Below are 72,089 nucleotides of genomic sequence, written 5' to 3'. Positions count from 1 at the left end.
TTCTCTTTGTCTTAGCGATGGAAGGTCTAACCACCTTGGTTAGGAAAGCGCTTGAGTTGGGCGAATTCAAACCGTTCAAGTATGGGATGGAGGATCATGTGGACATCTTACAATTTGCGGACGATACTCTAATACTCGGCGAGGCATCTACTCACAATCTTTGGACTTTAAAGGTTTTGTTGAGGGGTTTTGAACTTGTGTCGGGTTTGAAAATTAATTTTGCAAAGAGCAATGTCTACGGAGTGAATGTTGGCCATGGTTTCTTAAACACGGCTACATCCTTTCTCGGTTGCAACAAAGGAGATATCCCGTTTTTGTTCCTAGGAATAATAGTTGGGGCGAATCCTAGAAGTAGGAAAATATGGTCAAGAGTTATCAACAACATCAAAAGTAGGCTCTCCTCTTGGAAAGGTAAATGCATCTCAATCGGTGGAAGAGTGACTCTCATCAATACGGTGCTTAATGCAATCCCTTCTTTCACTCTTTCCTTTTTTAAAGCGCCGGGATTGGTCCTTAAAGAGATAAAAAGTCTTTTGAGCAATTTCTTGTGGAACGGGAACACTTCTTCTCGAGGGATTCATTGAGTGAAGTGGAGCACCGTTTGTAAGCCAAATAAAAAGGGTGGCTTAGGAATTAGAGACGTTGGCGAGATTAACCAAGCGCTTCTCCTCAAGTGGAAGTGGAGGATACTAACGGAAAAAAACACGATTTGGAGAGGTTTTTTGGATATGAGATACAAGAACTCAATCATTAAGGTTCAAGGCCCGTGTGGTGAGGTTTGCAAGCCCAATGACTCCACTTGGTGGAGGGATATGATTTCCAATGATGTGAAGGTGGTTTTTGGTGATGATGGTTTTTCGTCTTGTATTCACGGCAACCTAAAGGAAGGTAAAAACATTTTATTCTGGTTTAGCCTTTGGTTGGGAGATCAAATTCTTAAGAACAAGTTCCCGGATTTGTTTGAAATCTCAACATCTAAACTAGCCACTGTGTCTGATGCCTTCTTTTGGATTAATGATGTTGCTGTCTGGAATATTAATTCTCTGTTCGGCTATGCTTCGGATGTTGTCCAGCCGCTTTTCAGCAGCGCTGCCCAAGTGCAGTGGCAGCACCTCTCTTCTCTGCTGGCAGCGGCTTCCCCTGTACAGCATGCTGAAGACGAGTTCTATTGGAACCCGAATAGCAACGGCTCCTTCTCCGTTGCTTCCGTGTCTGCTCTAATTGCAGAGAATAAGGAGATAGCTTGGCCCGCGGAAACGATGGACATGATTAAAGTTTTGTGGCAAATGACGGTTCCTCTCAAATTCAAGATTTTCGCATGGAGACTATTGATTTCAAGATTACCGTCTAAAGATTTGCTGTTAAGAAGAGGTGTTGTCATCGATGCTAATAATGTTTGCTGTGAGTTTTGTCGGCTGCACCCGGAAAATTTGAATCACCTATTCTTTGATTGTAACGTCGCTAATTTGATGTGGTGTAGAATTTTCTTATGGTTGGGAGTTGATCTCTCATTCTCTTTAGATGATTTTATGGCGTTTGGCAAGTTTCAAGAGAAGGTGAAAAATGCAAATTCAAGATTAAAAATCAACACTATTTGGCTAGCTACAACATGAAGCATTTGGTTCATGAGAAACGCGATGATTTTTGATAAGGTGCCGTATAGTTTCGATGTGGTGTATTCTAACATTTTGTATTTATCTTGGAGTTGGCTAGCTAGTAGCAATCCCTTGTATTTCTCTAGCTTTTATGACTGGTTTAAATCCCCTTTGGATTGTTTCAATACTTTGTACCCCTAGTGCGATTACTTATATCAATTGCCTATTGAAAAAAAAATATCAATATATTTCAATTTCGTACAATATATAAACTTTTAAAGGTTGACAACTTCTGGTGATGATGCAGCGCATATGTTTAGTGAACAGATGGTATCTCAAACCTTTTTTAAATTTTTTTTAAATTTTTTTAAATTTTTTATATAGACATTGCAATTTTTTAGAACATAATATATTGAGGAAAATTATATTCGGTAGAGAAACAATCATTTGAAGATATGTCCCTTTTAGACACAATTATATCAAGACGAAGAAAACACAACAAATATACAGTTAGCACCATTTCATTAATTTCTTTTAAACTCCAATCATTTTTAGATAGAATAACTAGTCTAATATATTGGTTAAAAAAGAATTCTATATGGAAAATTATACCTCATACCCCTACCCTTATCCATCTACCCCTACATTTTTTAAAATATTCCAATTTTATCCTTTTAATTAATAAAATAATTTTATTATTTAATATTTATCATTTCTCACCCCTACCAAAATTCATCGGATAACTTGCAATCAAGTTATCCGGTTTGTAATTTTTCTTCACCGGATAACTTGCAGTCAAGTTATCCGGTTTGTAATTTTTCTTCACCGGATAACTTGCAGTCTAGTTATCCGGTTTGTAATTTTTCTTCACCGGATAACTTGTAGTCAAGTTATCCGGTTTGTAATATTGTAGATAACAATTTTATTTACTTTTGGCCACGGTTTTTCCTTGTTGCGTAAACTTTTTTATTTTTTATTTTATTTACTTTTGGCCATGGTTGTTACTTGTTGCCTAAAATTTTTATTTTAACTTCATCAAGATTAAAATAATTACGCCGCAAACTACTTTCAGGATTACCGACTAACCTCACAAACCAACACAAGTCTTTTCATCATACGTTTTCCTCACTCACACGTTGTGTGGTCAGTCTATAATCTTGAAAGTAGTTTAGGGCGTTAGAGACACTACATTTAATCTTGATGAAGTCAAAATATGATGGAAACATGAAAGGGTTGTTAGGAAAAAATCAAAAACCATTTAAAAATGATGATGGTGCATAATTTTTAACTATTCCGAAAATTAAAAATAAAAGTTTAGGCAACAAGGAACAACCGTGGCCAAAAGTAAATAAAATAAAAAATAAAAAATTTTAGGCAACAAGGAAAAACCGTGGCCAAAAGTAAATAAAATCGTATCTACAATATTACAAACCGGATAACTTGACTGCAAGTTATCCAGTGAAAAAAAATACAAACCGGATAACTTGACTGCAAGTTATCCGGTGAAGAAAAATTACAAACCGGATAACTTGACTGCAAGTTATCCGGTAAAGAAAAATTACAAACCGGATAACTTGACTACAAGTTATCCGGTGAAGAAAAATTACAAACCGGAAAACTTGACTGCAAGTTATCCGGTGAAGAAAAATTACAAACCGGAAAACTTGATTGCAAGTTATCCGATGCACCTTGGTAGGGGTGTGAAATGATAAATATTAAATAATAAAATTATTTTATAAATTAAAAGGATAGAATTTGAATATTTTAAAAAATGTAGGGGTAGAGGGATAATGGTAGGAGTACGAGGTATAATTTTCTTCTATATGACATAGCAAAGTTGAAACTAAAGCCACTGTGAGAATATCAAAAGAATAAACAAATTGATAAATAATACTATTAAACTCATAAATAATCCTTTTACTAACGAGTATTAAATGTTTCAAAATACTCTTTAAAGTAGTTAATACCATATAATAAATATTATGAGCAGTAGTTAAAATTTTTCAAGATCAAACATATTCAATGCTATATTCATGATAGAACCCAATATATGACATCACTCTAAAACCTTCATTTTCTATTCAATAATGTTTCAATATTAAAAGAAAAATAATAAAAACGTACTCGAATTCGTGAGGTATATTCTTCCTGCATTCAGAATGTGTCCACGATACAATAATTTATCTTTTGCTATTTGAAGCGGAAATCTCGATTGCCATAATTTAAAATACTATAAGATTGTTAGAAAATTCAATTTAGACCGAATGGAGTCGAGGCTAGAATCGTGTACGGAACACTTTCCTTATAGTATTTCAAGCACTCCTAATTTGTCTTGGAGTTTTGTAATACGGTGAACTGACTTTTATAATCGAGATGTGCGGTAAAGCATGAGTCGCCACCGACTTTTATTTTATCCAAATTTATCAGAAAGGCTAAAAGAACAGAAAAAACCTTTAAAAGAAATTTTGAGTTCGGGGGGTAATTATGCAAAGGGAAGGTGTAAGGCACCCTTTGCATCCATGGTTTTCCATGGGCTCTTAATTGCTTTGCTCGTTTTGAAACCAAAAGTTTAGAAATGTATAGAAGATGAAGAAACAAGGACTTTAGCTCGTAAATGAGCGTAGCCTTGAAAGTGTTTAGAAAAGAAAAAGTTGATAAAAGACATTTTAGCCAGAGCAAGGCAATTAGGGGCAATTACCTTATAATTTGAAAAAAAGAGTTCTTTTAGCCTTTCAGGGTGAAAGGGTCTATCCATGCCATAGAGGGCAGGAAGCCTTTCATTTGGAGGTAAACGGGTCATCGAAATATCCTTCGCCATAAGACTGACCCATACCATAGAGAGGCAGGTAGTCTAAGGGAAAGACCAGAACAGCCTTATTCGTAGGCAACCAGAGGATACCTCAGCCTTTTCCGTAGGCAACTTTCGAGGGTCGAGGTCATATAGTGTATCGAAGGCAGCATCATTAGGGTCGTATGACCTTTATTTATCGAGGAAGCATGGCTGAGGTATCCTCGTATTCGAGGGACATGGCTTATTCTGCAAAAACACAAGGCAACAGGCAACAAGGCAACAGAGAGGTTACCCCAAAAGTGTGCGTGTGTGCAACAATCACGTGGTTCAATTCGAAATATATTATCTTGTAATTTAATGACTCTAGATCAGTTCAGAGTTGCACTCCCTAAGATTACTAACCACGCAGTTTAACATAAAGCAGTAATAATAGCAATATGGGGAAGGGGAAAATGAAACCAGCGGATCCCCCAATAGGGTTTGGCATAAGTAATAATAAAAGGCAGAAAATATCAGGGTTAAAGTTTAGGGTTACCAATACTCGTGGCTTCGGCAATCGACAAACCCTGAAAATTGGAAAAGAAAGAATAAACAGAAGGGTGAGTGCATTATCAGTTCGGAGGCAAACAGAATTAACCCTAAAAATAAAGAATAAAGAAATTTAAAATAAATAAAGCAAATGGGCACTTAGCTTCGAATTTGATCTGACATGGTTGGCGGACGGAGGATGCCTTGAGACTAACCCTGAAAAGGCAAAAAGGCAAGGCATAGAAAGGAGTGAGTGTATGCACAGTTCAGAAAATATAAGGGCAAACCCTAAAATCAAAAGGAAATAAAATAGACTTTTAAAATAAGTTGAATACTTAGCTTTGTGAAGGGCGCGGCGCGTAGTCGGAGGATACTGGGGTAACCTTAGCTCTGTGATCAGTGAGGAGATCGAGGATGAATTCGTGAATATACACGAGGATAGATGAACAACTCGAATTTACCTCGCAATAAACAAGAGAATGGTAGGAGATAAAATGATGAAAATATTTATAAATATTAACTAATGAAAGAAAACCTAAAAATTAAAATCTAAACGAAATTAAAATATTTTTGATGTTTTTGAATATTTTTAGTATTATATATCTTGTATTCTTATCATATGTTAATTAGAAATAAAGAATAATTAAAGAAAATTGGTATAAAGAAAATAAGATAGAGATTGGGCTAAAAACAAAAATTAAAATGGGGTGTATTAGAGAAGTAGGGGCGCTGGACCCAATTGGAGAGTGTAGACCCAAACGAATTTGCATGGAGTTAGACTCATTGGGAGGTGCGTCCACTGGAAAGGGTGTAGATTCAAATATGGGCTTATAATTGGAATGAATGGAATAAAAACCGTATGGCCCAAGAGCAATTAAAAAACAAAACTGAACCCAAAAATCTCTAAGTAGGGTCCGCCCCAGCCTTCTCTTCACGTTGCCTCTCACTCTCTGCTTTCAAGAACAACAATCTCTCCACCCTCAAATCTCACGTTTCCTCTCTTCTTCTCAACCTACTCTCACACTTATCTTCTTCATCAAATAAATAAACCCTCCATTTTTCTCATACTCCCTCACGGCTCAGACAAACAACAACAATAGTTCAACACAAAAATCATCACCAAAGAAAATCGAAGAACACGAGCAGATACGCGGTAATAAAAACGCAACAACATCAAGAACATGAAATCCACAAGCAGGAGAACGATGCACAGACAAATAGAAATTTAGTTGAAGAAACGATTACCGATTTCGTTTTGATGATGTTGATGATGTTCTTCGCGTGTTGGATCGGTCGCGGCTCGAGAATGATGACGCTGTTTGTTGAACGTGAGAAATTGAATCTGCAGGTGATGTTGGATCGGTGAGCGGTGTTGTAGCTTTGACGTTGCAATTTTGTTGATGTTATGCACGGAGGAAGCGGCGCCTCGGAGCCATGGGCTGAGCAGAATGGAATGTGTCGGATTCGCAGCTTCGAAGGATAGGAAGACCTATTCGCGTAGGGAGGAGCGTGGGCGAATCTGAGCGGTGTCCTTCGTCATGATTTGCGGTAGGTTGTTCTGTGCTGTGTGCGGTTTGACATGAAGATGTTTGTTGGTTCTTTCGATTCGCGACGTTGTTGTCGAGTCTCGTGTTGTGACTCTTTCATTCTTCTATTTTTCTGCACAAGAAAAAAAACTTAAGCATATTGATGTTATGTTTTAGGCTTAGCTCATGAAGGTTGTTTTCGTATGAATTTGATCGGAGAGGGTGCGTCTTTCTGTCAACGACGCGGTTCGCGGTGGAATGTGAATTGTGAAGGAGTTGTTGCTACATCGGTGATGATGTAGAAGCCGTGAGCAGGCCTCACGGTATATGGCGGTAGCGCGAGTGGGACTGAGTTCGAGCAGCGTTGGTGCTTCTGCGGATCTATGTTCGAGATGGCTGAGCAAGGCGTTGCGTGGTGTCGGTGTTGTCCCGATCTTTACTGCTGCACAAACCTTGTTTGAATCAGAGATTAATGTTGTTGTATTTGCAGGTCGGTGATGGAGTTTATTTATGTGATACTAGTATAAAAGGGTGATAATAGTAAGAAACCTATACACGTGAAAGAAAGGCTTTTGTTTTGATTTTCAGAGAAATAGTAGTGTAATGGCTGGATTTTTACGGGACCTTTCTAATAGGAGCAAATGCTGTAAAATATGTACACGATGGAGATATAATTGTGAGAAAATATGACTGGAAACTGTATAAGGGTTAATGGTTAGTCGCAATGTGAATGAAAGTGTCAGTAGAGAATAAGTTAGGGTTGGAAAAGTGTTCATGGAAAATTTTGTACGTTCCCCCCATAAGGGTTTATTGTTAACCTATTTATAATAAAAACTTTAGGTTTTTCTAATGTCCTATTTGGGCTTTACATAAAAATAGATAATGGACCTTGAAAATTCTTTTGGCATTTGCACCTCACCTAAAAAATATAACAAACTAGATAATATGAGTTAGTAATACTATCCTTTTTTAAAATTCAATTCAAATTGAGTAAAAGAATAAAATTTAAAAATTTAAAAAGATTAGTAAAATATGCATAAATCATAAAAATGCGCATGATGAACACATATACTTTTTTGAATGAATGCAAAGATATGTTAATGTCTTAATGGAAAGATGCGCATGAATGCAAAGTTTCGGTCAGTAGAAGTAAAATCAGGAGGGCAAATTTTGGGGTATGACAGCTGCCCCTGTTCTATTTTCTTACACCTGAAGATGTAGAGTGGTTTGTATGCCAGTCGGTATCTGAATGTGGAAGATGATTGAACACTAGAATACCAAGAAATTTGCCCTAGCTGAAGTAGGGGCCTTTGTCGGAGATGGGCTTGAACATGCCATCCAGTAAATCATGCATTAGATTATGTTTGGAGTGTTTGAGAAGTAGTTGTTTGAGTGTTGATCGTTACGGAACCGCCCGAGGATACCGCTTTTAGATTTTGAAAAGTTGATTGTTTAAGGAACCGTCCAAGGTATCGACTTAAATCTGAATGTAGATCATTAAGGAACCGTCCAAGGTATCGACTTAAATCCAAAGGTAGATCATTAAGGAACCGTCCAAGGTATCGACTTAAATCCAAAGGTAGATCATTAAGGAACCGTCCAAGGTATCGACTTAGATCTAAAGGTAGATTGTTAAGGAACCGTCCAAGATATCGACTTAACTCTGAAGGTAGATCATTAAGGAACCGTCCAAGGTATCGACTTAGATCTGAAGGTAGATAATGTTTATTTGACTGCAACAGTAACCTGAAAAAGGTAAAGCTAGTCTTTTATGCCATGTCATGATGCATGTAATGCGTTTATGTAACGGGATTCTCAAAATAAATGAGAACCTCGCATGTTATGTACGCACTTGTCGCGATGCATTATGTATTATGTATGAATATGTATGCACTTGTATGAGTATGTTTATGACATGTGATATGTGAGTATGATTTATGTTGTCTTGATTGAGAAAATAAATCTCTATATCCTTGTGATTTTATTGTCCGATCTTGTCTTGAAGATGCTCAACTGGGGATTTATGGTTTCTGCTTGGGGATGATCAGTAGTTTGAAGTACCCTGATTTAGAGATATTAATAAACCATGTTGGAGAATAGCAACATGTTGGATGACCGGTAGTGTTGAAGATGTAAGCTATGTTGGGGAGCCATGTCTTTGTCGGGACGAGTATGTTTGAAGATATCTTCTTAATGATTACTCTGTGGGGATATGATCTTATGAATGTGGCTCTGTGGGGAGATGTGGGTGTCTTGAAAGTTGCCCCCAGTATCATAGTAACTTACTACTTGATTCAGGACACGCCACTGAGTATTGTTCAAGATGTTGAATTGGACTTGCATAGATTTGCCCCAGTTAGCAGGAACTTTGGAAAGATTCGCCTCGCAAGGACTTTATGAGATGTTTACTATGGGCGACATGCCCCCAGTAATCATAGGCTCATGACAATGTCTCACGTTGATTGGGAAGTAGCTTTAGATATACTTGGATGCATGCCCCTGATTGTTCGAGCATCCATGAGAGATTCTCGGAATCTTGACTCGATTGCCCCAGATTGATTGGACAAAACATGTCATGCCCCTTGTATACGTAAGAGACATGGCTTCTTGGAGTAATTTTGTTTGTCGGGATAACCTTCAATCATTAGCCATACCCTGTGCAAGTTTATTCTGATGCTAACATTTTGAAATTATGTAGCAGAATATGTTTAATAATGAATTCATGAGATGCAATGCATACGTCTGTCTTGAGTTTTTGAAAAACATTAAAACTGGAGATGTAAAATCATGATATTTATAAAAACATGATGTTTGTAAAAAATAGGATATCAACTTAACATTTGTAGTAAACCTTAAGGAGTCGGGATACCTTTCGGTGACAGTATGCTTTCGAACTAACCATGCTTCAGTTAGGACTTTCAAGGGTTGTAACGTGGCTTGGTTCACGGTTTAAGAAACAAAGGATAAAGGCTAAAAATTTGATTGTACCCACCCCTCTTCGTGATGATCTTCCGTCCTAAACTCCGTTGATTCAACTTATGCATTCAGGTTCCAAGAGACTTTTGGATTTGCACCTTTGATAATGATGATGGTTCACAAGCAGAGAGAACTTTTGAGATGACAGTCACTTCTTTCTTTTGGTAGTCACAACTTTGAGTTGTTCAAGAATTTATTGACTTCTTTTTTTTCACCTTTTTGATATCCCTAACTTTTGCCTGAACTGTCTCTTTTGAGCTTACAGTCAGCGGGACGCCTTGATTTTTGCCTAAGTCTTCTTTTTGATTTTTGACTTAGCAGGCTTTTCTTTGTATATATGTTTTTTTCCATTTTTTTTCTTTTTTGAAAGATATTGACTGCCTTGTTTGATGATTGATGAACCGTCATTGTCTTTTTATTGACATCTCCAACACTTCTTTGATGTGTGCGGATGAACGCTTGCGATTGAAACCTTTGTTGAAAGGTGTACTGAATGATTCTCTTAAAATAGAATGCACAACCAAATTAACTGAGAACTACCCTGCCCCAGGTTATGATCAAGGGTTTTAATTAGCACAAGAAAGAAACTTCTACTTCTTAGGCTCAAATGGGTTAACGAGGGATTAACATCCTTATATCTTCACTGTTTAGGAATTGAAACAATGCCTGTACATCGTCAACATAGTCCGTTCAAAAGCATACTGTATAAGGTTGCGGTATCGTTTTCGTCATCCTCCCTCAAAAGGTATACAACTTTAGCAGGAGTTGAATATCACACAACATATGCAAAGTAAAGACATAATTTAAAATGAGTGATAACGAAATAATGTATTCAAGACAAACATATGCAATGCACTGATGATAATTATTAAAACAGATAATGTCTATCATGATTCGAATGTTTAAACAAACAGAATAAAATTTGCGCATGAAAGTAAATCTAATGATTAAAAGTTCATCCCCTTAGACATTAATCAGTCTTGTCGTGACTAGGCATAAGAGCGGTGATCACCACAAGAGTTCTCGGATGGTTGAATTCAATTTCTCCGCCATCAATCATGTCTTGAATCTTGTTTTTCAATGACCAGCAGCTATTTGTATCATGACCAGGACTATCAGAGTGATATGCGCACCTCACATTAGAATTATAGCTACGAGCAGAAGTGTTGGGCTTTATAGGAGGATCCCTCACAGTAATCAAGTTTGCTTTCAACAAATGTTGTAATGCCTGAGCCAGCGACATGTTGATCTTTGTGAACTGACGCCTAGGTGCATCTAACTTGCGTCTTTGTTGTGGAACTAGTGTAGAGATCAGAATTGTCCCCACAGGTTGGCCGTGTCCATTGCGACCTTTCAGATTGTGCACAACATTATTCGTGATGAGAGAAACGAGTCATACATTAGACCATATGTGATGGAGGACCTCAGGGCGAATAGATCATATATATTGAAGGATGTCAGAACGAGTCATTCATTAGACCATATCTGAAGAGGAATGTCAGAACGAGCCATACATTAGACCATATCTGAAGAGGAATAGTAGAACGAGTCGTACTTTAGACCATATCTGTTGAGGGTGTCAGAACGAGTCATACATTGGACCATATCTGAGGAAGGATATCAGAACGAGTTATTCATTAAACCATATCTGAAGGAGAATACCAGAACGAGTCATACATTAAACCATATCTGATGAATAATGCCAGAACGAGTCATACATTAGACCATATCTGACTGAAGATACCGGAACAGGTCATACATTAGACCATATCTGATTGAGAAATACCGGAACGGGTCATACATTAGACCATATCTGATAGATAATGCTTGCTCGTTAGAGTCGATGAGTTATTTGACGAAGTAATGTAAAAAGGCTTGTCAGAATGAATCTCCAGCTCGATTATATCTAAGAGGAATGATTGTCGAGGCGGAACCTGAAAACAAAGTTAGAAATATGCAATGTCACGAATGTTAATGAAATGTTTTCAAGGATCTTTAAGGAATTTAGTAAGCAACATTGGAAAGTGATTTGGTCGCATATTTGTTTGAAGAATTCTGACTCTTATCTTTGAACATCCTTCTTTGAGAATCAAGCTCACCATATCGAGTGGGTCATCGCCTCTGATTCGGGATACTTCTGAATTTGAAGATACATGGCTAGAGGAAAGTAAATCCTCTCGCCCCTTGCTAGGTACTGAGTCTTTGAATTGGAAGGTGTGTGACCAGAGGAAAATAAATCCTCTTGCCCCTTGATTAGGAAATCAGTCCTTGATAGGAGTCCCTGAAATTGTGCGCCCTAAATCCCTGAGATCCTTGAAAGGGTTAGTTAAATCATGTTATGCTTATGATGTCATGATGTCATGATGTCATGCGAATGCAGTTTATTAGGCATAGTGTGAGATAATAAGGACAAACAAGTCCTTTCAACAAAACCTGCGAGGAAACGAAGGTTAGTAGCAAGCACAAACAAGTCACATAAGTCACGCGAGTCACACAAGTCACACAATTTTTGGCTTAAGGCTTGCATGGAGTCTGATCAGGTGTCCTTCCCAAGGGTATTTCTAGGGATAAGGAGATTTCAGCAACGGGTTCTACAAGTTATCCAGAATTGTCAGCCCTTCTAAAGCACCCTCGGACATGATGCATTTGCACCATGCAATGATACTTTGAGAGAGAACCTATCTGAATTGTAGCATCGGGTAGCGACTAGTTCTTAACATTTGTCAAGAGTAGTCCCCCCACTACGTTCCTAAAGTCCAGGATGGGTTAAGGGTAACTAAAGGTCCTTGAGCTCCGGCGCACCCACAGACACATACATAGACCTCCCTCATTTGAGAAAGGTGTGCATATGCTATGGAGTCCTAACTCAAGTGTGAACTTCATATTGACTCATCTCCCACATATGTGAAAGAGGCCGCCATGACTATGCCACTCCTAATCTTAAGGGTTCTTGAATCCGGGAATAGGATTCGTCCTTCAATTTTTCCCAAAACGCCCCTGAAAAATAAAACAAACAAAGCAAACAATAGAAAACATTTAAGTGAATCCTAAGCTTTTAAGGTAACCCCTCTTTTATAAGAAAATTATCCCCAGCAGAGTCGCCAGTTTTGTAATACGGTGAACTGACTTTTATAATCGAGATGTGCGGTAAAGCATGAGTCGCCACCGACTTTTATTTTATCCAAATTTATCATAAAGGCTAAAAGAACAGAAAAAACCTTTAAAAGAAATTTTGAGTTCGGGGGGTAATTATGCAAAGGGAAGGTGTAAGGCACCCTTTGCATCCATGGTTTTCCATGGGCTCTTAATTGCTTTGCTCGTTTTGAAACCAAAAGTTTAGAAATGTATAGAAGATGAAGAAACAAGGACTTTAGCTCGTAAATGAGCGTAGCCTTGAAAGTGTTTAGAAAAGAAAAAGTTGATAAAAGACATTTTAGCCAGAGCAAGGCAATTAGGGGCAATTACCTTATAATTTGAAAAAAAGAGTTCTTTTAGCCTTTCAGGGTGAAAGGGTCTATCCATGCCATAGAGGACAGGAAGCCTTTCATTTGGAGGTAAACGGGTCATCGAAATATCCTTCGCCATAAGACTGACCCATACCATAGAGAGGCAGGTAGTCTAAGGGAAAGACCAGAACAGCCTTATTCGTAGGCAACCAGAGGATACCTCAGCCTTTTCCGTAGGCAACTTTCGAGGGTCGAGGTCATATAGTGTATCGAAGGCAGCATCATTAGGGTCGTATGACCTTTATTTATCGAGGCAGCATGGCTGAGGTATCCTCGTATTCGAGGGACATGGCTTATTCTGCAAAAACACAAGGCAACAGGCAACAAGGCAACAGAGAGGTTACCCCAAAAGTGTGCGTGTGTGCAACAATCACGTGGTTCAATTCGAAATATATTATCTTGTAATTTAATGACTCTAGATCAGTTCAGGGTTGCACTCCCTAAGATTACTAACCACGCAGTTTAACATAAAGCAGTAATAATAGCAATATGGGGAAGGGGAAAATGAAACCAGCGGATCCCCCAATAGGGTTTGGCATAAGTAATAATAAAAGGCAGAAAATATCAGGGTTAAAGTTTAGGGTTACCAATACTCGTGGCTTCGGCAATCGACAAACCCTGAAAATTGGAAAAGAAAGAATAAACAGAAGGGTGAGTGCATTATCAGTTCGGAGGCAAACATAATTAACCCTAAAAATAAAGAATAAAGAAATTTAAAATAAATAAAGCAAATGGGCACTTAGCTTCGAATTTGATCTGACATGGTTGGCGGACGGAGGATGCCTTGAGACTAACCCTGAAAAGGCAAAAAGGCAAGGCATAGAAAGGAGTGAGTGTATGCACAGTTCAGAAAATATAAGGGCAAACCCTAAAATCAAAAGGAAATAAAATAGACTTTTAAAATAAGTTGAATACTTAGCTTTGTGAAGGGCGCGGCGCGTAGTCGGAGGATACTGGGGTAACCTTAGCTCTGTGATCAGTGAGGAGATCGAGGATGAATTCGTGAATATACACGAGGATAGATGAACAACTCGAATTTACCTCGCAATAAACAAGAGAATGGTAGGAGATAAAATGATGAAAATATTTATAAATATTAACTAATGAAAGAAAACCTAAAAATTAAAATCTAAACGAAATTAAAATATTTTTGATGTTTTTGAATATTTTTAGTATTATATATCTTGTATTCTTATCATATGTTAATTAGAAATAAAGAATAATTAAAGAAAATTGGTATAAAGAAAATAAGATAGAGATTGGGCTAAAAACAAAAATTAAAATGGGGTGTATTAGAGAAGCAGGGGCGCTGGACCCAATTGGAGAGTGTAGACCCAAACGAATTTGCATGGAGTTAGACTCATTGGGAGGTGCGTCCACTGGAAAGGGTGTAGATTCAAATATGGGCTTATAATTGGAATGAATGGAATAAAAACCGTATGGCCCAAGAGCAATTAAAAAACAAAACTGAACCCAAAAATCTCTAAGTAGGGTCCGCCCCAGCCTTCTCTTCACGTTGCCTCTCACTCTCTGCTTTCAAGAACAACAATCTCTCCACCCTCAAATCTCACGTTTCCTCTCTTCTTCTCAACCTACTCTCACACTTATCTTCTTCATCAAATAAATAAACCCTCCATTTTTCTCATACTCCCTCACGGCTCAGACAAACAACAACAATAGTTCAACACAAAAATCATCACCAAAGAAAATCGAAGAACACGAGCAGATACGCGGTAATAAAAACGCAACAACATCAAGAACATGAAATCCACAAGCAGGAGAACGATGCACAGACAAATAGAAATTTAGTTGAAGAAACGATTACCGATTTCGTTTTGATGATGTTGATGATGTTCTTCGCGTGTTGGATCGGTCGCGGCTCGAGAATGATGACGCTGTTTGTTGAACGTGAGAAATTGAATCTGCAGGTGATGTTGGATCGGTGAGCGGTGTTGTAGCTTTGACGTTGCAATTTTGTTGATGTTATGCACGGAGGAAGCGGCGCCTCGGAGCCATGGGCTGAGCAGAATGGAATGTGTCGGATTCGCAGCTTCGAAGGATAGGAAGACCTATTCGCGTAGGGAGGAGCGTGGGCGAATCTGAGCGGTGTCCTTCGTCATGATTTGCGGTAGGTTGTTCTGTGCTGTGTGCGGTTTGACATGAAGATGTTTGTTGGTTCTTTCGATTCGCGACGTTGTTGTCGAGTCTCGTGTTGTGACTCTTTCATTCTTCTATTTTTCTACACAAGAAAAAAAACTTAAGCATATTGATGTTATGTTTTAGGCTTAGCTCATGAAGGTTGTTTTCGTATGAATTTGATCGGAGAGGGTGCGTCTTTCTGTCAACGACGCGGTTCGCGGTGGAATGTGAATTGCGAAGGAGTTGTTGCTACATCGGTGATGATGTAGAAGCCGTGAGCAGGCCTCACGGTATATGGCGGTAGCGCGAGTGGGACTGAGTTCGAGCAGCGTTGGTGCTTCTGCGGATCTATGTTCGAGATGGCTGAGCAAGGCGTTGCGTGGTGTCGGTGTTGTCCCGATCTTTACTGCTGCACAAACCTTGTTTGAATCAGAGATTAATGTTGTTGTATTTGCAGGTCGGTGATGGAGTTTATTTATGTGATACTAGTATAAAAGGGTGATGATAGTAAGAAACCTATACACGTGAAAGAAAGGCTTTTGTTTTGATTTTCAGAGAAATAGTAGTGTAATGGCTGGATTTTTACGGGACCTTTCTAATAGGAGCAAATGCTGTAAAATATGTACACGATGGAGATATAATTGTGAGAAAATATGACTGGAAACTGTATAAGGGTTAATGGTTAGTCGCAATGTGAATGAAAGTGTCAGTAGAGAATAAGTTAGGGTTGGAAAAGTGTTCATGGAAAATTTTGTACGTTCCCCCCATAAGGGTTTATTGTTAACCTATTTATAATAAAAACTTTAGGTTTTTCTAATGTCCTATTTGGGCTTTACATAAAAATAGATAATGGACCTTGAAAATTCTTTTGGCATTTGCACCTCACCTAAAAAATATAACAAACTAGATAATATGAGTTAGTAATACTATCCTTTTTTAAAATTCAATTCAAATTGAGTAAAAGAATAAAATTTAAAAATTTAAAAAGATTAGTAAAATATGCATAAATCATAAAAATGCGCATGATGAACACATATACTTTTTTGAATGAATGCAAAGATATGTTAATGTCTTAATGGAAAGATGCGCATGAATGCAAAGTTTCGGTCAGTAGAAGTAAAATCAGGAGGGCAAATTTTGGGGTATGACAAGTTTCTACGTAGAAATACCCAGGATAATTCAACCTTCTCGAGTCTGCACAAGACGGGTGAAAACTCGAATGTAGCGAAGAGTGTCTGGAATTTATTCTAGAGGATTTTCGATTTTTGTGATGAGAATTCTGAATCTGAAATTATGCTTTTATAGGCCATGCTGATATTGTTTCACAAGGTAGCGACCCTTGGTGAAACAATTTCTTTTCCAAGAGTTATGACTTTTGGCCCACAGCATGGTTCACCAACGGTTGCGACATTTCATGAAGAGTTGCCACTCTCCGAATTCAAAATTCAAATCATAGCATATTTTCCTTGTCATTTTGGAACACACTCATATTATTAGTTATTATTGTGAGATATTGGATCGAACTCTAGTACAGTCGAAGGGTAGTTTCTTGTTTCGACAGGATTAAGCAAGAAGTCGAAGGTTGCTCAAATGCTTGTGTCGAAGATGCTATGGTTGTTAGCATGTTAAATTAGGTTTTAGTGTTTAAATCCTAATTTGTTAAGTTAGCTTGTTTATTAAGTTGGCTTGTGTAATGGGCCTTGTGGAAAAACCCCATTAGTTAGTATGTTAGGTTTTATTATAAATAGCATACTAGTCTCTCATCATTGCTAAGCTGCAAATCCTAAATTTGGGTGAGAGAGGTTATTTGTTATTCTTGTAAACTTGTAATCTTGTTTTAAGAGAAAGTAAAAGAATAGCAGTTATAACCAATTTTTGTGTTCTTCCCCTTCCTTGTTCTTTACTCTTCCCTTGCATTATACTTTGTCCTTGGCATCAAATTCACAACAAATTGGTGCGGTGAGCGTGGAGAAGATGCCTTCAACAAAGTATGAGATTGAAAAGTTCACCGGAGTGAATGATTTCGGTCAGTGGCACTTGAAGATGAAAGCCCTACTGGTTCAGCAGGGTTGCTTGGAAGCGTTGAAGAGAGAGGCAACCATAAATACCTCTCTTTTTAGAAAGTGAAGCAGATGCTTTCGAAAGGAACCCCTTGCTTTGATTGTAGCACGGCCTAAAAAGGCGACCTGAATTTTATGCAATGTTATGATGCATGCGATGTATGATGCAGTGAACTTCTCAAAATACATGAGAGCAATGTATGTATATGCATTATGTATGAAAGAGGTATGCGGTTGAATGATGCATGACTGTTAGTTATGTTAGTTGTTAGTAACTTTGAAAAAAGAAAAATACCACCCTTGCTTGTTATTGACGAAGTTTTTTGAGAAGATCACTGCCGAGGGACTAACGTGATAAACCCAATTGAGGAACCCTTTGAAAACCATGTTGTAAAACCCTTTGTGAACCCCTTTGAAAACCATGTTGTAAAACCCTTTGTGAACCCCTTTGTAAAACCCCTTTGTGAAACCCTTTGTAGTCTTGAAGAAGATCACTGCCGAGGGACTAACGTGATAAACCCCATTGAAGAACCTTTCGTAAAACCCTTTGATCACTGCCGAGGGACTAACGTGATGGGTAAACGTAACTATCAATAACGACGACTCACAGTTTGTGAACCCCACTTACTATAGTCCTAGTAAGTTTCCGTAGTTTGTGAACCCCACTTACTATAGTTCTAGTAAGTTTCCGTAGTTTCTGCACCCCACTTACTATAGTTCTAGTAAGTTTCCGTAGTTTGTGAACCCCAAAAGGATCACTTGCTATAGCTCTAGCAAGTTCACCTGCACCAACAGGATTACTTGTCATAGTTCTGACAAGCTCACCTACACCATTTGGATCATTTGCCCTGGTTCGGACAAATTTCACCTGCACCATTTAGATCATTTGCCCTGGTTCGGACAAATTTCACCTACACCATTTGGATCATCTTCCCTGGTTCGGACAAATTTCACCTGCACCATTTGGATCATTTGCCCTAGTTCGGACAAATTTCACCTACACCATTTGGATCACTTGCCCTGGTTCGGACAAGTTCACCTGCACCATTAGGTGTCACTTGCCCTTGATCGGACAAGCCTACCTGTGTAAAATGAATCATTTGCCATAGTTTTAACAAACTTACCTGCATGAAAAGATTCACTTGTTTGGAGAGTCACGACTCGAGGGTCGGAGAAAGTAGCATGCCAAATATTCACGACTCGAGGGTCGGAAAGGAAACGATATGTTTAGAAACTCACGACTCGAGGGTCGTAAAACACACCTGTCATAACACGAGGGTTGGAAACTCACGACACGTGGGTCGGAAAATACACCTATCATAACACGAGGGTTGGAAACTAGGCTTTTGTAGTATTTGAATGCACTAGATGATATGCATATGCTAATGCGTATGTATGTATGCTGATGCTGATGTCAATCCCAAGATTTTATCTCCTTATTAAATCCGTTGAACTTGTTTACTCCATGCTTGCACCTATACCATTACTATGCTTATGCCGGCTTGGTGATGTTTATGTATGCGGGTAATGCTTATGTATATGTTGATTGATGAGTGGAACAAAGTAATGTCTTCTATAAGACTACCTGAAAAGGTTTCTGGAATGGATATGAAAATTTTTCTTAAAGAAGACTACCTGAAAAGGTTCTTAGGATAGAAATTTGTCTTAAAGAAGACCACCTGGAAAGGCTGGAAGATGTCTAAAAAAAGACTACCTAAAAAGGTTCTTAGCAAGGAATGAGGAATGTCTTTAAAGACGACTACCTGAAAATGCTGAGAGATGTCTTTAAGAAGGACTACCTAAAAAAGTCCTTAGCAAGGACGATGAATGTCTTAGAAAAGACTACCTAAAAAGGTTCTTAGAAAGAGAATGTCTTAAAGAAGACTACCTAAAAAGGTTCTTAGAATGGATAGAAATTTGTCTTAAAGAAGACTACCTGGAAAGGTTTCCGGAATGGATGTGAAAATTTGTCTTAAAGAAGACTACCTGAAAATGTTCTTAGAAAGGATAGAAAATTGTCTTAAAGAAGACTACCTAAAAAGGTTCTTAGAATGGATAGAAATTTGTCTTAAAGAAGACTACCTGGAAAGGTTCTTAGAATGGATAGAAATTTGTCTTAAAGAAGGCCATATGGAAAGGCTAAAAATGTCTTACAAAGACTACCTAAAAAGGTTCTTGGAGAGGACAGTGAATGCCTTTGAAAAGACCACCTAGAATGGTTCGTAGAATGTCTTAAAGAAGACCACCTGAAGAGGTTCCTGAAAAGGATGACAAATTGTCTTACAGAAGACTACATAAGAAGGTACTTAGAAAAAGAATGTCCTGAAGAAGACTGTTTGAAAAGGTTCCTAGAAAGGATCGTAAGGTTTGTCTTAAAGAAGACTGCTTAAAAAAAGTGTGGTGTAATGTATTAACCAATGTATATAATGTATGATTTATATGTATTTGCATGATACTCCAGTGCTAGGTTGTTGATAACCAAAGCGTATATAGCTCGCTAATGTTGGATGGTTGTTGGATGCTAGCGCGACTTCCCAATACCTCCTTTTGAATTTTGAAGATCGTTGTTAGGAGAAAGATTTGTTCGAGGTTGTAAAGTGTGAGAACGCCTTTCCCTTATGCTGTGCGCCTTGCCCCAGCTTGGCTTTTTTTGAATTACTCCACGCCTTTTAACCTTTGGAGGTTCTTCACGCCTTTACCTTTTGGATTCTCCACACCTTATGGATTTGATATCCAATGCCCCAATGTTTAGTGGAAAAGGATGCCTATGATCTCCAAGCTATGAAGGGAGCGCTCCAAGAAATAACCTTGTCATATGCTCCGACGTTTAGATTGAAGGGTATACTCTTGACCTCCAGGATATGGAGGGCTATCCATAGTGTTCTATCCTTTTAAATTTCTCCCATGTTTGACATGCCCCTGTTTGCTTCGAGATGTGACCCGAGTCTATTGAACCTTTTAGGATGAATGTCCCTAGTTAATAGGATTTTTGATTGCATGCCCCTGTAATCCTTGAAAGTTTGCCCCTGTTTAGGAGAACCCCCTAGATGTGGTTCCCCCCATTCCAGAGTGTTTATTAGAAAGGATCGCCTTTGATTAACCCATTTCGAGATCTCCTCGATGCTAAGTGTATACTCGCGGATGACGTTGTACCATTTGAGAAGTAACTCCAATGCAATGTGTATGCAAGTTTTGAGATCGAAGTCCGTTATGAATTAGGACTGGATGATTTAGAAATGAATGCTTGAAGAAGCGTAGTGGTTAGAAATAGTTTTAACAAACCTAGGAGTTAGTATAACAAAATCTTGCTTAATATGCTTTCGTAGTTAACCTTGCCTCAATTAGGACTTTTGAATGTTGTAACTTGGCCTTGGCTCAGGGTTTAAGAAACAACAGATATAAAGCTCAAAATTTATTTAACCCCACCCCTTTCTCCTTGATGTTCTCCAAATCCTAAAAGTTCGCCTAATCCAATGAACGTGCTTTGTTTGCAAGAGAATTGTTTCAGTTTTAATGTTAAGCAGAAGCCTTAGTAGGTATCCAAGCACTGATGAAAAAATGTTGTTGATATCCAAGCGTTGACAGGAAGCTTTGAGGATTTAGCAGTCACAAGTTTATCCTTTGTTTTTTTGCCTTTGTTTTTATCCCTTATTTTTGCATGGACCAAATCCCTTAAGTTTGATTCATCGGGATGCCCTAATTTTGCCTAAGTTATTTTGTTTTCTTTCATGGAATTTTCCATTTAGACTTTGCGGGCGCTTTCCTCCTTTTTTTTTTAATGCTCCTTTGGAAATATTGCTCCTTGGATATTGAATATTGTGACTGCCATGTCGACCTTGATTTTTAAGCTTCAACTTTGATGCGTCCTCGATCTTGAATGATGTATTGAGGAAGAAGGTGTTGTGAATGTTATCTTTATTGCTTCCTCAATTTTTGATGAATGCGAGGAAGAAGACATGCTTGAACCTTTGCTTTGCTTGATCCTTTGCTTGACTTGACTGATTCTCTTAACAACCAAAATACACCATTGAATTAATTGAAATCTACCCTGCCCCTGGTTAAAATCGAGTTTTTTTTTTAAAAGTAGAAACAAGCTCCAACTCCTGGCTCGAGGGGGTGACGAGGGATTAACATCCTTATATCTCCACTGTTTGGGAATTGAAACAATGCCTGTACATCCTCGGCTCGGTCTTACCTTGAAAGCATACGTTTAACGAGATTTAGTTATTTGTATTCGTCATTCTCCCTTAAGTTTGTTAATAATCCTAAAACCTGGGAGGTCATGATAGTGCGAATGAATTGACTCCAAAACCTGCATGGTCATTCCATTAGAGTTGCTAACCTGAAGGTACCACTTTTATCCAGAGAAACACTTAGCGATCGTAGGGGTTGAAATTTTGACATGATAAACACCTATTAATCTTAGGGACAATCTCCTTTGTAGATTCATTGATCTTGTTTCACTCCTTAGTTCATGGACTCGTAGAAATAAAGGGCAACCTCGAATTCTCCTTGGGCGCGTCAAACCTGTTGGGAATAAATTGTTAGCGGTGGGTTTTCGTCGTATCGGAACTTCATGAGTTTCCTTTGACTAAACCTCTTTTGCTTTTCCTAGGGATAGTATCACACCATTTGCAACCTCCAGAGTTTGTAGATTGATAAAGAAAATCTATGACCCTTTTTCCCCTTGGTGTGGAGTTAACACGTATTGCCTTCCCTCCATTGTAGTTATGCATCTTCATTTTAGGATGTTGCCCCAGTTGGACTAATCCTTGCCCCTAGGTTATCGTAGAGCGTCCTTGTAAGTTTGATATGTTCTAAGATGAACCCCTTTATGACTAGATACATCTTAAGTGTATCTATGAGGGAACTTCTTTGTTGAACTAATCCTTGCTCGATGACAACCTTTACTGTATTTATAATCCTATTATGACAAGGCATGGGCATGCGGCTGGCGTGGTGAAAGACATCCTCTTTTTTTCATTAAGACCAAGATCATTCTAAATAATTTATCCTCTTCCTTTCTCCATAGTCTACGACCCTTTGGATTTTTCTTTGCGAGTCTCGGGAAATCGGCTAGCACGGGAAGCGTGGATGCGGGTGCAGATAGAAATGCAAATGCAAAAATTTAAATGTATGCACACATGAAAATGTGAACGCATGTGTATGCAAAAGACTCCTTTTTATTGTGTATTATAACTCCTTGTATGCAATGTAATGCAGACGTGCGACTGATATAACCTAGGGATAGCCTTAGAGGTGACATTAGACCCTCGTGAAATCCTTGCGAGATAGATGCTATGACACGCCAATGGAAATCCCTTAGATTAGGGAGTACGCAGAAGGTAGCGGCTGGTAACCGTTCAAGACAGTCACCAAGTCTCATGGCCATCGAGAGGTCGTTCGACGTGTACCAATGAAGTTGTCCCTCGTGGGAAGGTTCTCTATGCGGAACACAACCTATCTAAGGACGATATCAGATGAAAAGAAATCCCTACAGGCTAGGGATGAAGGATGTATAAATGGAAATCCAAATCCTACAAGTTAGAGGGTGCGCGGGAATAAGCACGGGGTGACCGTTCAAGACAGTCACTAAATCGCATGGCCATCGAGAGGCCAATTGACGTATGCTAACAAAGATGTCCTTCGTACGAAGGATGCGACTTTAGAAATATAATCCCTACAGGCTAGGGAACGGGTAGATGTAAGCACGGGGTGACCGTTTAAGACAGTCACTAGATCTCATAGCCATCGAGAGGCCAATCGAACGTATGCTAATGAAGTTGTCCTCCGTATGAGGGCTGTGATTTTTTTAGAAATAGAATCCCTACAGGCTAGGGGATACGTAGATGCAAGCATGGGGTGAACGTTCAAGAAAGTCACTGCATTTCATGGCCATCGTGAGGCCAATCGACGTGCGTAAATGAAGATGTCCTTCGCGGGAAGGACACGTAGTTGTAAGAATACAAAGATATAAAAGGAAAATCCCTACAGGCTAGGGGGTGCGTAGATGCAGGCGCGGAGTAACCGTTCACGATAGTCACTAGGTCTCATGGCCATCGAGAGGCCAATCAACGTGCATAAATGAAAGCGTCCTTGGTAGGAAGGACATGGTCTTAGAAATAGAGTCCCTGCAGGCCAGGGAACGCGTAGGAATGCCTGCAAAAATTAAAATGCAAGGCATTCGCAGTATATAAATTGCAACCACATATAATAAGCACGTAAGCACATAAGTCCTAGGTTCATAGGTTCGACGTAACGGCTTAGTGTGCCTACCCTTCCCATTGGTATGTTCTAGAAGGTCTCATGGGGTCGTTCGTAGCCACCGAGACTTTTTGTCTCTTTGGATTTTAGAACAACTCATTTATCCATGAGGTTCGAGTTTTAGGGGTAGGTTCCCAGAGAGATCAGCCAAATACCAAGTGCAGCCCTCAACAAGGTCAAGCCTCGTATCAGACCTTTCCGGATATTCAACCCACTCTGAGTGGAATTATAATAAGACTCGTAGGCGATGTAATTCCCCTCTGGTCTTAAATATAATTCTCACGCTTAGGTTTAACGGCAATTTATATACAACCCAAAAATGCAATAAAAATAACAAATATTCAAATAATCATATATTTAATTAAAATTGCTATAAACAAATTAAATTGTAAATAAATAAATAAATAAAATTAAACAATTTAAATATTTATATAAAAACCATAAACCCTGGAAATTGCAAATAAATATATAAATAAATATTTAAATATTTAAATATAAAAGGAAAGGAATAAAACCTAAACCCTAATCCAAAACCCTAATTTTGGCAAATTAGCCAAACCCTAAAAAATTCGCCAAAACCCTAATTTTCTGGCGTGTGACATAGACGAGATACCTTTCAGGTTTTTAGGAGTTAAAGTGGGAGGAAATCCTAGGAAAACGACTATGTGGGGAGATTTGATAACACAAGTTAAATTGAAACTGGAGTCTTGGAGGGGAAGAAGGTTATCTCACGCGGGAAGAGTGGTCATGATCAATTATGTTCTGAATGCTATCCCAGTGTATACATTATCCTTCTATAGAGCGCCCAAAAAAGTCTTGCAAAGACTTCGTCGAATTCAAGGAAATTTCTTATGGAACCAGAAGGAAAACTCTAGAGTTATTCACTAGGCCAGTTGGAAAACAGTCCGCAAGACTAAGGAACAATGAGGTCTGGGCGCGAAGGATATTGGAGTCATAAATCTGGCCTTGTTGAATAAGTGTAAGTGGAGGATTCTATATGAATCCGATAAACCGTGGGCGAACATCCTCAATAGTAGATATGGCAACGTCAAGGTTAAGGTTCTGGTGGGTGATATTTATGTTTTAACTAGCAGAGACTCAATTTGGTGGAGGGACTTCATCACTTACGAGAAAGATTTTCCGGCCTTTATTTGTTATTTTGTAGGTGTTGTTAACTGTTCTGTAGGAAATGGAGGCGAAACTGCTTTATGGCAAGCAAGATGGATCTGTGACCAATCAATACGAGAAGCTTTTCCAAACATTCACGACAGGGCGATCGATACAAGCACTAGCATAGATGATGCTGGTGTGTGGGTGTAGCAACCTGCCCTAAAATTAAAGATTTAGAGTCGCCACCTATTCTGAAGGGCGAATAGGAAACCCTACGCAGATATGAGATTCGGGGTAAGATTATTATAATCAGGTCGAGGGAAGGTGTTAGGCACCCTCAACCCTTTCCTAAGGTTTGTATCTACAGTTAAGGCTTATGGCTAAAATATTTAGGATAATAGCTAAAGAAGTGAAAAGGGCAAAATTGAGATTTTAAGTGAATTGAGATTTTAGGGAGGGGGACTCGCCTTGGTTATCCAAGTGCCTACGTACCTCCTTATAGAGGATCAGAGTCTACGTAGTTCGGGCACAGGGTTGTACGCCTTAGAATTGATTATGGAGGTGTTTAAAGGCTTTTTGAATGGCCTATCGTAGTTTTTGAAATGCGAAGTTCGAAGGTATTTTGAATTACCTTATCGTAGTTCTGAACATTGCAGTATAAAGAGATGAAAATCTGTAGTTTCGTGGTTTAGTGTGTTTTAAGATTTGGGCGTACAACCCTGGTTTGATATGTCACTGTTAGTTGCGATGATCAATAGGTTTGATCATTATAGTTAACGGATTAATGGGGCATTACTGGTTACTCTGATCGATAGATTCGATCGTCACGGGCAGCAAATTGAATATATTTTAGATTTTATATCTTTTCATCTCTTGTCTAATGCGACTAATAGATTTAGTCGGGTCGAGAAGAGAATTAATTAAGGGTTAATGTTTTGCCAAATGGCAGTGGGATTGGGCAAACCCTAATACTTACACCTTTATAGGGTTTTTGTGATTTAATATTAAAGATTAAAATAAATTAAGTCTAGATAGTCGAATAATCGGGGAAATAATCCTAAATAATTATAACTCTAATCCTAATTAAATAACCCTAATTCTAATTAAATAATCCTAATTAAAATTATATTAATTGATTAAACTAAACATATTAATTAATATATGTAACCTAAACAATTAAATAATAAAATAAAAAATTATATATAAAAAACCTGGGGTTTGATTCTGTGTTGTAGCTCTTGAAGTTCCATGGTGGTCTTGCTACATCCAGGGTGTTGGATCTTGCTTAGTAATGATCCAGTGGTTGAATGGAGAGGGTGCATCATGCATCTCCTTGAGGCTGCGCGCACATGAACGGGAAGTTTGCTAATTCATAAAAATACACGGAGGGGCTGGGAATCGAACCAGCGTGTCCTCAGTCACCAGCTCCTTGCTTTTACCACTCGTCCACTTTTCCTTCGCTGTTAGTAAAGGAACGTCGTTTAATATATATAAAACGAGACCGTTAAAATTCTGAAACGAAAACCGCGCCCAGCACAGTTCTTCTTCTTTGTGTTTTTTTTCTTCTGAAAACAGCTACAATTTGCCCAGAGTTTTGCTACGATTCCTTGCTCGTAGAAACCACCTGCACACACATCAAACCCTCCAAACATCACGTAAATCCCAGAAGATACCATGAACCAATTCAGTTTCGCCTACTGAATCCAACGGAGCCCTTACTTTGCGTCAATTTCGTCTGCATCCATGGCCCCCAATTTCAAGAAACCAAACCCTAGCCATGGTGGTTTATGATATCTGCACCTAAACTCAAATCCAACAGTCCAGAAATAGAGTATAGGTCTTCACGGTTATGAATATTTATTCAAAGCACGTTTATGATGCATATACAACCAGAATCGAAAATTAAAATAAATGGCAAATTGTGGACATTGTAACGGCAATTCAGGGTGTTTTGGTCGATGCTGAACATTGCATTACCTTCAGAAAACTCCCAGGCAACGATTAGGATCTCATACTTGATTTAATTGAGATAAATTTTGATTTTCTCCCTTCCCTTTGTTCACGGTTTTGGCTTTTTTAGAATAAAGGTTTCTGAGCCCTCAAAATCTCCTCCCCGCGTCTCCTTATGTCCAGCATATATATGGGGACCAAGTAGGTCAACAAAATTGGATATAATTTTAGCAAATTGGCATTTGAGATATGATTGAATCTTTGATTATGAAGATTTCTGAAATTGGTTACTTTCAATCTTTTCTTTCCACATTTTGCCTTGCCCAAATATATGATGCTTTAGCCATAATCATGATTTAAAAAAAACAAATCCTTTGACTTAAATATATTTATTCCATGTTTTATTTATTTAAATGGATAAAAATTTATATAAATATAAATAAAAAGCCACAAAAATAAAATGATTGAATTAGCCCATGGATGAGTTTGAAGTCCAAAAGCTAGGCCCATAGACATATTTGGAATCAATATTTTAGGCCCAACGGTTCAAAATATCAAACTTCTCCACTTTGCCTTAAGCGTATTTTCTCAAAATCGCCTAACTTGTACAAGCCATAACTCCTTCGATTTTTAACATATGGAGGTGTTCTTGGACTTTTTGGAAATCTTAAAGAGTCCTTTAAACACTCCTTTTGGTTTCATCTCCATTGAAGCCTCCATGCTCGAGTTATAAGCTTTGACCCAAAAGGTGTTTCTGTTAACTTTTTGGAGGACCTATAATCTCTTTGACCATATCTCTTGAATGAAGCATTTCTAGCCTTGGCTTGTGAGAGACAAAGTTGTAGAGAATGCAATTTCCTTCATAATAGGCTTTGGTTGGGAAATTTTTGATACTCCATGTGAGAGTTATGACCGGGCAAAGTTGAGTTGACTTTTTAGTTAAAAAACCCTGATTTGAACCTTTGATTAGGAGAGAGCGACTTGAGTTTAACCATTGAGCCTTGGACCCTTGAAGATGAAATAAGACGGGCAAATTTTGGGGTATGACAGTGGGATGATGACGTTTAGAGATGGAATTTCTCATGTATCGTTGCTGACCCGGCAATGCTGCCAACGGAAGAGTGGGAGGAGTTCCAAATCGTTTTGAACAACGCAAAACTACACAGGAATGAGAAGGATCAGTTCGAGTGGAGCTTAAGAGAAGAGGGTAGTTACTACGCAAGTTCTTACTACCACAGTATCATCAAGGAGATCAATGTATCGGTGGATAGCATTTTGAAGGAAGCGGACAATTTTTTATGGAGCATAAAGGCTCCTTCAAATGCTTTCTCAACAATAGATTACCAACTAAGGACATGTTACACAGGAGTGGTATAATCTTGGATAGAACAAGCGTCTTATGTGCGATGGAATACGAGTCCTTGACGCATTTGTTCGACTGCTGTGTTATTATGGATGGAGTTTGGAGGAGCACTCTTTCGTGGTTGGGAAATGACATAAACTTATTGTTGTAATTAATTCAATAGAAATTACAAGTTATGTTCTAAAATGACAAAATGGTGAAAGTGAGTAAATGCTAATAAATGCATGTAATAAAGTCCCACATTGGAAGATTCACTCACTTTGAAAGTCTTTATAAAGAGTTAATACCATTAACTCAACAAAAGGACAAAAGAGGATAAAGTGCCACATTGCCACCAGCGACACCGGCTCCGACTCCGACTCCGGGTCCGAGTCTGAGTCCGGGGGCATGGGCGTAGAGGCGCTATTGGCGGCTTGTAGACGGCACTTGAGCACTTAGGCACGTCGCATCGGAGCAATCGGGCTATTCGCGGTGTAAATGAGGCGGCTCCAGCGGGCGACGATCGGCCTTCGGCCGGTTGTTACATTTTGCTCAGTGTCCGTGATTTGAATTTTGAATCGGAAAGTTGGCAATTGTTCACATAATCATGCAGAAGTGAAACCATGTAAATGGTGCATGAACTAGTGTAAGTGCAAAAGTCATATCTTTTTTAAAATATATTGTTTCATCAAGGGTCGCCACCTTTGAAACTAATATTTTCATGGCCTATAAGAGGATGATTCCGCATTCAGAAATCACATCACAAAAAATCTGAAAATCCTCTAAATAATTCCAGATCGTTCTTCACTGCATCCGAGTTTTCGCCGGTCTTGCGCAAACTCGATAAGGCTGAATTATCCTGGGTATTCCTGCATCGAAACTCTAAGACATTCGGGAGTGCTTGAAATACTATAAGGAAAGTGATTCCATTCACGATTCCAGCCTCGGTCCTTTCGATTGAAACATATATTTTCTAACAATCTTATAGTATCTCAAACCATGGCCACCGACGCTTCTGTTTTAAGCATCAAACTCATGAACCAGGACCTTGTGAAACTAAATCATTTTGATGGAACAAACTTTACCCGTTGGCAAGACAAAATGACTTTTCTCCTGACTACTCTGAAAATTCAATATGTCTTGGATCCTGATTTGGAGGAAATTCCAGAACCAACTGTGGATGACACTGATGAAATAAAAAAGGTGAGAAAGAAACATAAGGAAGATGAATTGTTATGCCATGGACATATTCTGAACACATTATCTGATTGTCTCTATGATCTCTACACTAATACTGCATCTGCAAAGGAAATCTGGAAAGCGCTTGAATTCAAATTTAAGGCCGAAGAAGAAGGTACGAAAAAGTTCTTAATATCTAAATACTTTGATTTTAAAATGTTGGATTCCAAGCCTATTCTTGCACAAGTACACGAGTTACAGGTTCTCGTGAACAAAATAAAAGCCGTGAAAATTGATGTTCCCGAAGCTTTCCAAGTCGGTGCAATCATAGAAAAATTGCCACCTTCATGGAAAGGATACAGAAAGAAATTGCTGCATAGTTCTGAGGATTTCTCGTTGGAGAAACTTCAGAAACACCTTTGAATCGAGGAAGAAACGAAGGATCGTGAAAAGACTTAGTCCGCTGGATTTGCAAAGGCAAATATTGTTGCTGCAAAGGGAAAGAAAAAATATGATGGCACAAAAAACCATCTTGGTCCAAAGAAAGAATATAACAGGTTCAAAAACTCTGGCGGACAAAAAAGTACCAAAAATGGATGTTACACATGTGGCAAACCCAGACATTATGCTCGAGATTGCAGGCACAGCAAGCCCAAAACTAAGGTTAATGTTATTCATGTTAATGACGACATAATCACTACTGTAAGCGAATTTATGGCCATCAAAGGAAAAGTCCAAGGATGGTGGTATGACACATGTGCAACTGTACATGTATCTTATGATAAAGCGACATTCAAAACCTATACTGAAGTCAATGGTGGACATAAAGTACAAATGGGCAATGAAGTGCGATCAAGAGTCGTTGGAACAGGATCTGTCGAACTCAACTTCACCTTTGGAAATAAAGTCACTCTTGTTAATGTTCTTCATGTTCCCGACATGAAATGAAACCTTGTTAGTGGGGACTTGTTGGGAAAACCGGGCATTAAATCTGTATATGAATCGGGCAAGTTAATATTGACCCGTAATGGTATATCTGTAGGAAAAAGATATTCCGCTGAAGGAATGATCAAACTTTGTACTACCGACAATATTATTAATGAAATTTCTAATTCTGCTTATATACTTGAATCTATTTCATTATGGCACTCTAGATTAGCACATATTGGTATTAGTACTATGAATAGACTAATTAAATCTGGATTGATATCATGTAACATTCATGATTTCGGAAAATGCAAAATATTTGTTATGTCTAAAATGATTAAGAAACCTTTCAAAAGTGTTGAAAGAAAAACAAATGTTCTTGATCTTGTGCACTCTGACTTGTGTGAATTCAATGGAATGTTGACCCGTGGGGGAAATCGTTATTTTATAACGTTTATTGATGATTGTTCTAGGTTCACACATGTATACCTCTTAAAGCATAAAGATGATTCTTTTAATACTTTTAAAACATATAAAGCGGAAGTCGAAAATCAATTAAGTACTACCATAAAAGTACTTAGAAGTGATAGAGGCGATGAATACTTTTCGGCAGAATTTAATGCATATTCTGAAGAATATGGCATAATACGCGAATGTTCTACGCCTCGCACACCACAACAAAATGGCATGGCCGAAAGAAAAAATATAACCTATCAAGAAATGATTAATGCTATGTTAATGCATTCAGAATTGCCACTTAATTTGTGGGGTGAAGCATTATCATCCGCATGTCACATAATGAACAGGATTCCATTAAAAACAACTGGAATTTCTCCATTTGAAAAATGGAAAGGTAGATCACCAAATATTGATTATTTTAGAGTGTGGGGGTGTGTAGCATATTACAAAAATATGGACCCCAAAAGAACAAAATTAGGTCCTCGAGGGATCAGATGTGCTTTCATAGGATATGCACCAAATAGCAAAGCATATAGACTTTTAAATTTAGAGTCTAATGTAATTGTCGAATCTAGAGATGTGGAATTCTTCGAAAATCTTATCACAAAGAATAAGGAACCAGAGAATCCCACGATCAAAGAGTCTTGTGACAATGATTCGACGCGGATTGTTGAAACACAACCCGAACCAAGAAGAAGCAAAGGGCACGTAAAAATAAGGGTCTAGGACCGGATGAAATCGATTCTCAATTTATTTCCGTATATCTAGTTGAAGGAAATAACAAGAATGATGTTCATAAAATTCCTATTATTCTTCAAATTGAAGATGATCCTAAAACATATAAAGAAGCAATGACTTCTAGAGACGCTTCTTTTTGGAAGGATGCTATCCAAGATGAAATGGATTCAATTATGTCAAACCATACTTTGGAAATAGTTGATCTTCCGAAGGGATCAAGACCCATTGGATGCAAATGGGTGTTTAGGAGGAAGTATCACAATAATTGTACATTAAACACCTACAAGGCCAGACTAGTTGCAAAAGGAATTAGACAAAAGGAAGGTATTGATTATTTTGATACATATTCACTAGTATAAAAAACAACGACGATTAGAATATTGTTTGCACTAGCTTCCTTGAACAACCTTATTGTACATCAAATGGACGTTAAAACAGCATTCCTAAATGGCGATCTCGATGAGGAAATCTATATGGAGAAACCAGAAGGCTACATACTTCATGGAAATGAACAAAAGGTATGCAAACTTGTCAAATCTTTATACGGTTTAAAACAGGCACCAAAACAATGGCATCAAAAATTTGACACTGCCATACTTTCAAATGGGTTCATTCCAAACTCTTGTGACAAATGCTTGTGCACAAAGGTGTGTGGAAATGCTATAATATTTCTATGTCTATATGTTGATGACATGTTGATTATTAGCAATGAAATGAATGGAATCTTAGAAACAAAAGGATTTCTAACTTCCACATTCAAGATGAAAGATCTTGGATTAGTTGACACTATACTAGTGATCAAAGTAAAACGAAATAGTGGGGGTTATGAACTTAATCAAACACATTATATTGAAAAAGTGTTGGAAAAGTTCAAACACCTTAACTTTAAGGAAGTAAACACTCCGTTCGATCCTAGTGTCAAACTTCAAAAGAACAATGGTAGATCCATGTCACAATTGGAATATGCAAGTGCAATTGGATGTCTAATGTACTTAATTCAATGTACTAGACCAGACATAGCATTTGCAGTTAGTAAGATGAGTAGATTTACTAGCAATCCAAATGATGAACATTGGAAGGCAATAACAAGGATTTTTTTTATATTTGTTAAAGACTAAAAATCTTGGCCTTCATTATGGTAAGTTTCCTGCCATACTAGAAGGATATACCGACACAAGTTGGATATCAAGTGTTGGAGATTATAAATCTACAACTGGGTGGATATTCACATTATTTGGAGGTGCGATTTCTTGGAAGAGCAAGAAACAAACATGCATTACTCTCTCAACCATGGAATCAGAGTTTGTGGCTCTTGCATCTGCTAGACAAGAAGCAGAATGGTTGAGGGATCTCTTATTAGAGGTTCCATTAGCTAAAGACAATGTTTCAAAAGTATTGATACATTGTGATAGTCAAACCACCCTGGCTAGAGCATTCAGTGAAGTATACAATGGAAAGTCTAGACACATAGGTCTTAGACACTCTCTCGTGAGAAAAATGATAAAGGATGGGATCATTTCACTGACATATATACAAACAAGCTACAATTTGGCTGATCCTTTTACTAAACCACTGGCCATAGATTTAGTAAAGTCTACCTCGAAAGGTATGGGATTAAAACTCCTTGAATAAGGGTTCCGACAATGATAGCAACCCAATCTGAAGTTAATACATCTTAACCTAAGATTCAATAGGTAACAACAAGTCGTTGATTTGAAATTTGGTGCAACATTTCGTGATAATGTTGACTATTACATAATTGAGGGTTGAGTTTTAAAGAAAATTTTAATGAAGTTCTATATCGAGGATATGTATCTAAAGAGATACTAATGAAACTTCACCTATGTTGAAGCGGTAAAGCGGCAAGCAACAAAAGATTTGGAAATATTTATCCGGGAATTATCGAGTCCACAGAGATTGGTGATACTGAACTGCTGTTCAACGGATTTTGAGTTCTTGAGTTTGGGTTAAATGGGTTTTAAGTAAACAGGAAAAATATAACATATGAACATAAAATAAATTCATTCTTGATAGAGAATAACTTATCTAGTTTGAATCTAAAATACTCCTCACAAACTTAGATTTATCACTCCGCCGTACTCAATCTACAATACTCATCAAAATCACCACATATCCCTCACATCAATGTCCATTTATGCAACACCGACGAGAGTTCAACTATATTGCTCTTTCGACGATGTCTCAACCGATCGAACAACACAGAGACATTAAACTTAGATATTATGTGGATGTTAACCCCAGACCCTATGTATATAATCTAGAACTAACAAGTATTCTCCTAATCAAGATTCACGAAGAATATTTCTATAACAACATAAATCCGTAGCGATTAAGCAAAAAGATCAAAAAAACACCGATTAAAATTTGTAAAGCAATCTTTATACAACTAATAGAAAGAGTAACAAACATCCATGGGTTTAGAGTAATTTACATACAAACTCACCATAAGAGAAATACAAAGAGAAGAGAAGAAGATGAACCAAACATTTCTTGGTTTGTCAACACCAATCGATGAGAAATTTGACCTCCGATCATCAAGATGCATGCTCCATTGTTGTTTTCAAGCTCTCCCTACTCAAAAATGGTTGTGATGACTTTGGGAACAAATACACCAAAGCATAACCCTAAAAAAATATAATTTTTCCCTATTTAACACTTTCTAAACCGCCCAGACCGCGCTTAGCCCGCTCAACAGAAAAATAAAATCTTATTTTGGGCATAACAATGAATAAATTACAACCAAATTGATGATTTTTATCATCCTTATTTTAATCCTTATCCGCCGATGAATTGGTAAATTCGCGTGCTTGCCGCCGTGTCTTCGACACTTTATTCCTCAAAGCTTCGAACACGCATAATTACCTATAAAAAGACAACAAAACTATCAAACGGTATATATTTACACGAAAACGTAACAAAACACAAACGATACAAATATACACAAAAACGGGGAATTATTCAAACGGTATTACAAAAAGTATCGATAAGTGCCACTATTTTCATACACAAAATAACTACATTTTGACACTTATCAAACTCTCCCCAACTTGAATTTGTTTGTCCTCAAACAAGGCCAAACACTCAAATCTCAAAAGTAAAAATCCAAAGAATCAACAAGATTGTTAAAAAAACGAAACAATTGTACTGTTCAAACAAAAACGTACAAATCAAAGTAAATACTTACCACAATCCTACAACGAAAACATGAAAATGAAACAAATCCTAAGTACAAAAATCATACAAAACATTCTAAAACAAAACAAGCTCAATCACGAATCACGCCTAGCAAAAACTCATCGGTAGATGAAAAACACCGAAAGGTGAGGACTATGACACACACCCAACAATCTTGAAAACAATAGACAAAATTATGCGTTCATCCAAAAATAGTATTGAAAATGCAATGACACGAATCACAAGGGCTTTCAAGGTTGTGATGACTTTGGGAACAAATACCTGTCGCGTGAAAATCGGGATGAGACACCGAATGCCTTCTTTGGGCTCGGGCTCAAGAAAATGATTTTTGTTTTTGTTTCCAAAATAGGAAAAGGGAAAAAGTTGCACAAACCTTAAAAGATATGCAATGCAAATAATACAAAATTAAAAGCAATGCAAAAAAGGGGGGAGAGATTCCGGGTAAGAGGGTTGGTTATACGAAGGGAAGGTATTAGCACCCTACATATCTATAGTACTCTATAGGTTTCTTTGTTATGTTTGTCTGTTTATTTCTTTCTATGCTATTGGGGAGGTTTTCTGTTGTGAGATAGGTGGGACCTAAGGTGTTTGTTTGATTATGCTCGCAAAGATCATCGCAATCTTCTGCATACATATCCCTTAGAGGGAATCAGAGCATCTGTAGCTCGAGGTCTACGGGTGCTAAGGTTTGAGTGGTTTGAGGGAGATAGAAGTTTTGCTCGCCAAGGATACGACCTTGTGCCTACGTATTCTCAAAGGGATGTTGAGAAAGTCAGAGCAATCGTAGTTCCCACTTATGCTAGTGGAAGCAAAGGATAAGAGACAAATGTCATCTTAATGCTCGATGTATCTAATCTATTTCATCACATACATCTATTTGATTTTGGTTTGAATCTTTTCATTATAAGACCTGGGCTGTGCCACTTATGGTTCTTAGAATGATAAAGATGATTTTTGTTTAGCCAGCCTTGTGGCGAAAACAAGTTTGATTAGCCAGCCTTGTGGCAAAAAACTTTTGATAAGTCAGCCTTGTGGAAAAAAGTTTAGATAAGCAAGCCTTGTGGCAAAAACTTTTGATAAGCCAGCCTTGTAACAAAAAGTTTTGATAAGTCAGCCTTTTGGCAAAAGGTTTGATTGATTAGCCAGCCTTGTGGCAAAAAGTTTGATTGATTAATTGTGATGATATAGAAGAGATACTCCTATCATAGAGATGATATGTGTCTAATCTCCTAGGGTATTTGATTTGGATATAGGGATGTGTAACATCGCGGTTTTTATTAATTATATTAGTAATTATATTATTTGGTGTTTTTAATAATTATTTGCTTAATTTAGTCATTTTTTATGTTTATCGAAATTTTCGCGTTTTGGGACGATTTAGTCGGTATTAGTTCGGGATAGGGGATCAATATTTAATCAAAAATTTTAATATTTTTAGTATTAGAAATATTAATGAGTTAATATTTAGCGTTTTGGGAATTTTCTGAGTAATTAAGATTAGACCGGAAATATGAGACATTGAGTTATTAGAGGATTTTATCTGTATTTATTTTATTATATTATTTTATTTTACTTGGTGTATTAAATAATTATTTAATTGTTATGAGATATAATAATTAATTGAATTAATTAATTTTGTGTATAATTGTGTTTATTGGGTTTAATGGGTTAATTAAGTTATTAGAGAGATATAATTAATTGGGCCTAAGTAGTAGAAATAAAATATGAAATTGATTTGTGGGTTAAGCCCATTAAAAAAAAGATAGTAGGAAAGAGTTAGGTCATTCTTTCATTTTTCATAACTTTGGTAAGAAGAATAGAAGGGAGAGGAGAAGAGAGCATAGAAGATAAAGAAGAGAGAATTGTAGATTCTTGAAGAGGGTGGATTAAAATCAAAAGGTAAGGGTGTGAATCTAAGTTATTATAAGTAGATATAAGTGGGTAATGATGATTGAGTTAGAAAATGCATGATTTGGAATGGATTAGATACCATGAAGTTAGGATTTGGGGATTTGTTATATTCTTGAAAACCCTAACATGAATCTATGTTTCAATCTATGAAATTGATGATTTATATATGCTATGATGTTTCTATATTGAATTCCATGAATAGGTATGTGTATAGAACATGATTTAGTGCATATATGTATGTTTAAGTTTCACTTGAAAATGGTTGATTTGGAATTTTGGTGAAAATTAATGGAGCTTAGAATCTTGTTTTTATGATCCTAATAGTTGCTATATAATGTATATAGGTTGTATAACTATTTATTTCATGAAAAATGATGGATTAACATGGTTTTATGGTGAAAAATTTGGGCTGGACAGTAGTATTTTCGCAACAGCAGACAGTATTTTCGCAACAGCAAACTGTATTTTCGTAACAGCAGTTTTCTGGTTTTTGACAGTATTTTCGTAACAGCAAATTTTATGGTTTTGACAGCATTTTGAAAAACTTATAAATTCAATAACTTTTGACTCGGGTGTCCGTTTGATGTGCCGTTTGGACCGTTGGAAAGCTAAAATAAATTCCTATCTTATTAAATTGGATTGAAAACCATTAGATAATAATTTAATATAACTTATATTTTTTGTATGTGTTTGATCGGTATGAATTGATAATGATGTTGTATGCTACATGCAATTAGTTGTATGTATTCGAACTGTATGAGCCAATGATGATGCCTTGTGATGATTAACAATAATATGCTGTTATTAAGAAGTTGAATTAAACGTGTCATGTTATATCTTTTGATCTGTAACTTCTTTTAGGCGCCGTTTGAAGCATTAGGAAGCCAATGTTATTATCTATGTGATAGGACAGAATTGGTTGGCACTTATTAAATTAATTATGATGTTGTTGTGTGAATAACATGTAATTACGTGTATGTGAGTTATGAATCGATGAATCATGAATAACATTTGTTGATATGTTATGTGGTATGATATTCATGAGGTGTGCGAGTGAGTGTATGCTATTTAAATGCAATTGTGGAGAATGATTAGTTGATGACTTAATCGTTATGTGATAGTGTATGTCATGGATTAATGTTAATTGTGGATAACATGTATTGGTATTTTGTATCATGTGCTAATTGTGATATTTGGAAACGATGAATGCTAATTGTTATGCATTGTTGTAATTGTCGTATGATACATGTGTTTTGTACGATGGTGGAATAATTCAATTAGTTGAATTTTGGTAATATGCTTGGATGTTAAGATTATATGGATAATTCTTAATTGCATATGTTTTGGTAATTCTATGTATACATGATGCTTAGATTTAGCAAATGTATATGTTATTTTTGGAGAATTGTTGAGAATGACATTGATTGGCTTGTATGCTATATGTTATTATGATTGATAAATGCTATGTGAATGCTTTATTGATGATATATGCATGTTGTGCAACGTTTGGTGGATAATTCGAATTGTGCGAATTATTGTGGTATGAGGTATGTTAAGATTGTGTGATAATCTTAATTGCATATATATATATATATATATATATATATATATATATTGTAAGTCTTGTTGCACATGCATACATGGTGGCTTTGAAATAGAAGTGGTGAAACTTTGGGTTCACATGGTTGACCTTGATCCTCGATCGGAAATAGAGGTGGTGAAACTTTGGGTTCACTTGTTGGCTTGGATTCTAGAGGTAGAATTGGAAGCGGTGAAACTTGGGTTCACAATGGTGGCTTTGGTCTTGTCCTCATCGGAAGCGTGGCTTGGATTCTAGATATTGAATCGGAAAGCGGTGAAACTTTGGGTTCACATGGTACCACATGCATTGAGTCACATTTATTACATTCGAGTCACATTGTGTGCTATGTGATTGTTTTTGTATCAATGTGATTGTTTTGTGTGATAATTGATATATGGTGTATGAATGTATGTTTTGAGAAGAGTGATGAATTCTGAAATGTATTCTTGTTGTGTTTTGCATTTCCCATTATTATGTTTATCTATAATAATTTGAATTCTCACCCTTCTGTTTGAATGATGTTCATCGTGACATCGTGCAGGTTCCGACGAGTAGTAGCTTATCTGAGGATTTAGCCGAGGAGCTTTGGAGTTTGTTGTTTGATTAGGTAGCGAGTCATATGCTCTGATCATGTAACACTTGGGGAGTTTTATTTGACTTATGCTTATGTCTGGATATTGCTATCTTGTATATATTTTGAATCGATACTTTGGATATGTTGTTGACGGCCATGTTGCCTAGATTTGATTTGGTTTAGCATAATTGGATATGTTATTTGAGTTCGGTAGATGAATATAGTATGGGATATATTCATTGAAATGTTTGAGTTATAATTCTTCCGCGTGCGATATGCATAATTTATGAAAGCTTGATATTTCAAAATGTGTTACGATATGATTAGTGCATGTTGGTATGTTTGTTCTAGGTTTTCGTTGTGTTGAAAATAACATGTGACGCCTCTTTGATTGTATGCATACTTTACTCTGTGAATAATATGTTATATTTGGGATTAGAAAAAGGGTGTTACATTAGTGGTATCAGAGCATGGTCGACCAGTTGGTCAAGGTTATTACTGTCTTTTATCCCATTGTATTAGATTTGTGTATTTGACACGATCGATATTGTTTTGTCTGTTTGGTCGTTGGATGTCTTAGGACAATGGCTGTAGGAAGGAATGTTGACATTAATGTTGAGGCAGTGATGAGGTGGACTGGTGCGATTGGACAAGCGCCACAAGAGAGTGCTGGTTATGGAGGAAAGGATGAGTTATGTGCTTTTGGAGACTTCCTAAGGTGCAATCCGCTGATATTTGAAGTAGAGTATGGACCGGACAAAGCACAAGCATGGATGAGAGAAATTGAGAAGATCTTTCAAGTCATGATTTGTACTGATGTACAGAAAGTACAGTTTGGTACTCACATGCTGATGAAAGGAGCTGACGATTGGTGGAGTAATACTGTGCGGAAATTTAAAAGAGAAAGTATTGAAGTTACTTGGACTCTTTTTCGTGATGAATTTTTGGAAAACTATTTTCCAAAAGATGTGCGTGGAAAGAAATAAGTGGAGTTTCTAAAGTTGAAGCGAGAAGGAGGACAGTTCCGTGAGAAACCGTATGATAACAAGAGGAAACAATTTGGTTTTGGAAAGAAGCTAAGTGGGGGAGGGACTCCTACTCCACTTAAGTTTTTCAGATGTGGTGTTGAAGGTCATCGTGTTGTTGATTGTGGTAAGAATTATGTGACATGTTTCAAGTGTAACAAGATTGTTCACAAAGCACACAAGTTTAGAATTGGTTCGAGCGTGACATGCTACAACTATGGAGAGCAAGGGCACATTAGTACCAAATGTGATAAGCCAAAGAAGGAACAAGCGAAAGGAAAAGTACTTGCGTTGTCTGGTGCTAAGACCACTGTTAAGGAGAGGTTAATCTGAGGTACGTACTTTATTATTGATGATAGTGCAACGCATTCTTTCATTTCTTTGGATTGTGCTCTGAAGTTGGATCTTGTTTTACCTGTTATGCGTAGAAGTGTGGTTATTGATACAACTGTTGTGGTTTTGTTTCTACTTCTTTTGCGTGTTTGAATTATCCGTTGAGCATCTTTGGTAGAGATTTTGGAATTGATTTAGTTTGTTTTCCATTAGACCAATTTGATGAAATCTTGGTATGAACTGTTTGGAGTTGAAGCAAGTAATTTTAATCTTAAGAGGGATTTTGGATCTTGGAGTTTTAGGTGATTTCGAGTACAAGTTCTTAAGGAACGCTATTGTAGTATAGTAACAGAGGTTTATGTTCCATCATGGTTGTCGGCTACTATTAACAAATTGAGGACTCGATCACCCTTAATCTATTGTTGATAGGAGACGAGATCGTATTGGACGAGATAGACTTGTCTTACAAACTTGGTAGCATGTAAAGCGATTAAGGAGAAGTTTTTAGAAGAGGTTTATTTGTATGAGTGTATAGTTGTAAAGTCACACCTGTTTTGTCGAGTAAGAGGGAAGAAGGTTCTATGAAGTAATGTTTCTTGAGGATATTTTGATTTTAAGAGTGACGATGACCATACTGAACATTAAGGATTGTGTTATCGGTGCTAATAGGGAAGAGGTTTTATGTGAAGCTTTCTGAATGTGAGTTTTGGTTGGAAGAAGTGAATTTTCTTGGGTAGGAGATTTCGAGATGAGGTGTGTTGATACAGATATCGACAAGCAGTAGTTTATGCTTCAAGGCAACTTAAAGTTCATGAGAAGAATTATTCGTTGTATGAATGGATGTTATCCGCCGTTGGGTTTGTTTTAGAACTTAAGAGGTATTAATTGTTGGTTCGAGATTCGAAGTGTTTAGTGAGCACAGGAGTTGCAGTATTTGTTTGATTGAAGGAATTGAGTAGGAGGCAAACGAGATGGTTAGAATTCTCAAAGGATTGTGATTTTGGTTTGAATTACCATCTTGGAAAAGCGAATGTTGTAGCCGATGCATTGAATAGGAAATCATTGCATAAGTCTATGTTGAGGATTCTAGAATTGGAATTTTTGGAACAATTTAGAGATTTGAGTTTGGTTTGTGAAGCGACGTCTTCGTGTGTTATGCTTTGTATGTTGAAGCTTACGTGGGACATTCTAGATGAGATTCGAGAGGGTCAAAAAATGGGATTTAGAATTAGTTAACAAGATGACATTGAGGAAGCAAGGAAAAAGGTAATAACTTTCCGATTGGTGAGAATAGTGTTATGAGGTGTTATGATCGACTTTACATTCCTGATGTTTCGAATTTGGAAAAGAGAATTTTGGATGAAGGGCATCGTAATGGTTTGAGTATACGTCATGATGTTACTATGATGTATCAAGATTTGAGGAAATGTTTAGTGGCAAAGTATGAAGAGGGATATAGCGGAATTGTGTATTTGAGTTGGACTTGTCAGAAATCGTTTAGTTGGTGCAACAATTATTCTATTCGAGTGGAAGTGAGATAGTATCTCTATGGATTTTGTTTCGGGTTGCTGAGAACATCGAGTAATTGTGAAGTGATTTGGGTCATTGTGGATAGGTTGACGAGATGTGCTTATTTTATTTCAATGAGGATGGATTATCGGATGGAGAGACTTGCTAAATTTGACATCAAGAGAACGATGTGTTTGCATGGTATTCCATTCGAGTATTGGAGTGGCATCCTTGGAAGCTTGTATGATTGAAGATGTGGAATGTTTTTTATTGGTATGAATCTGGAGAGAGTACATGTGGTTTTAGTGTTGAGATGGTTGTGTCAATTGAATTTTCGAGGACGAAAATATTCTAAGTGGGGGAGAGTTGTAACATCCCGGTTTTTATTAATTATATTAATAATTATATTATTTGGTGTTTTTAATAATTATTTGCTTAATTTAGTCATTTTTTATGTTTATCGAAATTTTCGCGTTTTAGGACGATTTAGTCGGTATTAGTTCGGGATAGCGGATCAATATTTAATCAAAAAATTTAATATTTTTAGTATTAGAAATATTAATGACTTAATAATTAGCGTTTTGGGAATTTTCTGAGTAATTAAGATTAGACCGGAAATATGAGACATTGAGTTATTAGAGGAATTTATCTGTATTTATTTTATTATATTATTTTATTTTACTTGGTGTGTTAAATAATTATTTAATTGTTATGAGATATAATAATTAATTGAATTAATTAATTTTGTGTATAATTGTGTTTATTGGGTTTAATGGGTTAATTAAGTTATTAGAGAAATATAATTAAATGGGCCTAAGTAGTAGAAATAAAATATGAAATTGATTTGTGGGTTAAGCCCATTAAAAAAAAAGATAGTAGGAAAGAGTTAGGTCATTGTTTCATTTTTCATAACTTTGGTAAGAAGAATAGAAGTGAGAGGAGAAGAGAGCATAGAAGAGAAAGAAGAGAGGATTGTAGATTCTTGAAGAGGGTGGATTAAAATTAAAAGGTAAGGGTGTGAATCCAAGTTATTATAAGTAGATATAAGTGGATAATGATGATTGAGTTAGAAAATGCATGATTTGGAATGGGTTAGATACCATGAAGTTAGGATTTGGGGATTTGTTATATTCTTGAAAACCCTAACATGAATCTATGTTTCAATCTATGAAATTGATGATTTATATATGCTATGATGTTTCTATATTGAATTCCATGAATGGGTATGTGTATAGAACATGATTTAGTGCATATAAGTATGTTTAAGTTTCACTTGAAAATGGTTGATTTGGAATTTTGGTGAAAATTAATAAAGCTTAGAATCTTGTTTTTATGATCCTAATAGTTGCTATATAATGTATATAGGTTGTATAACTATTTATTTCATGAAAAATGATGGATTAACATGGTTTTATGGTGAAAAATTTGGGCTGGACAGTAGTATTTTCGCAACAGCAGACAATATTTTCGCAACAGCAAACAGTATTTTCGTAACAGCAGTTTTCTGGTTTTTGACAGTATTTCCGTAACAGCAAATTTTCTGGTTTTGACAGCATTTTGAAAAACTTATAAATTCAATAACTTTTGACTCGGGTGTCCGTTTGATGCGCCGTTTGGACCGTTGGAAAGCTAAAATAAATTCCTATCTTATTAAATTGGATTGAAAACCATTAGATAATAATTTAATATAACTTATATTTTTTGTATGTGTTTGATCGGTATGAATTGATAATGATGTTGTATGCTACATGCAATTAGTTGTATGTATTCGAACTGTATGAGCCAATGATGATGCCTTGTGATGAATTAACAATAATATGCTGTTATTAAGAAGTTGAATTAACCGTGTCATGTTATATCTTTTGATCTGTAACTTCTTTTAGGTGCCGTTTGAAGCATTAGGAAGCCAATGTTATTATCTATGTGATAGGACAGAATTGGTTGGCACTTATTAAATTAATTATGATGTTGTTGTGTGAATAACATGTAATTACGTGTATGTGAGTTATGAATCGATGAATCATGAATAACATTTGTTGATATGTTATGTGGTATGATATTCATGAGGTGTGCGAGTGAGTGTATGCTATTTAAATGCAATTGTGGAGAATGATTAGTTGATGACTTAATCGTTATGTGATAGTGTATGTCATGGATTAATGTTAATTGTGGATAACATGTATTGGTATTTTGTACCATGTGCTAATTGTGATATTTGGAAACGATGAATGCTAATTGTTATGCATTGTTGTAATTGTCGTATGATAAATGTGTTTTGTACGATGGTGGAATAATTCAATTAGTTGAATTTTGGTAATATGCTTGGATGTTAAGATTATATGGATAATTCTTAATTGCATATGTTTTGGTAATTGTATGTATACATGATGCTTAGATTTAGCAAATGTATATGTTGTTTTTGGAGAATTGTAGAGAATGACATTGATTGGCTTGTATGTTATATGTTATTATGATTGATAAATGCTATGTGAATGCTTTATTGATGATATATGCATGTTGTGCAACGTTTGGTGGATAATTCGAATTGTGCGAATTATTGTGGTATGAGGTATGTTAAGATTGTGTGATAATCATAATTGCATATATATATATATATATATATTGTAAGTCTAGTTGCACATGCATACATGGTGGCTTTGAAATAGAAGCGGTGAAACTTTGGGTTCACATGGTTGACCTTGATCCTCGATCGGAAATAGAGGTGGTGAAACTTTGGGTTCACTTGTTGGCTTGGATTCTAGAGGTAGAATTAGAAGCGGTGAAACTTGGGTTCACAATGGTGGCTTTGGTCTTGTCCGGATCGGAAGCGTGGCTTGGATTCTAGATATTGAATCGGAAAGTGGTGAAACTTTGGGTTCACATGGTACCACATGCATTGAGTCACATTTATTACATTCGAGTCACATTTTGTGCTATGTGATTGTTTTTGTATCAATGTGATTGTTTTGTGTGATAATTGATATATGGTGTATGAATGTATGTTTTGAGAAGAGTGATGAATTGTGAAATGTATTCTTGTTGTGTTTTGCATTTCCCATTATTATGTTTATCTATAATAATTTGAATTCTCACCCTTCTGTTTGAATGATGTTCATCGTGACATCGTGCAGGTTCCGACGAGTAGTAGCTTATCTGAGGATTTAGCCGAGGAGCTTTGGAGTTTGTTGTTTGATTAGGTAGCGAGTCATATGCTCTGATCATGTAACACTTGGGGAGTTTTATTTGACTTATGCTTATGTCTGGATATTGCTATCTTGTATATATTTTGAATCGATACTTTGGATATGTTGTTGACGGCCATGTTGCCTAGATTTGATTTGGTTTAGCATAATTGGATATGTTATTTGAGTTCGGTAGATGAATATAGTATGGGATATATTCATTGAAATTTTTGAGTTATAATTCTTCCGCGTGCGATATGCATAATTTATGAAAGCATGATATTTCAAAATGTGTTACGATATGATTAGTGCATGTTGGTATGTTTGTTCTAGGTTTTCATTGTGATGAAAATAACATGTGACGCCTCTTTGATTGTATGCATACTTTACTCTGTGAATAATATGTTATATTTGGGATTAGAAAAAGGGTGTTACATTAGTGGTATCAGAGCATGGTCGACCAGTTGGTCAAGGTTATTACTGTCTTTTATCCCGTTGTATTAGATTTGTGTATTTGACACGATCGATACTGTTTTGTCTGTTTGGTCGTTGGATGTCTTAGGACAATGGCTGTAGGAAGGAATGTTGACATTAATGTTGAGGCAGTGATGAGGTGGACTGGTGCGATTGGACAAGCGCCACAAGAGAGTGCTGGTTATGGAGGAAAGGATGAGTTATGTGCTTTTGGAGACTTCCTAAGGTGCAATCCGCTGATATTTGAAGTAGAGTATGGACCGGACAAAGCACAAGCATGGATGAGAGAAATTGAGAAGATCTTTCAAGTCATGATTTGTACTGATGTACAGAAAGTACAGTTTGGTACTCACATGCTGATGAAAGGAGCTGACGATTGGTGGAGTAATATTGTGTGGAAATTTAAAAGAGAAGGTATTGAAGTTACTTGGACTCTTTTTCGTGATGAATTTTTGGGAAACTATTTTCCAGAAGATGTGCGTGGAAAGAAATAAGTGGAGTTTCTAAAGTTGAAGCGAGAAGGAGGACAGTTCCGTGAGAAACCGTATGATAACAAGAGGAAACAATTTGGTTTTGGAAAGAAGCTAAGTGGGGGAGGGACTCCTACTCCACTTAAGTTTTTCAGATGTGGTGTTGAAGGTCATCGTGCTGTTGATTATGGTAAGAATTATGTGACATGTTTCAAGTGTAACAAGATTGGTCACAAAGCACACAAGTGTAGAATTGGTTCGAGCGTGACTTGCTACAACTATGGAGAGCAAGGGCACATTAGTACCAAATGTGATAAGCCAAAGAAGGAACAAGCGAAAGGAAAAGTACTTGCGTTGTCTGGTGCTAAGACCACTGTTAAGGAAAGGTTAATCTGAGGTACGTACTTTATTATTGATGATAGTGCAACGCATTCTTTCATTTCTTTGGATTGTGCTCTGAAGTTGGATCTTGTTTTACCTGTTATGCGTAGAAGTATGGTTATTGATACAACTGCTGTGGTTTTGTTTCTACTTCTTTTGCGTGTTTGAATTATCCGTTGAGCATCTTTGGTAGAGATTTTGGAATTGATTTAGTTTGTTTTCCATTAGACCAATTTGATGAAAATCTTGGTATGAACTGTTTGGAGTTGAAGCAAGTAATTTTAATCTTAAGAGGGATTTTGGATCTTGGAGTTTTAGGTGATTTCGAGTACAAGTTCTTAAGGAACGCTATTGTAGTTTAGTAACAGAGGTTTATGTTCCATCATGGTTGTCGGCTACTATTAACAAATTGAGGACTTGATCACCCTTAATCTATTGTTGATAGGAGACGAGATCGTATTGGACGAGATAGACTTGTCTTACAAACTTGGTAGCATGTAAAGCGATTAAGGAGAAGTTGAAGAGTCGATTTGAGAAGAGGTTTATTTGTATGAGTGTATAGTTGTAAAGTCGCGCCTATTTTGTCGAGTAAGAGGGAAGAAGGTTCTATGAAGTAATGTTTCTTGAGGATATTTTGATTTTAAGAGTGACGATGACCATACTGAACATTAAGGATTGTGTTATCGGTGCTAATAGGGAAGAGGTTTTATGTGAAGCTTTCTGAATGTGAGTTTTGGTTGGAAGAAGTGAATTTTCTTGGGTAGGAGATTTCGAGATGAGGTGTGTTGATACAGATATCGACAAGGAGTAGTTTATGCTTCAAGGCAACTTAAAGTTCATGAGAAGAATTATTTGTTGTATGAATGGATGTTATCCGCCATTGGGTTTGTTTTAGAACTTAAGAGGTATTAATTGTTGGATCGAGATTCGAAGTGTTTAGTGAGCACAAGAGTTGCAGTATTTGTTTGATTGAAGGAATTGAGTAGGAGGCAAACGAGATGGTTAGAATTCTCAAAGGACTGTGATTTTGGTTTGAATTACCATCTTGGAAAAGCGAATGTTGTAGCCGATGCATTGAATAGTAAATCATTGCATAAGTCTATGTTGAGGATTCTAGAATTGGAATTTTTGGAACAATTTAGAGATTTGAGTTTGGTTTGTGAAGCGACGTCTTCGTGTGTTATGCTTGGTATGTTGAAGCTTACGTGGGACATTCTAGATGAGATTCGAGAGGGTCAAAAAATGGGATTTAGAATTAGTTAACAAGATGACATTGAGGAAGCAAGGAAAAAGGTAATAACTTTCCGATTGGTGAGAATAGTGTTATGAGGTGTTATGATCGAGTTTACATTCCTGATGTTTCGAATTTGGAAAAGAGAATTTTGGATGAAGGGCATCGTAATGGTTTGAGTATACGTCATGATGTTACTATGATGTATCAAGATTTGAGGAAATGTTTAGTGGCAAAGTATGAAGAGGGATATAGCGGAATTGTGTATTTGAGTTGGACTTGTCAGAAATCGTTTAGTTGGTGCAACAATTATTCTATTCGAGTGGAAGTGAGATAGTATCTCTATGGATTTTGTTTCGGGTTGCTGAGAACATCGAGTAATTGTGAAGTGATTTGGGTCATTGTGGATAGGTTAACGAGATGTGCTTATTTTATTTCAATGAGGATGGATTATCGGATGGAGAGACTTGCTAAATTTGACATCAAGAGAACGATGTGTTTGCATGGTACTCCATTCGAGTATTGGAGTGGCATCCTTGGAAGCTTGTATGATTGAAGATGTGGAATGTTTTGTATTGGTATGAATCTGGAGAGAGTAGATGTGGTTTTAGTGTTGAGATGGTTGTGTCAATTGAATTTTCGAGGACGAAAATATTCTAAGTGGGGGAGAGTTGTAACATCCCGGTTTTTATTAATTATATTAATAATTATATTATTTGGTGTGTTTAATAATTATTTGCTTAATTTAGTCATTTTTTATGTTTATCGAAATTTTCGCGTTTTAGGACGATTTAGTCGGTATTAGTTCGGGATAGCGGATCAATATTTAATCAAAAAATTTAATATTTTTAGTATTAGAAATATTAATGATTTAATATTTAGCGTTTTGAGAATTTTCTGAGTAATTAAGATTAGACCGGAAATATGAGACATTGAGTTATTAGAGGATTTTATCTGTATTTATTTTATTATATTATTTTATTTTACTTGGTGTGTTAAATAATTATTTAATTGTTATGAGATATAATAATTAATTGAATTAATTAATTTTGTGTATAATTGTGTTTATTGGGTTTAATGGGTTAATTAAGTTATTAGAGAAATATAATTAATTGGGCCTAAGTAGTAGAAATAAAATATGAAATTAATTTGTGGGTTAAGCCCATTAAAAAAAAAGATAGTAGGAAAGAGTTAGGTCATTGTTTCATTTTTCATAACTTTGGTAAGAAGAATAGAAGTGAGAGGAGAAGAGAGCATAGAAGAGAAAGAAGAGAGGATTGTAGATTCTTGAAGAGGGTGGATTAAAATTAAAAGGTAAGGGTGTGAATCCAAGTTATTATAAGTAGATATAAGTGGATAATGATGATTGAGTTAGAAAATGCATGATTTGGAATGGGTTAGATACCATGAAGTTAGGATTTGGGGATTTGTTATATTCTTGAAAACCCTAACATGAATCTATGTTTCAATCTATGAAATTGATGATTTATATATGCTATGATGTTTCTATATTGAATTCCATGAATGGGTATGTGTATAGAACATGATTTAGTGCATATATGTATGTTTAAGTTTCACTTGAAAATGGTTGATTTGGAATTTTGGTGAAAATTAATGGAGCTTAGAATCTTGTTTTTATGATCCTAATAGTTGCTATATAATGTATATAGGTTGTATAACTATTTATTTCATGAAAAATGATGGATTAACATGGTTTTATGGTGAAAAATTTGGGCTGGACAGTAGTATTTTTACAACAGCAGACAATATTTTCGCATTAGCAAACAGTATTTTCGTAACAGCAGTTTTTTGGTTTTTGACAGTATTTCCGTAACAGCAAATTTTCTGGTTTAAAAAGCATTTTGAAAAACTTATAAATTCAATAACTTTTGACTCGGGTGTCCGTTTGATGCGCCGTTTGGACCGTTGGAAAGCTAAAATAAATTCCTATCTTATTAAATTGGATTGAAAACCATTAGATAATAATTTAATATAACTTATATTTTTTGTATGTGTTTGATCGGTATGAATTGATAATGCTGTTGTATGCTACATGCAATTAGTTGTATGTATTCGAACTGTATGAGCCAATGATGATGCCTTGTGATGAATTAACAATAATATGCTGTTATTAAGAAGTTGAATTAACCGTGTCATGTTATATCTTTTGATCTGTAACTTCTTTTAGGCACAGTTTGAAGCATTAGGAAGCAAATGTTATTATCTATGTGCTAGGATAGAATTGGTTGGCACTTATTAAATTAATTATGATGTTGTTGTGTGAATAACATGTAATTACGTGTATGTGAGTTATGAATCGATGAATCATGAATAACATTTGTTGATATGTTATGTGGTATGATATTCATGAGGTGTGTGAGTGACTGTATGCTATTTAAATGCAATTGTGGAGAATGATTAGTTGATGACTTAATCGTTATGTGATAGTGTATGTCATGGATTAATGTTAATTGTGGATAACATGTATTGGTATTTTGTACCATGTGCTAATTGTGATATTTGGAAACGATGAATGCTAATTGTTATGCATTGTTGTAATTGTCGTATGATAAATGTGTTTTGTACGATGGTGGAATCATTCAATTAGTTGAATTTTGGTAATATGCTTGGATGTTAAGATTATATGGATAATTCTTAATTGCATATGTTTTGGTAATTGTATGTATACATGATGCTTAGATTTAGCAAATGTATATGTTGTTTTTGGAGAATTGTAGAGAATGACATTGATTGGCTTGTATGCTATATGTTATTATGATTGATAAATGCTATGTGAATGCTTTATTGATGATATATGCATGTTGTGCAACGTTTGGTGGATAATTCGAATTGTGCGAATTATTGTGGTATGAGGTATGTTAAGATTGTGTGATATTCTTAATTGCATATATATATATATATATATATATATATTGTAAGTCTTGTTGCACATGCATACATGGTGGCGTTGAAATAGAAGCGGTGAAACTTTGGGTTCACATGGTTGACCTTGATCCTCGATCGGAAATAGAGGTGGTGAAACTTTGGGTTCACATGTTGGCTTGGATTCTAGAGGTAGAATTGGAAGCGGTGAAACTTGGGTTCACAATGGTGGCTTTGGTCTTGTCCGGATCGGAAGCGTGGCTTGGATTCTAGATATTGAATCAAAAAGCGGTGAAACTTTGGGTTCACATGGTACCACATGCATTGAGTCACATTTATTACATTCGAGTCACATTGTATGCTATGTGATTGTTTTTGTATCAATGTGAAATTTTTGTGTGATAATTGATATATGGTGTATGAATGTATGTTTTGAGAAGAGTGATGAATTGTGAAATGTATTCTTGTTGTGTTTTGCATTTCCCATTATTATGTTTATCTATAATAATTTGAATTCTCACCCTTCTGTTTGAATGATGTTCATCGTGACATCGTGCAGGTTCCGACGAGTAGTAGCTTGTCCGAGGATTTAGCCGAGGAGCTCCTGAGTTTGTTGTTTGATTAGGTAGCAAGTCATATGCTCTGATCATGTAACACTTGGGGGGTTTTATTTGACTTATGCTTATATCTGGATATTGCTATCTTGTATATATTTTGAATCGATACTTTGGATATGTTGTTGACGGCCATGTTGCCTAGATTTGATTTGGTTTAGCATAATTGGATATGTTATTTGAGTTCGGTAGATGAATATAGTATGGGATATATTCATTGAAATGTTTGAGTTATAATTCTTCCGCGTGCGATACGCATAATTTATGAAAGCATGATATTTCAAAATGTGTTACGATATGATTAGTGCATGTTGGTATGTTTGTTCTAGGTTTTCATTGTGATGAAAATAACATGTGACGCCTCTTTGATTGTATGCATACTTTATCCTGTGAATAATATGTTATATTTGGGATTAGAAAAGGGGTGTTACAGGATGCTTTTAAGAAGCCCGCGGGTCCTTGTACGAATCCCAAGAGGAGGCTATACGAGGGTCCTTGCATTGTAAGCCCAAGAGGAGGCTATGGTAGGGACAATCGAGGGTCCTTGCATTGTAAGCCCAAGAGGAGGCTATGGGAGGGACAAGTCGTTTGTATGAAGACCAAGAGGAGGCATGGTATAGTTGGTTTGAGCTCTTAGAGCGATTTCACCGGGAAACCATACTCTATGTCCTAACCTAGCTAAGGGAGATTCTTTGCACGAAGCCCAATAAAAGGCTATGGGGAACCTAGTGTTGTACTAAGTTGAACAAGTATATATAACCTGAACAAGCATATGAACAAGTATGAACAAGTATATGAACAAACATGAACAAGTATATGAACAAGTACATATATGACAAAGTGTGTGTGTACATTGGAGTTTATGAAGGAAATATACCTTTAAGGATGAACGGCTTGTCAAACAAGGTTATGTACACGGGAATTGGGACTTATACTCGGGGAGAGGCCCAATGAGTTTATTCAAAGCTATGTAAACAAATATTTACAAAGGGGGTTGGGACTTATACCTTAAGGGAGGCCCAGGAAGATTTTGAAGAAAACCCTAATTTTTGATTTGTTATTCGAGGGTTTAAATCAAATTGATCGAGGTATAAAAAGACAGGTATATATAGAATGAGAAAAACCTAACTTTATACAAGGGAATGGGACTTATACCATAAGGGATGCCCATGTTTTATTTTATAAAACATGGTTGATTGATTTGTTAACAGACGCGAGGTTTCGTCGTTTGAAAAACTTTGATCGCTTGTTGAAAACAGTTTGAATTTTTTGAAAAAAGTCAACTTAATTAAGATAAAGACAAAGCTTATACCTAATTAAGACCTAAGTGATTAGGGTTTGATCACAAAATATTTACAAGTGATTAGGTTTTGAAAATCAAGTGAAAAAACAATATTTAAAGTATTAAAAAAACACTTAAAAACAAGTCATTTTAAACCTAATAAAATTATATCAAATAAATATTATTTTTGTGATTTTTTTGGATATTCATAAAATATGTATATTAAATGAGAAGTGTACAAAAAATGAAGTAAAAATGATGAATTTTGATTGGTTAAAACAATTGTTGAATTTGTGTAAAAAATGAAGAAAAATAGTGTTTAAAAAAAGGTTTTGGTCCCTAAGGGTGTTGAACCCACGACCTGGAGGTTACCAACCAAAACACTTGCCAACTGAGCTGCGCGCGCAGCTTGTAATATACACGCTTCCATTTAATTATATTTGAAAAACTGATATTTGAATTTCTGAACAAAAAACGCGCCAAGAACATAACCCCAATTTGAATTTGAAAATTCTGAAAACTGAATTGTTTGGATCAAGTGAATAACCTATCTTGCTCGATTTTTCACAAGGAACATGATGGTACCATTTAATAACATTTATTTTCACTCTAAGATCATTGATTTTCTAGAAATCGTGAAGAACCCTAATATGACAAATCATTGTGAAATCGTGTATGATCATGATATGATGCAATTGATTGAGGGTTATTATTCAGTGATGGTGCAGAAACAAGATGGCAAAGCAATATTTCATTTATGATGCATGTATGATGGAGTTTGAATTTCAAAGCACTTACCTTCAAAACTTGCAAAACTGGAGATTGAATTCGTGCCTGGAGGTGTTACAGATGTTGTTTCTTGAATTGGACAGCTTCAATGGACCTTATGGAAGGTGTTTGAATGCTTGGAATGAACTGAATTCACCTGAGTGTGGCCATGGTACCCGATCTGCAATTGCTTGGAGTGAGGTTCGAATTTGATGATGGAGGTGTTTCAGGTTGATGATGAGTGTTTGGATCATTCATATGAAGTGTATTGATGATGTTTGAAGTGTTACTTTGGGCAGATATGAACTAGAATGAGAACTGGCATGATGAGGTTCAATATATGTTCATATGGTGGTTGAAGAGTGATTCTGAGATTTAGGGTGTTTTGGGGTGTGTGAGTGGATCAAACACATCCCATATGATGTTTATGAGATGTTAGAACCATCAATTTGGCCATAACTTCAAGGGTTTGGAGGTTGGAATTTCTACCTCTTTGAAACTTAAGAAAACTTGCAATTCAAGAAAGAAGAGAAAACCTATGCTTTGGAAGGTTTTGGTGTGATTTTGAATGGAGAAATGACCTCTATTTATAGGCCAAGAATTCTGAACTCCAAGCTTTGCAAGTTGATAATATCTTTGGTGATTTGGCATTAAGAGATAAAATGGCATCTTTTGCATTAAATGCAAAAGGTTAAAACCTTTAACCATGGTTAAAAATCTCAAGTGTTTGGAGATTCTTTCCTATCCAATCTTTAATGCTTTGATCTTGCCCTTTGGAGTTGCAAGAGGTCATTGCTTGTATTATAGGTCATATAGTGTTCATAACTTTGTGAAAATGGTTTGAAATTTTAAGCTTAAGGACCTCTAATGACAAAATTCAAAACCATAGCTCCACTCAATATTTTTTCATGCTCTTGGTCATTTTGGAAAGCTCTTGTTATGTACTTCAAATCCCTAGTTGGAAGCTTCTTCAAGATCTTTAAGGAAATGGGTGAAAAAGATCCATGAACTTTGGAAAAAATGAAGTTTTTAGTGAATTTTTCAAAAGATACCAACTTTGAAGCTCCATATCTCTTAAATGGTTAATCTTATGGAAAAAAATTATATGTGACAAAGTTGTTTATTGGATCAAAATCTACAACTTTCATGTTGGAAGTTTTTTTTTCAGTTTGTAGGTGAAATTTTGAGATATTCCCTTCCAAAGTTTGGAAAAAACCCTTGAAAATACTTAGAAAAAAGTATGAAAAGTCAAACTTTTGACTTTTTGATTCTTGATTGATTTTATTGATTTTTCTTGATCAAATGACTTCAAATATCATATATTGATGAATTAAAACTTCAAAAGTCATGGTTGACCAAAATTTCCAAAAAGTCAATGGTGATCTTGTACAGTCGACTTTTTCAAGTGAATCGCGTTTCTGGAGATTTCAGGTGAATCAAGCTATCCTCACCAAATGAATGGTATGAATGGATCTCATTGATGTATTAAAGGATCTTGAGCCATGGTTTGAGTTGTGGCACCATGTCCTGATTAAAAATTCAGTTGTTCAGGTGAATTAGGCCAAAAACCCTAATTATGAACCTGATGAAATTGATGACTGTGGCTCTTGAATTGAAGTACAATTTCCATTGGATATTGACATAGGGATTATTTGAGGATGATTGAACCCTTTGAGTGATGCCTTTGAGCTTTTTAAGGGTTTCCCAAATGTGATCCCTGATTTCAGTCCCTGATAGTTCAAAATTCCATTGTGATGACCTGAAATTTCACTGTTGATTAATCCTTGTGTGGGAGATGTCTTGAGCAAATAGATTAGGTCAAGATGATGCATTTGGGTTATTGAGGTAATGTCCCAAATCATTAGGTCAAATCCTGAGCAAAAGTCAGGAGTATGCTGTCTTCAGTCAAAACCCTAATCTGGTTGATTCAAAGCTTTTGAGCTTGTTGAAATGAATCTTTGAGGACCAAATGCTGATTGTTGATGAAGATGGTTCTTTTGAGATGAAGGGAGAACAAAACCATAATTGATTGTTACTTGTAATGATGAGTGATTTCTTGATTAAAACCTGCTGAGTCACAAGTAGCAAACACAAGCTATGCAATTTGTTAGAGATGCAAATGATGCATATGCAATGATATGAGGTGGTATCTTAGGTCAAAAATTGGGGTATGACAATACCCCAAAGCATAACCCTAAAAAAATATGATTTTTTCCCTATTAAACACTTTCTAAACCGCCCAGACCGCGCTTAGCGCGCAAAACCGCGCTTAGCCTACTCAACAGAAAAATGAAATCTTATTTTGGGCATAACTTGAGAACCGTAACTCCGATTTGCGCCCGGTTAGAAGCATCGGAAAGCTTATTCCATGCTATATCTAACAATGAATAAATGACAACCAAATTGATGATTTTTATCATCCTTATTTTAATCCTTATCCGCCGATGAATTGGTAAAATCGCGTGCTCGCCGCCGTGTCTTCGACACTTTATTCCTCAAAGCTTCGAACACGCATAGTTACCTATTAAAAGACAACAAAACTATCAAACGGTATATATTTACACAAAAACGTAACAAAACATAAACGACACAAATATACACAAAAACAGGGAATTATTCAAACGGTATTACAAAAAGTATCGATAAGTGCCACTATTTTCATACACAAAATAACTAAATTTTGACACTCATCAACCTATATGAATTTTGAGATGGTGCCGTCTTAAAGTGAGAGTTGGAGTTTCTGTCATGAAAAATTCATGAAAACAGGAAAAGCACATGGCCATAAATAGTGCTAGGCGAGATATGAAGGCGAAGAAACTCTAAAAGCACATGGACATAAATTGCGTTGTCTTTACTAAGGTTAAGTTCAAATCAAAAGATACCTAACTGTATTAACACTTTTATCTTCTATATTCTGGAATTGAATTTTTCATTATTAGAACAAGTGGGGGATTGTTGTAATTAATTTAATAGAAATTACAAGTTATGTTCTAAAATGACAAAATGGTGAAAGTGAGTAAATGCTAATAAATGCATGTAATAAATTTGCACATTGGAAGATTCCCTCACTTTGAAAGTCTTTATAAAGAGTTAATACTATTAACTCAACAAAAAGACAAAAGAGGATAAAGTGCCACATTGACAAATGTGGTGGTCCTGTCGCGGGGAAAAATCGTATCTTTTTCGGGATGAGACACCTGATGCCTTCTTTGGGCTCGAGTGCTCAAAATATTATTTTTCTTTTGTTTCGACCAAACTTTTTATTGTTTCCAAAGTAGGAAAAGGAAAAAAGTTGCAATAACCTAAAAAGTGGGGGAGAGATTCCGGGTAAGAGGGTTTGTTATACGAAGGGAAGGTATTAGCACCCAACGTATCTATAGTACTCTATAGGTTTCTTTGCTATGTTTTTCATTCTATATTATTGAGGAGGTTCTTTTGAGATAGGTGGGACCTAGGGTGTTTGTTTGATTATGCTCGCAAAGATCATCGCAATCTTCTGCATACATATCCCTTAGAGGGAATCAGAGCATCTGTAGCTCGGGGTCTACGGGTGCTAAGGTTTGAGTGGTTTGAGGGAGAAGTTTTGCTCGCCAAGGATACGACCTTGTGCCTACGTATTCTCAAAGGGATGTTGAGAAAGTCAAAGCAATCGTAGTTCCCACTGATGCTAGTGGAAGCAAAGGATAAGAGACAAATGTCATCTAAATGTTCGATGTATCTAATCTATATCATCACATACATTTGTTTGATTTTTCTTGAAAATCTTTTCATTATAAGCCCCGGGCCATGCCACTTATGGTGCTTAGAATGATAAAGATGTTTTTTAGCTAGCCTTGTGGCAAAAACTTTCAATGAAGTCAGCCTTGTGACAAAAAGTTTTGATTAATCAGCCAGCCTTGTGGCAAAAGTTTCAATGAAGTCAGCCTTGTGACAAAAACTTTGATTAATCAGCCAGTATGGTGGCAAAAAGGTTTGATTGATTAGCCAGCCTTGTGGCAAAAAAGTTAAGTTGATTGATTGATTGATTGTTTGTGATGATATAGAAGAGATACTCCTATCATAGAGATGATAAATGTCTAATCTCCTAGGGTATTTGATTTGGATATTGGAGATGCTTATAAGAAGCCCGTGGGTCCTTTTACGAAGCCCAAGAGGAGGCTATCCGAGGGTCCTTGCATTGTAAGCCCAAGAGGAGGCTATGGGAGGGACAATCGAGGGTCCTTGCATTGTAAGCCCAAGAGGAGGCTATGGGAGGGACAAGTCGTTTGTACGAAGCCTAAGAGGAGGCATGGTATAGTTGGTTTGAGCTCTTAGAGCGATTTCACCGGGAAACCATACTCTATGTCCTAACCTAAACTAAGGGAGATTCTTTGCACGAAGCCCAATACGAGGCTATGGGGAACCTAGTGTTGTACTAAGTTGAACAAGTATATATAACACGATCACAAATATGAATAAGTACGAACAAATATGAACAAGTACATGAACAAATATGAGCAAGTATGAACAGTTATATATGACAAGGTGTGTGTATACAATGGAGTTTATGAAGGAAATATACCTGTAAGGATGATCCGTTTGTATGCACGGGGGCTCGGGACTTATACTCGGGGAGAGGCCCATTGAGTTTATTCAGAAGCTATGTAAATGAATATTTACAAGAGGGCTTGGGACTTATACCTACATGGAGGCCCATGGTATTTTTGGGAAGATTTAAAGAAAACCTTCATTTTTGATTTGTTATTCGAAGTTAAAAATCAAATTGATCGAGGTATGTACAAAAAGGTGTATGTACAATGAAATACCTAATTTCATGTAAGGGAATGGGACTTATACCTATGTGGAGGCCCAGATTGATTTTTGAAGAAAAACCCTAATTTTGATCTTGTTATTCGAGGGTTTAAATCAATTTGGTCGAAGTATAAAAGATAGGTATATACAATGAAAAAAACTAAATTTATACAAAGGAATGGGACTTATACCATAAGGGATGCCCATGGTATTTTGAAAATCAATTGATCAATACAAAGATTTAATCAAGAGTTTTTGAAAAGAAAAAATCAAAAAGAAAAGGTTTATTTGTTTTAAAACGGTGATCGCTTGTTTTTTAACAGTTTGAAATTTTTGAAAGAAATCAATTTAATTAAGATGAAAGCAAAGATTATACTTAATTAATACCTAAATGATTAGGGTTTTGATCACAAAATATTTACAAGTAGTTAATTTTGAAAAGAATCAAATGAAAAACAATTTTTAAAGTATTTAAAAACACTTAAAAACATGTCATTTTAAACCTATTTAAAAATGTATTAAATAAATATTTTTTTGTGATTTTTTTGGATGTTCATAAAATATATATATTAAACAAAGAGTGTGCAAAAAATGAAGTGGAAATGATGAATTTTGATTGGTTCAATTAATTGATGAAGTTGTAAAGAAAAATGAAGAAAATAAGTGATAAAAAAAATAGGGTTTGGTCCTGCCAGGGTTTGAACTCACGCCCTCTCTCTCACCAACCAAAACACTTGCCAACTGAGCTGCGCGCGCAGCTTGTAATATACACGCTTTCATTCAATTATATTTAAAACTAACATTTGAAATTTCTGAACAGAAAATGGCGCCAAGAACACCATCCCCATTTGATTTTGAAAATTCTTAAAACTGAGTTGTTTGTATCAAGTGAATAGCCTATCTTGCTCGATTTTTCACAAGGAACACAATGGTGCCATTTAATTTCATTTATTTTCACTCTAAGACCATTGATTTTCTGATGAACACGAAGAACCCTAATTCTGAGATTGATCATGAAATCGTGTATGTGCAAGATAATTAGCAATTGATTGAGGGTTAATGATCCATGCATATGCAGAAACAAGATGGCAAAGCAATATTTTATTTATGATGCGTGTATGTATGAGTTTGAAGTTCATAGCACTTACCTTAAAAAACGGCCAAATTGGAGATTGAATTTCGAGCTAGGGGTGTTACAGATGCTTTGTAATGATCTGGATAGCTTCAATGATGATTATGGAACATGTCTGGATGCTTGGAGTGAACTGAATTCATCTGAGCAAAGCCATGGGAGCCGATCTGTAGTTGCTTGGAGTAAGGATCGAGCTTGATGATTCTAATGTTTTAGGCTATATGTGAGTGTTTGGATAGTTCATATGTGACATATATGAGGTGTTGGAAGTGTTAGTTTGGACAGAATTGAGCTTGAATGGATTTTGGCATGATAAGGCTCATTTTATGTTCATATGGAGGTTGAAGAGTGATTTTGAGATTTGAGGTGTTTTGGGGTATGTGAGTGAATCAAACAACTTCCATATGATGTTTAGGAAGTGTTAGAAGAAACACTTTGCTCAGAAATTGCAAGAGATGGAAATTGCAATTCTTCCTCTTTGAAACTCATGAAACTTGCAACTTAAGAAAGAAGAGAGAAAACCTATGATTATGAGGTTTTGGTGTGATTTGAAGAGTGATTTGAACCTCTATTTATAGGCCAAGGATTCTGAATGCAGAGCTTTGCAAGTTGATCAAAGAATGGTGATTTGGCATTTGGAGATAAAATGGAATCTTTCACATTAAATGCAAGATGGTTAAAACCTAAACCATGGTTAAAATTGGCTATGCTTCTTATCTCTTTCCCATCTGTCTCAAATCAGAAAATATATTCCAATTATTGCATCTATGCATCATTACTTGGATCATAGACCATATGGTTCAAAACTTTGGACATTTTTTCAAGTGAAAATGATCACTAAATGCATAATTCAAAGCCATAGCTATGCTCCACATTTTTTCATGCTCTTGGACATTTTGGAAAGCTCATGTTACACACTTCAAAACCCTAGTTGAAAGTTTCTTCAAGACCTTTAAGGAAATGGATGAAAAAGATCCATGAACTTTGAAGAAAGTGAGATTTTAAGTGAAATTTTCAAAAGATACCAACTTTGAAGCTCCATATCTCTTAAATGGTTGATCTTTTGGAAAATCATTTTATGTGACAAAGTTGTTTATTGGATCAAAATCTACAACTTTCATGTTTGAAGTTTTTTTCAGTTTGTAGGTGAAATTTTGAGTTATTCCCTTCCAAAGTTTGGAAAAAAATAATTGAAAAACACTTAGAAATTTTTCTAAGTATGAAAGTCAAACTTTTGACTTTTTGATTCTTGATTGATTTTCTTGATTTTTCTTGATCAAATGACTTCATATATCATATATTGATGATTCAAAACTTCAAAAGTCATGGTTGACCAAAATTCCCCAAAAGTCAATGGTGATCTTGTACAGTTGACTTTTTCAAACGAATCGCATTTCTGGAGATTTCAAATGAACCAGCTATCCTCACCAAATGAATGGTATGAGTGGATCACATTGAATTATTAGAGGACCTTGAGCCATTGTTTAAGTTGTGGCACCATGTTCTGATTAAAAAGTCAGTGGTTCAGGTGAATTAGGTCAAAAACCCTAATTGTCGACCTGATGAGATTGATGACTGTGGATCTTGAATTGAGATGTAATTTCCATTGGATATCGTCATAGGGATTATTTGAAGATGATTGAAACCTTTGAGTGATCCCCTGGAGCTTTTAGGGTTTCCCAAATGTGATCCCTGATTTCAGTCCCTGATAGTTCAAAACCCTAATCTGATGATTTGAAATTTCACTGTTGATCAATCCTGGTGTAGGAGATGTCCTGAGCCAATGGATTAGGTCAAAATGATGTACTTGGGGTCTTGAGGTCATGTCCCAGGTCATTAGGTCAGATCCTGAGTAAAAATTAGGAGTATGCTATCTTCAGTCAAAACCCTAATCTGATCGATTCAGAGCCTTTGAGCTTGTTGAAATGGATTTTTGAGGACCAAATGTTGATTGTTGATGAAGATAGTTCTTTTGAGATGAAGGGAGAACAAAAACCTAATTGGTTGTTACTTGTACTGATGAATAATTTCTTGATTAAACCTTGCTGAGCACAAGTAGCAAACACAAGCTATGCATTTTTGTTAGAGATGCAAATGATGCATATGCAGATGATATGAGATGGTATCATAGGTCAAAAATTGGGGTATGACAGGTCCTAAGCATTATGCCACTTGTCCCAATCCTACAACCACTCGCCGGTGTTGCCACCGGCGACACCGGCTCCTACTCCGGCTCCGACTCCGACTCCGGGGGCGTGGGTGTATAGGCGCTAGTGGCGGCTTGTAGACGACACTTGAGCACTTAGGCACGTCGCATTGGAGCGATTGGGTTATTCGCGGCGTTAATGAGGCGGCTCCAACAGGCAACGGCTGGCCTTCGGCCGGTTGTTACATTTTGCTCAGTGTCCGTGATTTGAATTTTGAATCGGAAAGTTGGCAACTGTTCACATAATCATGCAGAAGTGAAACCATGCAAATGGGGGATGAACCAGTGTAAGTGCAACCGTCATATCTTTTGAAAATATATTGTTTCATCAAGGGTCGCCATCTTTGAAACTAATATTTTCATGGCCTATAAGAGGATGATTCCGCATTCAGAAATCACATTACAAAAAATCCAAAAATCCTCTAAATAATTCCAGATCGTTCTTCGCTGCATTTGAGTTTTCGCCGGTCTTGCGCAAACTCGATAAGGCTGAATTATCCTGGGTATTCCTGCATCGAAACTCTAAGACATTCGGGAGTGCTTGAAATACTATAAGAAAAGTGATTCCATTCACGATTCTAGCCTCGGTCCTTTCGATTGAAACATATATTTTCTAACACTTATCAATGGCGGAGCTGAAAAATTTCATTCACAATTGGCCCAAGGTTCGTAACAAACATACTAGAATAAACGTAGCGGTGGTGTGGCTTGCAACTGTGTGGAGTTTTTGGCTTAATAGGAACGAAGTCATTTTTAACAACTCTGACTTCAATTTAAATGAATGCAAGACAACAATAGTATTTAGGTCCTGGTATTGGATGTCGTCCTACTGTAATATGTCGCTTGTCTGTAACTTTTCTTATTGGAACACCAATCCCCTCCTTTGCTATAGAGGATGATTTGTATGTATATGGGTGGAATATCCCTTATACTCCCTTATATTGGATTACCTATTAAAAAAAGATTCAATTTATTTTAAATGACTTATTTTTAATGTTAAATTTAACAAAGTTAATTGACTAATGCAAATTAAAAATTACAGTATTTACATTGGAAATTAACTCATTCACATATGAATTTCTTTTGGACAATATTGAATTTATGGCATTTTTTCGTAACTTTGAGTTAAGCTCTTCATTTATCTGAATAAGATAGTAAATAAAAAATTAAACAAAGTGAACAACAATTAGCAATCTAACATTGTCATATAAATATTGTTCAACATAAACTATCAGGAAAAGAAAAAACAAAAAATTTACACATTTTTCAATCATACCTAGTTATTTATAAACTAATTAGCTTTCAACTAACAAATGTCATAAAAAAAATTATTTTAATTATACTATTGACAGAAAAAACAATAAATTTTATAATCACTTCAATGAAATTGATATTCAAAGTATTAAATTTGTTTTCAAGTATGACCACGCACAACATTAAATTGGTTTTAAATCAAAAAATTGAATTTGTAACCATACATAAATTGGTTTTAAAAAACTAACCATATATTAAACATTTATTATTCTAAAAAATAATCAAATTTAAAATTAAAACCTATTGTCACGAATTATTGTTGACATAAATTGATAGAGTAAGAATTAGAATTAAATAAATATTTTAGATATAAAATTAAAAGTAGAATTTATATTAGTATTTTATTTTATATTATTCTCTAGAATGTTCTTAGGATCTTTAAATGTTGTTGAATTGGACTTTAATTAGTATTGAGCCTTTAGTTTACTATCCATTAGTATTATTATATATATGTAGTGTCTTTGACACTTGAAAATCAATCAAAGAAATCAAAGTTATTTTTATCTCTATTTCCTTAGTTTATTTTAATGTCTTTCTCTTTTTATTGTTGAATCCTAAATTGATAGTTTTGGTAGGATAGCTTCCTATCAATTGGTGCTTTCATCCATGTACTCAAATCCTCCTATGGATTATCATTTTCATACACCTTCATATCATCCATGGAGTATTCCTCCTACCTATCTCACAAAGCCCTCATTTATATCTCCTACCACACCTTCATTTCCATCTTTTCCATGGGAACTTTTTACACCTTGTTACACTCATGCTGGATCATCATCACCAAAGTTGTATCAAAATCATGGGTATTCACCACATCCCACCTCATCCTAACCCATATTCATCATCTGCTTATTCATATGACAACAATAATTATCATCAACAACTCCAACCAGCAAATACCTCTTCCACACTTTTTCATCAATATCAAATCCATCCTAGAAATAAAAGATATTTTGATAAGTATCTTCATGTGACCCACCCCTGTTTTAAGAAAACATCTCACAAGACCATATCAGCTACCTCTCATTACCAACAAAAACCTAAAATTTCATGTCCAGAACAAGAAATCATCCAAAAACTGCTACCACCCTTGAAACCACCCGAACTCACCTTATCCCAATCACCACAACCAAGCGAAGTCACCGAGGAAGCCACGAGCAATGTTCTTAACAGCATCTTCTCTTCCATACGCCCCCAACACACCCGCGAACACCCTTTCACAAAATTCTCCAACCACTTCCCAATCTCAAAAACCCCCAAACACAAACCCCCTAAAATCTGCGCCGACGTCAGCTATGAACCCCGCAACACCACCTCCGATGACAAAATCCGCGAAATCCTCAAAAACCGCGACTTCGACTCCAAATTCAGTTTCAACTTCGACATTGATTGCTTCACCATTAGGTCAATCTCAACCCTAAAATCAGAACCGGAACCCACGCCTACACCAACTCCTTCCTCTTCTTCTAAACTCCGTTTCCGACAACCCACTCTATAACAAGATAGATCTCGGAACTACGTACTCATGCGTCAGAGTCTGGCAGCACGATAGAGTCGAAATGACCGCCAACGATCAAGGAAACCATACGACACTGTCTTATGTTGCCTTTACAGATAGTGAAAGGTTAGTAGGTGATGCCACCAAGAATCAGGTCACAATGAACCCTACCAACACCGTCTTTGATGCGAAGAGGTTGATTGGAAGGAGAATCAGTGATTCTTATGTTCAGAGTGATATGAAGTTTTGGCCTTTTAAGATTACTTCTGGTCCTGGTGAGAAGCCTATGATTCGAGTTAACTATAAGGGTGGGGTAAAGGTGTTTGCTGCTGAGGAGATCTCATCTATGGTTTTGATAAAGATGCGTGAGATTGATGAGGCTTATCTTGGTTTGACTATTAAGAATTTTGTTGTTACTGCACGTTCTTACTTTAATGATTCTCAACGTCAAGCAACTACAAATGTTGGATTTATTGCTGGCTTAAATGTTACGAGGATTATCAATGAGCCAACTGCAGCAGTTATTGCTTATGGGCTGGATAAAAAAGGGTACAAGTGCTAGTGAGAAGAATGTGTTGATTTTTAATTTTGGTGGTGGTACTTTTTATGTTTATCTTCTTACTATTGAAGAGGGTATTTTTGAAGTTAAGGCCACTGTTGGTGATACCCATCTTGGTGGTGAAGATTTTGATAATGGGATGGTTAACCATTTTGTTCAAGTGTTTAAGAGGAAGAATAAGAAGGATATTAGTGGAAACCATATGGAACTTAGGAGGTTGAGAACAGCTTGTGAGAGGGCGAAGAGGACTCTTTCATCAACTGCACAGACAACCATTGAGATTGATTCTTTGTATAAGGGTGTTGACTTTTACACCACTATTACTTGTGCTATATTTGAGGAACTTAACATGGATTTGTTCAAAAAGTGTATGGAGCCTGTAGAGAAGTGTTTGAGGGATGCTAAGATGGATAAGAGCACTGTTCACGATGTTGTTCTTGTAGGTAGTTCCACTAGGACTCCTAAAGTTTAGCAATTAATGCAAGACTTCTTCAATGGGAAGAAGCTCTTCAAGAGCATCGACCCAGATGAGGATATTGCTTATGGTGTTTCTCACCAGGCATATATTTTGAGTGGTGAAGGAAACGAAAAGGTTCAAGATTTGTTGCTTTTGTATGTCACTCAATTGTCTCAACGTTTGCAGACTGTAGGAGGTGTCATGGTTGTATTGATCCCAAGGAACACAACTATTCCAACTAAGAAAGAGCACTCTACCTATTTCGATAACCAACCTGGTGTCTTAATTCAAGTTTATGAGGATGAGAGAACAAGAACAAAGGATAGCAACTTGTTGGGAAAATTCAAGCTTTTTGGAATTCCTCCAGCCCCTTGTGGTGTTCCTCAGATCACTGTTTACTTTGACATGGACGAAAACGGTATCTTGAACGTCTCTGCTGGAAACTCGGTTTTTCCTCGAACGGCTTGCAATGTTGCTCCTTGGATACTTACTGTTGCTGCTAGCACGTTAGACAGAGAATTCAGTTCAAATATCTACCTCGGAAACTCAAAAGTTTTGAAGGGTCATTTCTTGGTTGCATATTTTAGGGGCATATAAGAGGGTGCACCTGATGTTAAAATATGGTTGCAGACTTACAATAATGGAATATGGCAACCACCTATAGTCAAGTGATGTATGACCACACACAACATTAAATTGGTTTTAAATAAAAAAATTGAATTTGTAAACATACATAAATTGGTTTTAAAAAACTAACCATATATTAAACATTTATTATTCTGAAAAATAATCAAATTTAAAATTAAAACCTATTGTCACGAGTTATTGTTGACATAAATTGATAGAGTAAGAATTAGAATTAAATAAATATTTTAGATATTAAATTAGGAGTAGAATTTATATTAATATTTTATTTTATAATGTTCTCTAGAATGTTCTTAGGATCTTTAAATGTTGTTGAATTGGGTTTTAATTAGTATTGGGCCTTTAGTTTACCATATATATATATATAGTGTCTTTGACACTTGAAAATAAATCACAGAAATCAAAGTTATTTTTATCTCTATTTCCCTAGTTTATTTTAATGTCTTTCTCTTTTTATTGTTGAACCCTAAATTGATAGTTTTGATAGGATAGCTTCCAATCATAAATGTACCTCTCACTTTCAAGTATTCACTTTGTTATAATCTATGAGCTGCACTAACAGTAAAAACAAACTCATCAGGACATAAATTGTAAGATAAACATGGGTGCTGGAAGAAGATGAAAGGATAACGAATGACGTGGTTGATATCCTGGCCGTTTAACATCCACCAACATAGGTGTATTCAATTAAACACAGAAATTGCATTTTATAATAACAAGCCAAATCGGCTTTCGTGTGTTTCGTCGGTAAGTATCGTCGTACCAAATAGCAATTCTCTTTTAAATAAAACACTGAATATTATTTTTACTCAAATCATGGTTCAATTGTATTATGTTGTAAATTTTGAATATATTTCAAGAATTTTAAATAGTTTTATCTCATATTAAATAAACAAATATAGGAAAATATTTTAAATATTAATTATTAGTATTATTATTAATTATTAATTATTTTGTTTTATGATTGGTCAAATAATTTATCAAATCCATTACTCCATCTTTCTCTACCATTTTTTGACAAGAAATAGACATAAAAAATAGAATGCAAAAATACATGTTAGTTGCAGTATAATATAGTTGCAGTCCATAATATAGTAGTAGTAAGAAACATGTTAGTTGCAATCCTTAATATAGAAGTAGTAAGAAACATGTTAGTTGTAGTCCATAATTTAGTTGCATTTCATAATATAGTTGCAGTCCATAATATAGTAGCAGTAAGAAACAATACAAGTTGCAGTCCATAATATCATAGCAGTACAAATATGTTAAACAATTGATAATATCACTCCAACAATATTAGTTCAATAATATCAGCCACATATTAATTCAATAATATCATAATACCAGTTCCAAATACATGCCACAAATTAGTTCAATATAAGTCTAAGCATATCAGTATAACTGACACTTGTAATATTTCAAGACATACGGTTCAACTTCAGCCCTGTTGGGTAAAATACAAACTATGGCATGGACACAAACAAGAAATGCCACTCAACGCCCATTAACGACAAGCATGGTAAAATTGTTGCAAGTTCACCTCATAAATGTCAACCCCATTTGTGACACTAAAAAGGTTGAATGCATCATCTCTATGCCAAGTTAGTGTCCAACCTCCAGCTGCGCGCTTTAACCTCTCTATTATTTGTTCAACCCTAGGACAAAGTGTGTTTCTAAATTGGCTCATGAGATTCTTTTGTTTTACTAACCTAAATGTGATATAATGCTTCAAACCTTCAATTAAAGTAATAATCGGCTTCTCTCTGTACTCTAATATAGCCATGTTGAATTCCTCACACATGTTATTCACCTGCAAATCACAATGACTATCCGTGCAGTATGCAGACCTTGTTCACATGAAAGGTCTTATTTCCATCATGTTTTTCCATGTATCTCAGTTTATATCCTTTATCTTTTGCATGGATCTTTCCCAATCTGGCACAACTGTTGTCCTAGCTGCCTGCCAAAGTAGTTCTTTCATGTGTCCACTCGAATACTTTTTTTCCCAATTTTCGTACAAGTGTTTAACACACATCTTATGTTCTATGTTTGGTCCCAAGTCAGCAATAGTTGGTACCAACCCCTACAAAAACATAGAATAGTCAATAACATAGTTAAAAGCAAAAATAAGTCTCTTGTTCTGAAATGTATAACCCCTAATTTTCAGCATAAGATACACAAAATTAACAAACACAAAATTTACAACAACTTGATACCTTTTGCTGGTCTGAAATGAATCCATATGACATTTGCAACAAATTATTCAGATCTTCTAGTAATAAATCCAAGAACCATTGCCATGAGTCTCTTATCTCCGCTTCCATCACAACATATGCAATCGGGTAAATATGATAATCTCCATCTTGTCCTACTACAGTCATTAGTTGACCACCAAACTCACCCTTCAAGAAACATGAATCCAAACCAATTAAAGGTCTGCATGCATATGCAAATGCAGCTTTGCACGCCTCAATACACATATATTCTCTCAAAAACACGTCCTTTATTAAAAACACCATACTTAATAATCACTGTAGTATCCATATTAGATCTCCTCAATTCCTCGGCATAATTATTTAACTTATAGTATTGCTCAGTCTTAGCACCTTGAATTAGTTCTAATGATCTTGTTTTGGCCCTATATGCTTGAGCTGAGGAGAGCTTCACACCTCACTTCTCAAATGACTCTGCAATCAATCCTTTTGGCCTCATCTCAGGTGTATGTCTAAGGATTGGTATAAACTTCTTAGCTAGCCACTCAATTTCAACTTGTCTATTCTTAGCAGTCCTACAACAAGTATGATCATTAGTCAGGCTCACTAACTGCCAAAATTGATTGCCAACTCTTTTACTAAATCTCATGTGAAATGGATAATCCTTATCACACCTGATAACTATTCTTTTGCAATCATTTTTCTTGAAGTGCAAGTTTTTTTCTCTCCATTGCAAATGTCTTCATAGAACCTCTAACAAACTATTTTGTGGCGAATGTCATTCCAATCTCGAATATCTCTGCATCACCACAATCAGGCATTTTAAATTTGGAAAACCTATGTTCATCACATTCATATTTACTTCCTTGAGGAGTATTAAGGTCCCCCGAGTCAACATCATGGCCTTCCTCAAAATCAGCTACTGTTGTTGGTTCTACGCCTGCAGACTCATTGTTTACATCATTGGCTTCTTGCATAAATGTATGACTAGGTATTTCATATGTCCAATCCCAATCATCTTCGTCCAAGCCGTCAAATTCAATATCATCCAAATCATCATTATCATCCATCACAAAGTCTCCATCTTCCTCGCTAACTTCTTCTTGAACTTCTTCCCTGTCCTCAGCTTGGACATCTTCTGTCTCCCCACCAAGGTCTTCGTCCTTATCCTTACCATGTACTTCATCATCTGAGTCAATGTTTATAGTTCTTGTTGAACTTCAAAAAACTCCCACACTTCATCTTCACTTATAACAGTGGGTTCATCTATCGTATGCTCAACATAGATATCAACACATTCATAACCTGTCATGTCTTCCCCGAATTTCAAAATGTTTGTATCATTATTAAAAGGTCTAAGCCCACGCTCAAGAGAAAACTTTGGATCGTGGTATCACATACATTTGATTTTTACATAACCCAACGACTTGATTACTTTGAGAATCTCCATATATGAGATAAAATCGACATCCCATTTACAATTAATTTTATCAACCTTTCCATCTATATATAGCTTGCAAGGATAGTGAATCAAATTCCTCCATGATTAATTCTAATTTTAACAGAGTTTGTCTTAGCAGCCCTACACAACACTCAGATGAAAATAAATACTGTGGTCAAAGTCATAAAATACTCAGTATAGTTCAACTTCAAACAATTTCTTACTTCAACATCATAAAATACTCAATTCGACAAAATCAAACAATTTCTTAGTTATGAGTGGGAAAATCCACATACCTTGAACAAAATTTTGGATCCTCCTTAGTCCAAGACGAGGGAGGACAAGAGAACGACATTTCACTGCTCTGGAAATTAGGGATTCGTATCGGGCTTCCACTGATGAAAGATTTGGACCGCAAAAAATAGCTTAACTTCCTCTGATGTTGAAATTAGGGCTTCATTTTCGGGATTCGCAGTTGGTTTCATGTTTTCGGGTTCTTCAATCTCGTGTTTTCTAAAGGTTGGATATCTCTCGTGTTCATCAATTCATTTTAGGGATTTCTAATGATTGGAACATTGCATTCTATTACTATTAATCTCTACTCTCTTATATTCTTTCTTTTTCACCTTCTCATTTATATGTAAATGTTTCGTATTTCAGTTTCGTTTTTATCGCACATCTTCTTCTCTAATCTCTCACACTTTTTTTCTTTTTCACCTTCACTAATCTCTTGTCTCTTATATTTTTTTGTTTCATTAAAATAATTTTTATATTCTTTTATGCTATTATTTTATGTTTAATATTCCACTTTTGTCTAATTTAATTTTTACATATTAAATGGAAAATTGTTGTCAAAATAAGACGAGTTTTGTTGTTATTTGATAATGTATGAATGTCTAAATACAAAGTTATGTTATCATTTATATGTGTATGTATGGCTCAATAAAATATTTAAAAAAAAACCGAACCGAACCAAACCACATTAATTTAGTTTGGTTTGGTTCGGATTTTTTTAAAAGTCAACCGAACCAAACCAAACCGCACGATTTTTTCTCTTGAGGTTCGGATGATTTTTTTCGTCAAAACCGTCCAAACCGCACCGCGAACACCCCTAAGCACGCGCATAAATAACTATCACCACCACTCAGAAATAAAATGACATAAGCAGCAATCTACATTACCTGCCTCAGTAGGAACCAGCTTTTACTGCACTTCTTCTTCAACCATCTGGGCACTCCCTTGCGACACTGGTTCATTCACACTCATAGATTCATGACTAGCTTCAAATATGAAAGAGTTAGTATTTATTTGGTTCTGTATATCTATTGATTATACTTATAATGCCATGCATAGAAAAAGACACCAAAAGAAATGAGAATTTTACTCACTGTTGCCAATCAATCGCTGGAGTATCAATCAACGCTTTAAGCTTACTTTCTTCATCAATATTCACTCCCAGTCCCACAAGCACTAATAGGTGTAAAACTTTGGTTACACCACTAGTTATAATATCATATTTCTTGCTTCAACTTCTGTCCATTTTCATTCAAATCATTGTGGATTTGTCTGTTCTCACCCAAAGCCAGTATTAGAATATGCTAAGGTAAGGTGGGTGTTGTGTGGTTGGCAATTGTGTGGAGTATTTGGCTTAGTAGGAATGGGGTGATTTTTAAGAGTTTGGTGTGGAATTCTCGGGATATTGTTTGGAATTGCAAGGCTCTTGTTTGGAGATGGTTGTTTATCGGGAATATTCCCCATACCAATTGTAATTTTTATGAGTTTGACAAAAACCCATTGTTTTACTTATCTTAGGTTCCAATTGGTGGGTAATTTTCCCTTGGGCCATGTCCCTATTTTTGTAATCTTGTATTTGTGAACTTTTGTTTCATATAATATATCTTGCTTAAAAAAAAAATATGCATAAAGCCGGTATAATAATCAACAAGTATCTCCAACCTTAACTCGCTTCTTAAAACCTTAAACAATCAAGTCAATTATGTTAGAAAGCAAAAGTTACGTAACATGCAATGCACTTTCACATAAAAAAAAAGGGACAAAACTGAAATCATACCTATTGTTCTTACTAGCACATATACATTGGCATACATCCTCCAGGTATATCTGGTAGCCTAAGATATAGCTAATGGTGGTAACAATATGTCTCCACCTGGTTCTATAGACAATGTTATCATTGTTTCATGTTGCTCTTGTCAATACTCATTACCTTGTTGTTTTAAAAAAAAAAAAATCTAAAACTGAAAGGGAGAACAGAAGCTCCCTATTTTGGTTGTTGTATATGGGTTGAGTAACCTTGTACTCATGAAACATATATATTGCTTATCAAAACAAAAAAGAAACTCCCTACTTTATCATGATGACATCCAAAAACTGTACAAGCTTTAACTTCATTGAGCCTTTTATGAAACGAATAGAGTCTCTGGTGAAGGAATCGCATTCAATTAAATTACAGCATTGCTATTTGTATACCATATTTTACACCTAAATTAAACACTGTATACACTGTTCAAAGTATAATAAAATACTATTATTTTTTTAAAAAATATTTATTTTTAAAATTTATTTTATAATACAAATATAAGATTATGTCATTAACTAACTTGGCAACTGTATTAACCATAAAAATGTAAGTCATTAACCAATTATTTTACATATAACTTATTAACCACTTTCACTACTTTTTTGTTTTATAAGACCACTTTCACTACTTTGTTAACCAGTCAAATAAATATTATTAACCATGTTATGACACTAAATTATAAATATGTTAACCAATATTTATACTCCATTAACCAACTTTATCTTACCATTTAATATTTCTTTTATCTTTGAGAGCTCATTAACCAAGTTACGAAATGTATTAATCAATTTATAACTATTATTAACCAAATTTTCCGTCAAAAAAAAAAAAAAAAAAAAAAACCAAATTTTGTATTATATATATTAATTTTTTATGTTAATTTATATATTAACCAAATTTTGAACTGTAATAATTAAGTTTTAACATTTCATTAATCAAAATAATATATATATATATATATATATATATATATATATATATATATATATATATATATATATATATATATATATATATATTAAAAATAAAAATAAAAATAAAAATACTGTTCACGTATTTGTGAACAATATTTACGGTATAGGTATAGGATTTAGTGTAGAATAATATTGTTCATTAAATTATTTCAAGAGTTTTTACTACTAGTTAATGACAAAAATATGGGATACTGTTCCAAAAAATATGGGATGATCAAGAGCTTTATAAGGTA

The 72,089-nt window shown here is 35.9% G+C and overlaps 1 protein-coding gene and 1 pseudogene across 1 annotated transcript; both read left to right on the top strand.

The window, feature by feature from the left end:
- Positions 1–28,786: 28,786 nt before the first annotated feature.
- On the top strand, positions 28,787–29,389 carry LOC131660605 (uncharacterized). The gene has a single exon (XM_058929875.1). It carries the CDS (start codon positions 28,787–28,789, stop codon positions 29,387–29,389), a length of 603 nt encoding a protein of 200 aa, XP_058785858.1.
- Positions 29,390–31,203: 1,814 nt separating this feature from the next.
- Positions 31,204–65,082, top strand: LOC131660598 (heat shock 70 kDa protein 1-like; annotated as a pseudogene).
- Positions 65,083–72,089: the final 7,007 nt, after the last annotated feature.

This window comes from Vicia villosa, linkage group LG1 (assembly GCF_029867415.1).
Source record: "Vicia villosa cultivar HV-30 ecotype Madison, WI linkage group LG1, Vvil1.0, whole genome shotgun sequence".
NCBI lineage: Eukaryota > Viridiplantae > Streptophyta > Magnoliopsida > Fabales > Fabaceae > Vicia > Vicia villosa.
This window is presented reverse-complemented; position numbering and strand designations above follow the sequence as displayed.

Bases quoted from the DNA above. Each gene is read 5' to 3' on its own strand.
- LOC131660605 (XM_058929875.1), top strand. From the start codon at position 28,787: ATGGCCACCGACGCTTCTGTTTTAAGCATCAAACTCATGAACCAGGAC.